Raw genomic sequence first — 72089 nt, 5'->3', positions numbered from 1 at the left:
AAAAATAAAATCAGTTCTTATACCCACTAAGGGCTACTTGCCGATAAATTTTTCTTTCATTCCGTTCATTATTTCTTGAGAAACAGCAGTCACAATTGACGACAAAAAACGTTCTATAGCTCAACCCCCGTTTGAGTTATTGACACCAAAATTGAATCAGCACCTGTTCCTGTTAATACCAACATATGGACCAAATTTTGTTTGATTCCGCCAGTTACTTCCTGAGGAATAGCAAGCACGCGTAACTCGAAAAACGTCCCATTTCTCCACTCCCCTTGGAGGAATTCGCGCCAAAAACTAATGGGCACAAGTTCACATAGGGGTACATATGTGTACTAAATTTCGTTCGATTTCATGCGGTAGTTTTTGTTGTAGAGCGGCCACAAAAAACTGGTCACACACAGACGTGACACACATACACACACACACATACACACACACACACACACATACACACACACATACAGACAGACAGACATTTTCCAAAAATGGTCGAAATGGACTCAGCACACCTCAAAACGTTCGAATCCGTCAAAATTCGAAATTCGAAAATTTGCACGAATCCAATACTTTCTTCTATATATTAGATATAGAAGAAAGTAAAAATGGTTTGTCACGGTTGTATCATACATTTACACAGTTAAACAGTTTCAAAAGAAGCGAAATGTTCATCGAAGGCTATACTTAAGCAGATGTTTTCGACTAGATTTTTAGGGAAGTTATTATGAAAAAGTAAGTTTTTGATAGAGACGTACCGAGTAGCACTTTGGCCGAGTAGCCGAGTACCGAGTACTCGGCCTTTTACTACTCGGCCGAGTACCGAGTTACCGAGTAACTCGGCCTTTCACTACTCGGCCGAGTTTCCCAGTACCAATTATGTTGAAAGAAGGACCACCGACACACACCAATGAATTTTGAACTTATTGCAATAGTAGTATAGACCTCCTTGTCCATATAATAGTTTTTAAACTAAATTCCTGCTGAAATTTAACTACAAAATTTTGCAAAAATAATATTTTTTAAATTAAAAATGAATAAATAAAAGGTGTGACTTATCAAGTTGGAATTAAAACAAATTATACAAATTTATTCATTATAGGTCTAGTTCGCTAAACATAAATAATTTTTAAAAGCAAAAAAACAAATGTGCAGGAACACTGCAGACACGTTTTTCTGTGTTACAAGGATCGTTTTTTCAGTGCATAACATGTGAACCAAAGAATGTAAAGGCATACGACAAAAAATTCGACTTTTGCCGGATGCCTTTAAATCAACGAGATCACATTTTGTGCATTGAAAAAGAAATTCCTCGTAACGCCAAAACACGTGTCTGCAGTGATCCAGCACTGTGCTTCTAACGTTGTTTTATTTCCTTTTATTTTTAAAGCTAAGGTATTTTTATATATCTTATAACTAATTTTAGTTTGTAGCAAAAATTCCATATTTGCACAATTTTTAACAAAAAAGTTTTATTAACTTTCAAGACATTCGAACCAAGATTTATTCCATTGAAGTATTTCAAACTTCATTATTCTCAAAATTTAAATTTGAATTGTAAATGGTTGCAGAAAATTATATATGCTTGAGCTTTTTTGTTAATTTTAATATATTCAATTTTTTGCAACTACTCGGTATTGGCCGAGTATCTGATCAAAATTTGGCCGAGTACCGAGTACTCGGCATATTGGCCGAGTAGGCCGAGTACCGAGTAGTTACCGAGTACTCGGTACGTCTCTAGTTTTTGAGTACTGAAATTTCTTGCTTAAATGCAGAAATGGTGTTGCAAATTCTTTTAATTCTGATAGCTTGCGAAACAATAATGCCAATAAAAACCTTTTTACTAAGGCAGGAGGAGAAATCTTGTAAACTGTTAACTGCGAAATTGAATTCACGTCTTTTATCATAGATTGTAGTGGAACAATTTGAGTCAATTTGTATGTTGATATCCAAGAAATTAAAGCTATTATGATTAGAATTGGTCTTTTTGAGCGTTAATAAACTATGATAAATAGTTTTGCTGAGTTCAGAAAAATTAGGAAAATTAATACACAAAAGGTCATCAATGTATCTACAACAAAGAGGTGTAGAGGAAGGATTGTCAATTAAATATTTTCGTTCATAATATAAAAGAAAAAGGTTGGCTAATGTAGAGCTAAAATTAGCTCCCATTGCTATGCCATTAATTTGAAGAAAACATGAATTACCATTTTTGAAAAAATTATTGAAAATACAAAATTTAAAAAGACCAAGAAAAAACAATTCATTAAAATCAAGGGAATCCTTGACTGAATTAAAAAGTTCTGAAACAGAGGAAAAAAGTTCAACGAGTGGGATATTGGTGAAGAGGTTTTCAAAATTAAAAGTTTCTAAGTGGTTTATATCAAGCATATTAAGTAAATTGATGACTTCAACACTATTATTAACAATCCAGAACCAATTCATTTGTTGAAGTTTAAGTTATTCAAGAATTTTTTTGAGAAATTGTTCAAGCTTTACACTCAGATTTTTTCTAATGGTGGTTTATATCAAGCATATTAAGTAAATTGATGACTTCAACACTATTCAAAAAAATTCTTGAACAACTTAAACTTCAACAAATGAATTGGTTCTGGATTGTTAATAATAGTGTTGAAGTCATCAATTTACTTAATATGCTTGATATAAACCACTTAGAAACTTTTGATTTTGAAAACCTCTTCACCAATATCCCACTCGTTGAACTTTTTTCCTCTGTTTCAGAACTTTTTAATTCAGTCAAGGATTCCCTTGATTTTAATGAATTGTTTTTTCTTGGTCTTTTTAAATTTTGTATTTTCAATAATTTTTTCAAAAATGGTAATTCATGTTTTCTTCAAATTAATGGCATAGCAATGGGAGCTAATTTTAGCTCTACATTAGCCAACCTTTTTCTTTTATATTATGAACGAAAATATTTAATTGACAATCCTTCCTCTACACCTCTTTGTTGTAGATACATTGATGACCTTTTGTGTATTAATTTTCCTAATTTTTCTGAACTCAGCAAAACTATTTATCATAGTTCATTAACGCTCAAAAAGACCAATTCTAATCATAATAGCTTTAATTTCTTGGATATCAACATACAAATTGACTCAAATTGTTCCACTACAATCTATGATAAAAGACGTGAATTCAATTTCGCAGTTAACAGTTTACAAGATTTCTCCTCCTGCCTTAGTAAAAAGGTTTTTATTGGCATTATTGTTTCGCAAGCTATCAGAATTAAAAGAATTTGCAACACCATTTCTGCATTTAAGCAAGAAATTTCAGTACTCAAAAACTTACTTTTTCATAATAACTTCCCTAAAAATCTAGTCGAAAACATCTGCTTAAGTATAGCCTTCGATGAACATTTCGCTTCTTTTGAAACTGTTTAACTGTGTAAATGTATGATACAACCGTGACAAACCATTTTTTTATGAATCACCGTAGTGGATAAAATTTTTACACGTGCGAGACAGGCGACCTGGTACGTCTTTGGACAGTTTTTTTGGACATGGTTTTTATATTTTTAATGTTTTGTTGACGAATGGATAGGCTTTTTTATCATGCTGAACAACGGACAGGTTATGTTTACTTGGATTTCAAGGTAAGACAATTTTGTTATTGGCAGGTACTGTCCCGTGGAAGGCAAATTATCGGAACTTGTTTTCCTAATTAGTCGAGGCGAAACCCACTGCTTTTAGTTTTAAGTTTGAGCTCTAGTTTATTGTTTTTAGCTTAGCAAGTGGTGCGTTTGCCCATTGTTACTCTATATTACATGTACTGGAGCTTAAGCATTCTCTTCTAGTTTATAGTTAAAAAATTTTGGTCTTTTGACCATAAATTATGAATCCTCCACGGCTGATGAGCTCTGGATTCACTCTTTTTCTATTCCTACTTAATAGCTGTTTGCATTTTTCCTTTTTATCATCATTTGTTATTTATAATTTGTTTAATATTTGTAATTCTGTTTGCTTAATTTTATATTTACTTGGCTTTTTAGTTTTGCTGCGATGCGCATCTATGGGCTCTTGGTGTGGTCTTTTCAATATTTTTCACTTTTATTATATATATATATATATATATATATATATATATATATATATATATATATATATATATATACAGAGTGAATAAATACTCTTTTCTTCTTTACTTTGTGGTTTCTCATTCTGTACGAATGGTACTGGTAACTAATTTATTCTTAATTACTTAATAGTTAAATATAAATAAAGTAAAATAGTGGACATCGAGTTTGACGAGCAGCAAGTTGCAACTTTTTTTTGAGGAGGAATAACCCGCATAAATACAATTTTTCTGCGTCACAATCGTCCTTTCAGTTTCACTTACAGTTTAAAATTTTTATACATTTCCAAGTGAAGTGATATTTTGTTACTTCACGACAATTAATTTTAACTGAACAAAACAGATTCCCATTGAAAGACATTTGATTTTATTCTTCCTACGTTAGTTTGCAATTATTTCTCATTTCAACAGTGATATGCTGATTTAAAAAAAAGGTCCACTTCCTGAAATGAATTGAATATCGTTAGTAACTGGTTCAGATTCTAAACAGCTATATGATTCTTCTGTGTCATTTGAACTGAAATAAAACTCTTAGAATTGGTATTGTTTGTCGGTGATTCTATTCGTAAGTTTCGAAGTTTTCCCCCGCGTTAGTTAAGAAGTAGATTTAGTTTTTTAAAACTTTATCTTTGGTAGAATGGTATAATTGGGTTTTTCTTTCTCTCAAAATATCTACTTTCAGCATCTGAAATCAGTAGAATAAGCAGAAATAAAAAAACAAATAATTGCTTTTTATTTCAACTCTAAAATTCTATCGGAGTGGGGAATAGGTGGTGAGAACAAGGTGATTCATCTAGATCTAAACAAGCGTTCTTTTCCTTATTGATTTTCTAACCTCAGACCAATAATCCCTCAATTAGCAATATTGAAAATTATATAAACTCTATATAACTACATTTTTAACAATTAAAACTGACTTCTAGAAGCAAAGTATGTTTCTCTTATGCAAAGGAAAAACTAGTTGACAATATAGAATTGATATCAAACTAAATTTCTTGAATTGTTAAGCATTAAGTGTCAGTAAAGTTCAACCATTAGTAAGATTTTGTAACGGAATTCAGCAGTTTTGTCCTAAGCGTAAAAGTGGAATGTAAACAGAACAGAAGCAAGAGGAATAGAAATTAATAAGAACGAATTACAAAGAAGCAAATCTTTCAAAATGATGTAAGCTATTTAAGAAAGGAATAAATTAATAAATAAGTTGCGTAGGAGCACTATTTTTGTAATACACAAATGATGGCTATTTTTTTGCTTTCTTATGAAAAATATTGTTTAATTGTGTGGAAAAAATTTACTAATTGAATAAGTCAATAAAAAAAATCGTTTGCTGTTGTTTTCTTTACTAATGATAAAGCTGAATGTCTGGATCTCTGTCCAGGTATCTGTCCGAATCTCTGTCTGGATGTCTGTGACGCGCATAGCGCCTCGTTCGATTTTCATGAATTTTGGCACAGAATTAGTTTATAGCATGGGGGTGTGCACTTCGAAACAATTTTTCGAAAATTCGATTTTGTTCTTTTTCTATTCCAATTTTAAGAACGTTTTATGGCTAAGAACGTTTTACCGAGCAAATCATCATAACGTGGGCTAGACAAATTACCATAATGTGGACGAGCAAATTATCATAGTGTGGAACGTGGGTGAGCTAATGAACATAGCAAATTGGCGAGGAATTAATCATCCATTATTTGTAAATATACAAGCTAACCAAATGATCTCTTAATTTTCTACTATGGGCAAAGCCGTGCAGGTACCGCTAGTACATAAATAAAATCGCCTCAAAGTTATTTTTCCTTCTTGCTGCCAAAATTATAAAAAAAAAAAATTTAAAACTTAAAAAAAAAGTACAATAATTGTTTGTATACAATGTATTGTATTGTATACGCAATATAGGTATGCACAACATAATCGCTTGATTCAATCAATGAATCTCTAACTTGCATCAATGTTAAGTCTACTGGAATAGCATTAATAGAAAATATTAATAATCTTTTCTCTGTTTCTGCGAGCGAAAAACTAAAAATATGAAATCTTCACATTTTTATAAATTTTTCATCCATAAAAAACTATTTTACTTTTCTTGGGACCTAGTTCAACTAAAGAAAGTCGAATCTATCCCGCAATCGCTAATGCTACTAATGCTTAAAATTTTTGAATTGTTCAAAATGCATACTTCTGAGATAACTAAATCAAAACTTCCTTATATATATAAACATAGGGGAGGGAGGCCCAAAGCGGGTAGGCCTTCCCCCCGGGTAACGCGTAGCGTCATATGCCCCCGCATGGTGTGTCAGCGGCAATTCATGCGTATGTCGTGTTTACCCGAACACCCCCGAGTTTTAAAGCAGCAGTGAAGCAGCATGGCGCACCTTGGCTTAAAATTTAAAAAAATGATACATTTAAAAAAAAATGAAGTTTTGTAATTTGTGGTTAGTCGAAGACCAGTTTTTATTTTATTTATTTATTTATTTATTTATTTTTGATTGTCAATAATATTAAGTTATTCTGATACCTACACACTACAGTGATCACTCCGTTTTTTTATTATTATTAATTTAAGGATATAATTATTGAAATAAAAAACGTGCTTTTGGGCAAAGTGGGTATAGAATTTAATCATGCATTTATTTATAATTTCTGGATACATGTGCTGACTTAGATTTTCTATTTCAAGTGGATAATTATACTTTAAAAAGTTGTTTTTTTAATAATGGCATTTAATTAGTGTATTAATTTAATCAGATACTTATTTATGTTTTATGTACAAATGTACTGACTTTAAATTGGATAAGTATAACTTTTTTAAAAATATTTTTTATAATGGTAGGTAGCTAGTCAACTAATTCAATCATTTATAACTTCATATTTGATTCGCAAATGTGCCAAATCACAATTAGTTAAGCTTACTCGCTTTGGGCCTCCTTGTAATGCAAAGAGGATTTTTCAAGTGTTTGTTAATTTTGATAATAAATAAACATTGGGTTTGAAATAATACAAAAATCACTTTTTATTTTGAAGTTCAAAAACCCTGCAAGGAAATAAAAATGAAGTTGTTGCGATAAAAATCCAAAAACTACCTACAATTTTCGAGCATTCTTCGAAAACCTACCCGATTTGGGTCACCCTCCCCTATATCACATGACATGCTCTTTGAAATAAAGTTGTCGACAGGCAAACACTTCTTCACCTAAGAAACCATCTTTCAATTTTTTTGTTTTTTAATATTTATATAATTAGCTAATTTATTTGCGGCCCTTTTTGTTCGATATCTTTAAGTCACATTAAGTCTTCCTTCATGCTTTTTTAAAACATTGTTATGATGCATAATTATCTTCTTTTACTTTTATGAGGAAATAAGTTAAGAAAAGGAGATAAATAACTTTTTGTCTTTTTTATTTGATAATTTTGCTATTTTATCTCAGTGAATTACTTGATCTAGGAGGAACTGCGAGTCAAGAAAAGATAAGGTAAATGAAAACGAATAGCTTGATAATAAATGTTAAAAAAAGAAAAAAAAAATGTTTCTGAAAAGTTAAAGTTTTTCACAAATGAAGGGTTGCATCCACGTTTGAAACATTGTTTTTAATTTTTTGAAACGTTCCTATTTTTTCTTTTGGAATTTCAATGCTCTGTTGATTGTTTTGGGTTTTATGTTTTGGGAACTAAGTTTTGATTTAGGAACTCTCTAAATTCAGCGGGTCTGGCTAGTTTGAGTGCAATTTTGCTAGTGTCAAGTCAAAAAAAAAAAAAAAAACACGAAGAAATTTAAGAGATTTTTTTAAATGCTGCTTTTAATGTTGCAATACTGGTCTAAAACCCAACTTAGGTCGACCTAACCTCATAGAGTTTCCCCATAAGTTATATATAAAATTGTAGATTAAAATATTACAAACACAATGGTATAGGGTTGTCTAAGCAAAATTGGTACAATCATAGGGTTGTCGTGATTTGAAGTTTTGAAACTTCCAATTGAGTAATTCTAAAGGTATCTTCATATTCTGCAGGATTATGCCAACTTTCCTCAGATTTTTTTAAAATTAGAAGTAAATCTAAAATTCCCGCAAACGACGCATCGTTTGCGAATAAGGGTCACGACGCTTATTCGGCTCAAAACTCGATATTTTAGCAGGAAAAAGATGATATGATGACTTTTTCAAAACTCTGCAAGAAATCTGCAGCAGTTCTGCAGTTTTATGCAAAATTTTATTGTTTCATTTGAAACCTGCATCAATTTTATTGTTTACTTTGTACCTGCCAAAATTCTGCAGAAGTACTCTATTATTGAAATTTTAAATTGCGACAACTCTGTGATTGGGGAACTTTTGCTTAGGCAGCCCTATACCATTGTGTTTGTAATATTTTTATCAATATTTTCATATGTTACTCATTAGGAAACTCAATGAAGGTAGGTCAACCAGGGTTTCCAATCTAGAAATCTCCATCCTGAATCCCGCGGGATCCCGTATGATGTTTAGTGGGATTTATCCCGCTAGATTTCCAATCCCGCAAAGATTTTCCATGCAAACTTTTTCCAAGTTTTGTTGCTCATAAAACGAGTACTTTCACTAGTATCATCTGAAGTTTGAAGCACCCTCCTTATAAATCTTCAAGAAGAGCAAGAAAAACATTGTCTCAAATGATGAACGGTGGATTTACCATTTGCGAACGTAATAAAAATGAAGCATATTTTTCTCTGAATGAATTATTATAATCATTCGAAGTTTCAACTTTCAGTCGTTCAGCAATTGAGAAAATGCTTTAAAATTATAAAAGTTTTTGAAAATCATCACTAAAATTTTAAAAACCGGAAAATTTAGCTTTAGAAAAAACTGAGAAAGTGTATCACAGATTGCAAAACCCACTGGAGTAGCCCTTAAAGCAATGGACTTAAAACCTTTAACTTACAAAAAGTGCACTATATTTTTCTCCGAAGAAGAAAGCAATGAAAAACTTGACATTGTTTATGCTCTCAAATCTGTGGAATATGCTTACTGATGGCTTTGTCACCGGGAAGCTAATATTATAAATGTGGGTGGTACCTTAAAAATTACAATGGATGAATTAGCTAAGCAGTTTGCAATGTTCGGCACGACTTCAGAAGAAGCGACAGAAACTTCAATGAAGCACAAGATAACTCGCATGCAGTGCTACTGCTCTAGTGTTTGAATGTCTCTTTAAGCGAGAGGTCAAATTAGCGAAGTTATCAAAAAACTTTTACTAAGACTGCGACTTGTTGAAAGCAAGCAACGTTCACCCTCTGCTGCACTGATACGATGACCAATCCTAATGAAGCAACAAGGGTTATTCTCAATGCAAGTTACATTGGATACAGCAATGCTTTTGCAATAATGAGAATTTCAAAATGTATCCTTTCCTTTTAAACGGATGCAGCAGAAGCAGTCCGAAGGGGAAAAAAACTCATATATTGCGTCATTCTTTTTTAACAAACTACATTTGTTTTGAATGGTAAAGATCTTTTTTGGTCGTGAGGAAAGGGGGGCACATGTGAAAATGGTATGTTTTACTAGGAAAACGTCAAGCAAAAAATCTTGAAAAATTCTCAGTCGATGGCAGTCAGTCTTACTTCTTGACCTAACTTTTAGAGCAACGAGTCAGTTTATGTTTCTCTTCTTTGTTTTCTCAAGTGTTGTAGGTAATTTTATCGCTGTCTTCTTCACGTGAAAACGTATTTGAAACTAACTAATAAGCAAAACTTAAGTATTGCAAACTTTTACATGAACATTCAAGTAAATTTATGACAAGGCTTAGGAATTCTTTATTTTGAAAATTTGTTCTAACGTAGATGACGGGGCATTTGTGAACACAACATGTAGGAGTTCAATGTGAACAGCTCCCATATCCTCTTTGTAATTGTATTAATATTAGTGTAAGGAATGTTAAAAAAAGTGTAAAGACTATAATCATTATTTTACTACAGTCAGTTTGTACATTTACTATTAGTTTTTATTACATCATTATTAAATATTTATTTGTTTTTTTTAAATTGTTTTTTACTTTTGAAATTCCTTTGTTTCTAAATAGTTGATCAACAATTTATTAATATAATACGTACAAAAAAATAAAGACATCATGCTTTCATTTACCTAAAAATGAAGTTTAAAATAACGTTATAATTTATCATCATATTCTGTATGAAGCTTAAACACACTATATAAGAAGAAAAATCTTTATATTATTTAATACTCTTTATATAAATTAGCCTTATAGTTTTTTCTTGTCAATCCAGTGATCCGAACAGGCTACGAAACTTTACAATTTGACAGTGAGCAGAGTTATATGGTTCACAAAATATATATTTCCATATTGACAGTTATACAATTTAAACTGTCTTAGTATTGGTTACAAACCCTTCAATGTAATTGGTACATACATATATGTTTCACATTAAAACATTTTTAATTAAAACATGATGCTTGTCCTACATTTTTCAATCGTTTTCATATGTACCCCAGGCTTGTTCACGTGTGCCCCCCCTCCCCTGCATTCGCACATATGAACAGTTGAAGATATTTTTTTAAAACTCTATAAAGTAAAGAAATATTTCTTTAAAAAATCTGGAAAAATTCCAAGGCACAAAGAAAAGGCAGTTTAAATATGGGAACACTTTTGCTCTGAAAAATTGATAATTGAAAACTTAAGAGCAGAAAATAATGTTCACATGTGCCCCCTTTCCCCTACTTATAAAGTAGCTATTTTTAGTATTTATGTATTTATTTTCATTTATTTGCTTTTAATATCTAGCAGATTTTTATTCATTTGAATTTCATAAAAAATAGTTTATTTTTGATTTAGATATTTATTTTCCTTAATTTAATTTTCAAAGTAATTTGTTTACTTTTATTTATTTTTATTTTTGTCTTTTATTGGTATTTATTATTTTTCTCTTCATTTTTGTTTCAAATACAATTTTTTTTGTGTGTTAATTGTTCTTCATTCTAATATTCGTCAAGAACATTTTATCATGTCTTCCTCACAAGGAATTCGATTATTTTCTGTGAAGTTTTTTTTTTAAATATTTTCGGAAATTCATTTTTAATTTTTAATTTAATGTCGGATTTTACTTTCATCATATACTTTTAGTTTTATTATACATTTTTTATTTTATAATGTTTAAAACTTTGTTACGTGTTATTTGTATCCATTTTTTTTTTTTTTTTTTGATAAATTATCTTAAAATTTATACATAAATTTGCTTAGGAAAAATCTGTCCTACTCTGCGCTCGACAAAAAGGCAAACTTGAAATGCAAAACATCTTGAGCTGTGAAGGAAACAAGAAACTTTCTTTATTCCTTACTTCCGTCATAATGTCATCAAAGACTCCGTTGATAATAGTAATACATTCATAACTTTGTTTCTGTTTAAAAAATCCACGACATTACTTGTCATTTTTAGCATATTGACTGAGAAAATATAGTACTTCGTTTATGTAACGTAGAGAAATTATTCTCAGATTTATTTCTGAAATTTATTTCAGTTTGTAACTTTTAGTTTTATTTCACTATGCTTTTGGAGTATAAATAATTTTTGGTTTTCATAAATGCGTCAGAAATTCAGCACACCACCGCTTGCTGTAGCTTATATTTAGTTTGCTTTTGAATCCTTGCTTAATGTACAGTAAAATCAAAATGGCAGCATTGTCTTTTATTCTGTGCACAGTAGTTGTTACAATGTTTAACACATTTCGTTCTTCAGATACTTTCATTCTTTGTGGTCATCAAGTGAAAGATAAAAATCCTGTTCCTTTTATGAATTTCGCAGTCAGAGAAGAAAGCAAAAACCATCCAGCTTCAGAACAAGTTTCTATGCCAGTGCAACTTCTGAATAGAAAAATGGACAATGTTTTAGGTTTTCTTCCTTCAAGTACTTCAATCCTGCCCCAACAGCTTATGGTCAGAAAAGAAGACAATATTTCCGAGGAAAAGAATGTTACTGCGCATAATGTTTCTTTGCCAGATCAAGCCTTAGACGGAGCAAAATGTAAGGTCATAATCGAAAATCATTCCACTTCGACCAAGTGTTCCATGCAAAATGAACATGTAGCGATAAGGAACGACAGTGTCTCAGGACATTCTTTCTCAAGTATGTTTATCGAGTTTGGGAAACTCCTGGACAAAACAGAAGACAATGCCTCACATGCAAATCTTTCTGTTTTAAATACTTCGGTTATGCACGATCAACCTTCGGATAAAAATCTGAATATCAACCCAAGTTGTTTATTCTCAAAGAGCGTCGTTATTTTGGACAAGTTCCTGAACAGAACACTACTCAGAGATGGCACTGACTCTCATGAAAATGGCTCTGCTTCAACAAATCTGACAATGCCAAAAAAACTGTTACCTGATTTACCTCAAACAAGTTGTTCTTTCGAATGGATAGAAAACATTAATGAAAACCGTATTCCAGAAATGGTGAAGGAAGCACGCTGCAAGAACATCTTAAAGTGTTCTCATGTCCAATATCCTTTCCTTTTTCTTCAGAAAATTAATGATGGTAGAGATACGCCTATTTATTATCTAGAATGGAAATCCATAAGCGTAGCCTGCATTCTGCGAGAAGTTTCAAAACTTCAGCCACACCATCTACCTCTATTCATAACTAGATGAGGGTTACTAGTACCTTTTCGTAATGTTTTCTTTGTAGATTTAACTTCAGTAACTCCTAGACTAGAAGAGATTTAATGCTTGACCACGGAGAGATGGCAGATGGCCTTGAAGCAGAAGCATCATTTGTATCATTTGTAATGGTTGCTTGTTATTATTTTGTAATAGAGAGGACCAGCGAGAACGCGCCTTTCACTACTCGGTGATTTTTATCTGATTCTACCTATTACAAATGATACAAATGATGTTCCCGCTTCAAGGTTATCCGCCATCTCTCCGTGGTCAAGCTTTAACTGTGTGAGGTTGCCGATATTGCTGTGTGTTTTCTAAATTTATTTATTTGTTTCACCTGTGTCATTGTTTCAGATCTCTTTCATACATATTTTGTGAGCATGTATTTTTAAAAACCTTGTACTATTTCGTAAATGTTACGATGGTTAACAATGTATATGGCATTGTTAAGAAAAACCTTATTGAACTGCCATGCGCCCCTAATATTGAAGTTCATGATTTTAAAATTTGACTTGATTATTTTTCCCTTTTTACAATTGAAGCAGTGAGAAGCAAAGGGATGTAAGTGGCAAAATTAAAAATTTGGAGATGACCAGTACACATGGTAGGTGAACCTCTGTTCTGTCTTGGGGCAAGAGATGGTACTAGTAACCCTGGCAGTTGCTCCTATACAGCATGATTTAGAAAAAAATTCAATGAAAGTCTACCTAGGATGTTATTTTTAAACGCGTTTTACTCAAATCTTGAAAATGTCCACTTACATCCCTTTGCTTCTCACTGCCTCGGTTGGTTTCCTAATATAGTAAAACCTGTGAAGTTGACCACCCTTGTAAATTGACCACCTGTCTAAGTTGAGCACTTTTTTCAGGCATGGAATTAGCCCTTATCATATAAATTAACCTTTGTAAGCTGACCACCTGTTTAAGTTGGCCACTAAAATACTGCACCGCAAGTGGTTAACTTACACAGGTTGCACTGTAACAGAAAGGAAAGGAGATAAATTACGTCGCGTTAAGTAATTAGTATGCTATAGACTGACCGGAAAGCGAACACTTGAGCAAAATTTCAAAAAATCATAATAATATCGTTAAATCTGTGGCATTTGGTACATTATAAACGTTTCATTGATATACGTAGTTGTTTGAAAAAAAAATCAGAGAAATTTTACGGATCTGTTTCAGTTTTATCGAGGGTTTAACTGAAAAATGATGTTGCAATGAGGTCGTTTCAAAAATTTTAAAAGTATGTTTTTCTGAAAGAACCGTCTTAAAAACATATGATCTGACCATTTTTTAAATAATTTGTTTAAGTTTAATTTTTAAAAAGTAAATACTTAAATCGGAGCTCTTTCATTGTTTACGACATCTGCCGATGACATCACAAATGATAAATGCCATTCACATTGCAAAATATTTAATTCGCATCTTTACTCACGTGTATTGGCAACGATATGGTTGATAGCAAGCGTAGAACGCAATATTCAATTCGCTTCTTGATTATCATAACGTGGAAACGTGGTCGAAAGCTGCGGCAAAATGCATCATTTGTGACGTCATCAAGACGTTTGAAAAATCGGAAATTAAAAAAAAAAATAATAATTTAAAAAAAAACTGTTGGGAAAATGAAAATATTTTCTGGGTCCATATTATTATTATTATTATTATTATTATTGCTTATTCTATCCATTTCAATGACTAGAAGTAGTACTTTTGACTGAAGGAAGCCACCCCATTCAGTAAATGAACGAACCTAACATCAGATAAACATCGCGGAACCCAGGACTCCATGAAGATCATTTAAAGGTTCAGCGAAATCTGTATTCTTCCTTTTAATTCAAATTATGCAATTCAACAAGTTCCGTCCAGGACTGAACGAGCCTATTTTCCCGCAAACCAATATCAAATTTCTAGTATCTGATCAATATTCTCTGGAGTTTTGATATTTTCGTTTCCCTTTTTTTTTTTTTGAGCTTGTCATTTATATTCAAAAATAATTATTTTCTTGTACAGTATTTGCTATTTCATTTTATTTTCTTCCACCACATTTTCTTTTATTTAGTTCTTGCACTATAATTGCAGCATTACAAGTCATATTTTCCTATTTTATGTTATTTAATATATTTCTCCTTCACTTGGTTTAAATAATGAAATGAATTGTATTGAATTGAGATGAACTTTTTCATGAAATCTTTTACTGGTTTTGCAATGATTCACAAATGAATCAATTTTTGTTTCATTTCGCAAACATTTAGTATCAGCGAGTATTTAATTTATGGGCAAATAAAATGGTGCGTTGAATTACGAGCCCGACTGTTTCCTTTTTATTTTGATTAATAACACATTTTTACAAATTTATCAAAACCCTTTGTCCGAATTTCAGTGACTGAGTTATTCATTGAAAATAAAACGTAGAAGTGGAATACTGGAATAAGAATTCAAATGAAAATTTTTGCAGTAAATCTACTAGTGAACACATTTTTCTTCTTACCTCCAGACTAAAGACCAGACAGAGACTTTCTTCGACTTCAAATCGACTCCAGATCAAGTATTGCGGACATTGGAAATAGGTTATTGGGTATTTTTTGAAACCTCAAAAAAAAAAAAAAAAAAAAAAAAACATTTTTCTTTAATTCAATTTACGATTTGTGTCATTTACGACAATATTTCATATCGAATGCCATTTCAAATAATATAGGAAATACAAGGACACAATAAGAATAAAAATAATGAGCATTTAAAAAAAAAACTTGCACCTTCTTTGCTTTGAATAACAAATTAAAGTTTAACATTTTATTTTTTAACAATGCTTTACATGAAAAATGAACAAATAAACTTCGTGCTACAATATGATTAAAGTGAAAAATCAACGTAAATAGAACACATATTCTCAAGAAAATACAGCATATAGCTAAGCACGTAACTAACTATGCAATACAACATGTAGCTATATACTGTATTTTCCTGAGAGTTTGTGCTTTACTTACGTTGGTTTTTCACTTTAAACAAAGCGATGGATTAACACTGATCTCCCATCTCATAAGCCTATTAGCATTTTTTAGTTCACATTCACAGTCGATGACTAGTTCACTTAAGGCTATATATTAACTCCTGATTTCAAAGGAATATTGCGAATCGCCTTTAATAAGTTCATTATTATTTTTGTAAATATGGCATTTCACAGTACAGTCGAATCCCGACTTACGCGAGGGATGCGTTCCAAGACTCCTCGCATAAGTCGAGATTTCGCGTTGTGGAAAATTGTTGTGTTATATGATTTTTTATTAACATACAATCTTTTCAGACATTTAAACACGTTTTAAACTATTTTTGACCACTTGTTAACAATATATTACCGTTTCTTACATAAAGAGCTGAATTTTTAACGTATTTTTTTAAAAGTTGCATTATTCAACATAAAATACTGTTACGATGCACAAAATCAATGATCAATGGGAGAGAGATATATAAAAATAAAACAGTACGGAACGTACAGTATGTAGTAATAATAAAGCACTGCACTGCAATAGTACTATACAGTACATACAATAAGTTACATTTATAACTTAAAAATTGAAGATGATGATTTATCCTCCGCAATCTGATCATCATTCTAATATATTTTTAAATACAGTAGCTTCGCAATTGCTCTTATAACATTTACATCTATGGTAATACCCCTCTGGGACCCCGTGGACTTATACAGATTGCCTTCTCTTGACTTTTAATTATACGTATGAAAGATTCACACATCTACCTAGTTGTCGTGCTACCTTCGACCCACTTTCTAGTTGTTCAAGCTTATCTAGAATCTTTACGTTTTCTTAAATTGTCTCAACCTTTTGGTTTTTGTTTCTGTCTTCAAACTTTACATGAAACAGCGTGCTTAGGTGCCATAATATTTCATCACCTTTCATATTTAGAATATAGCCATTAAATGAAAAATGAGGAGTGGTGAAACATACACACTAACAATGCTATGTTTATAGTGCGGTATGCGGGAACTTGCACAGTCAGTGATGCTGAAAGGATGAAAGTACATTCACGAATTAGTGTTTAGTAATCAATAACAAAACCGAAACTTAGCATCACAATTCCTCTTTCCAAATTTTTTCGATTTGAGAGCGAAAAATTCGCTTTAGCCCCGGAAAAACTCGCGTTATAGCCATTTCGCGTAAGTCGGATCGCGTTGTAGCGGGAGTCGACTGTATTTGGTTTTTACGAACTCTACACTTCAGAAGGTTGTTTTAGCCTCCTACTCATGATTAGTGCAGATAGTAAAGTTAAACTTTTTGTAAATATGTCACAGCATTGAAAAAAGTTTAGATTTGTTTTGAATTCCTAAAAACATAGGAAGATATACAGCATGTTACGGACTCTACACTCAAAAGACATGGAAATTTTTGCTTAAACTATCTTCAAATTTTCTGTGAAAGTAATAACTATTCTTACCTAATGAAGGTTTTTTACTGTATCTCAATTTATGTATAATACATTTAGACAGAAAAATATTTATTAAAAAAGCAAAAAATATTTTTTAAGGAATTATTTACTAAAGAACTGCACGTTTATGAACACATAACGGACTCTACATATTTGTCACGTTTGAGTATTGTTTGAATCATTGTTTACAGAGTCTAAACAATAACAATACTACCTCATTGTTCAATAGTTTCAATAATAGAATTAACTATTATGGCTATTTCTTTATAATAAATGTGCCGGGTGCCCACCCTGGGGGGATGGGGTTGTGGCGCATGCCATTGAAGTTTTTAGGGGGATTTTTTTGAGGGGTATTTTTTTCATTTTGGGGGGGGGGAGGGGAGGCTTTTGCTTTTAGAGGGGGGATATTTGGGATATTTAGGGGGATGAACCCTTGCTCTTGCGGAGGGTGGGTACACCTGAATATTTAAAAAAACCAGATTGAAGGTGGCTCTCCTGTTGGAACAGACCAACTGATATGTTGATTTCTTTAGTTTGCATTTTGCATTGTCTTGAATTTGTTATAAGAAATAATAGATTTTAATTCAAATTTTACTCGCAATTTAACTTTTAGAGTAGAACTTTGATAATCTGAAGTGATCAATGCCGGACCATCTTCGGTAAATCGAAATTTCTGTGTAAACTTTAAGGGGGATGGGATATGTTAGGGAGAAGATGTTTTTAAGCCAAAACTTTGAAAATTGCATTTTTAAAGGTAACTTAAATTTTCTGTTAATCCAATTAAAAAAGGCAACATTTTTTTGCTTCCGAAATCACATATTTTCTTAAGCAACAAAATTTTGTTCATTTCATGTTTAAATAATTGCATTTAATTAATTAGATGTATGATCAGTCATGTATGGCACAAATGATCGGTTTTTTGGTTATTGGCATTAATATTAGTGTACTAAATGACATACATGAAAGTGATTTTTTTTTGTGCGATATAATACTGGACATTTTTCAAATGTCACACTGAAAATATACTGAAATTCGGAACCACCAGATCAGTCAATCCCCCCCCCCATAAGATAATAGGAGAAATTGGGGCTCGTTAGACCGGCCTTTATAATTTTAATACTTTTTTTTTTAAATTTACGGCCAACAAAAAGTTTGCCATTCGCAGAACGTAATACTTAATTTGCTTCTTTACTCACATGTAGGGGAGACTGGGGATACTTGATCCCCACTTTAGTTTTCAATTTTTTTCTCTCCTACAAATTATCAGTTTTTTTTTTTTTTAGTACACGAAGAAAGGTAATTTTTTTCTCTATCTGACAGTATTTTTTTTAGTTGAAATGAAACAGATAGTTTTGGTAAAATATTTTTTTTTTCAAAAATGTCATAAAGGGATCATGTATACCCACATCTAGGGATACATGATCCCTTCATGGGGGATACTTGATCCCACCGAGAAAATACATAGACTTTTCATTAGATCGGTAATTTATTTATGGATTTTTGTTTTCTACATAATTTTTCTAAAAAAAAACACAATTTCTAATTTTTTTTATTAGATTATAATATTGTGAACACAAAATAACATAGTTTCAAATTTCACTAGACATTTGTAAAAAAAAAAATGTACACAACTTTCATGAATTTATGATGCTTTATGATCAGTTATTTATTATCCAATACAGTTGTGAACAAAATACTATATTTTATAAATAAAACTAACAATTTTTTTAAAGTAACGTAATGAAGCTAAAATCACAACAAATATAAAAAAATAGGATGACAAGTGCGAAAATCATTTTATTTGCTTCTTGTCTTGCAATAATAAAACTAAGAGTTTCATCATTTGAATTAATTTTTAAAAAGAGGGAAGAAAAATGTAAGTATCCAGTGTACTCATTAAAAAGAAAGCCTGGCTTACATGTTTTCAAAACCTGAAAAATCAATTGCAAACAATTCGTTTGTTGTAGTTCTTTAAGTTCCACTCAACCCAAATGAATGTGTGCAGCGTAACACATTTTGTCAATTTTTCAGGAAAAATTGATCGATTAAACATATTAGCTTTTCGCTTCAGAAAACTTATTTCAAACCCTAGAAATCCAAACTTTGCATTCTATCCGCTAATGGGGGCAACAATATATGGGCAACTCACTTTTTTGTTGTAATTCTAACTATAGAAAATCATTTATTTTTTTCTTTCAAACAAAGATTTGATATCTATTTCAACTTTTTCAAGCTCATTTGACTGATCAGAACATAATTTATCAGTAGAGTTAGTTTATGTTTAGATGTTTCAGGTGTTATGTGGTTACAAGTGCAAACTGATATTTCAATTGTTTATCATATTTACAGTAGTGATTGTTTAGATCTATCACTCCAAACTATGATTAATTTTACTTTGTTGTTGTATTGTTTTCATTGCGTTTATATTGTCATATGGATACTTGATCCCTGGGATCATGTATCCCTCCTAAACGAAGGGATCAAGTATCCCTAATATGCGATTTTTAAAAACATACTGGTTCTATTATTAACAATCAGTGGCAATTTACTAAAAATACATCTCAATTATTAAAGACTGTCTATACTTTAACATTACACTTCGGAACTTTTTTAAATTGTATTTAACGAATAATGTAAACTTCGGAATGTTTTCCTTAAAAAAAAGTTTCCCTGGTCACATTCAGACGATCATTTCTTGAGCTAAAACAAAATGGCTGAAAAAAAGAACAAAATGTTGCCAGTTTTTATGTACAAGTACAATTTAAATATAATTGTCAGGTTTCAAATTTCTACTTAATGATTCTGGTACATTTTTGGCTATGGGATCATGTATCCCTAGGAATCAAGTATCCCTAGTCTCCCCTACTGTCAACGATATGGTTGATAGCAAGCGTAGAGCGCAATATTTAATGCACTTTTTTGATTATCATAACGTGGAATCGTGGCAGACAGATGCGACAAAAGTACATCATTTGTGACGTCATAAAGACGATGCCTTGTTTGAAAAATCGGACATTTAAAAAAATTAATTAAAAATTAAACTGTTGGGGAAAAATAAAGTATTTTCTGGGTCCATGTTATTATTTTTTCATTTTTTCTTATTCTATCTATTTTAGTGACTAAAAGTGGTACTTTTGACTGATGGAAACAACCCCATTAAGTGGTCGAAAAAGCAGAAGAATTGAAACAAATACGACCTGTTTTTCATTAAATTTCATAATTATGAAGCTGAAACTTGGACTTCTGCCACCAGGGCGCTGATAAGATTTCTCGCCTATGAATAGTCGAATTAGTTGTCATTTGTTTCAGTTTTTCGCATAGATTACGAATATGCCAAGGGGCGGAAGTCGAAATTTGTAGCTGTTGTGCGGGGTAGTGTGAAATAAACTATAAAAGCACCAATTTGTAATTTTTCTTGAAGTTTTGACTTATACTTGAAGAAAAGACAAAAAAAAAAAAAAAAAAAGAACATGGTATGCCCAACTAGAGGACACAATTTCAAAAGATCATATTTTCGAAACTACTGCACATATTACAGTAAGTGGTATACGAGTTAAAAGGAAAGTACTCTAATCTGTTTTCCCTGCAAAGTTCAATTACACAAATGTGCAAGATCTCGGGCTAATATCGCTCTACGTTCTATGTCAAAAAAAGAAGGGGGGGAAAAAGAAAAAAAGAATGAATGGTGACGTCATCCGTTAGCTGCGCCATTTGCTGAAGCGATCGAGAATTTCTTGCTTACTATTCAAGATCTTATAACTGCAAAAAGACATCAAGAGTAATATGCTGACACTTTCAATATTAGAGAATTGCATTTATACCTAATTTCAAGTCAAACAAAAGCTTTTTAACATTGGTTTCCCAGACACCTAATTATCGCAAAAAATCTGCATGTCACTGTGATGTTTACTTTCCAGGAACCGCAATGATCAAATATCAACTACTTTGGTGTGTTTTCAGGGAAAAAAAAGTACTGGAAGCTCCTACGGCAGACGGGCATTCAATGTGCACCATAATATTTATAATGTACATTTATATCCTCTTATAAATAACAGCGGATGATCGAGTAACTCGCGTGTTTCACAAGAGTGAAACTCGCGCCACGGCATGATAACTTGATAATGTGTTTTGGTAATGTTTAACATGCAGGGGAAGGTTTTCATTGTGACAGGGCTGAACTCGATTCGGTAACTGAACTGTTTTGCTGGTAAGACTGAGTCACTTCAGGGGAATGAAGAAATGAAAGCAATGAATGCTATCAACTAGAGTTAAGGGTTAATCCACTGGAGTGAGGGTTATAATTTCAACTATCAAACTATCACCAAACTTGCAATGGCTTCGTTCAAATGTAGTAGAAGAGGAGCAATTTTCACCAATCATACCATGACGGGCGACTTTCTAGTTATAAATATTATTGATATCCAATTTTAAAACGAAAAAAAAAATAATAATAATAACAATGCTTAGCAGTAACTCAGCCAGAATTTTCTCCTGTTGGGGGGTAGGGGGTCATGCAGTTCTGACAAGTATAGATAATATTAACTTACAATACAGCTTAACGCCCTCCACCCCCTCATCTGTGCTGTTCAATCTCTGGTGCACTTTAGTAAATGTTAATCGGTTCACCGTTCACCAAACTGTCTTAAGTATGTAGTACAGTAAACCTATAATGTTGAACACCTATCTCAACTGACCGCTTTTATTAGGTACAGGACTAATTCTGTATCACATGCAACAATCTGTATAAATTGACCACTAAAGTAGTGCACCGCAAGTGATCAATTTACACTGGTTTCACTGCTTAGTTAAACTTGTAAAGTTCACTACCCTTTTAAATTATCATTACTGCCTCTCTAAATTGACCATTTTTTTTTCAGGTACAGAATTAATCCATCGTATACAACAAATTGTATAAGTTGACCATCTGTTTAAATTGACCGGCGATTTTCTAGCTCGTCAAATAATAGCGATGAATATCGCCGATCAATAGTGATCAAAGTTGCATGTATCAGATGGGAATTCGCAAAACATTTGTTTCATGTACATACAGGTTTGACGTCCATGAAATTGAAAAAAAAAAAAAAAAAGATAACTGAAAAGTAAGCTCAACTAAATTAAATAAGCTATCAAAAAAAAAAAAAAAAACTTAAAACGCAAATTTTTAATGTATCGTAATCTTATCTTTTCGAAGTCATAACTTTTCAAAATTTTTTGTATTAAGGTGAAAGGATATATTCACCGGGAAAGAATTTATACTTATTTATAAGAAATAATATATTATCATATATCATGCTCCAGGGTCCCCATACCTACCACTGTTTGTGGTTCAACCGGTTGGATGGGGCCCTGAAGACAGCTCTGTTTTTTTGATCCAGACCAGAAGCCCAGCATCCCCAGTGCTATTGCTTCACTTGGAGCAGTGGCGTAAACAGGGGGGGGGGGGGCGGACGCCCTCCCGAAATGACTAAGTGTAGATATATGATTGGAGGGAAAAAATGCCTCGTGTTGAAAACAAGCATTACGAGTATACTCAAGTATGAAAATGGAACAAGAAAAAAAAAAGTTTTTCATATTTCTCTTGTACAATAAGCGACATAAAACTTTTTTTTTTTTTTTGGTGGAGAATTGGAACAGTTAAATGAACTATACCGGGGGGGGGGGCACAAAATGGGGGGAGGGGGGCAAGTAAGACGTACAGCAATGATTCTCAATTTTTCCCTAGTGTGTAAAAATATTCCTCTCTCCAGACTCCAAAACGTTGGCTACCCTTGTATCATTCAAGTACTCGTAGATACAATTATATACTTACATAATATCTAACAAAAAGCACTTCACCTTTTTTTTTTCTTTTTTTTTTAGGATCGTGTACCTTGATAATAATAAACGATATTGAGAATTTTATTTTCGGCTTCATTCTTCTTGTTGAACAATGAAGTATTCCATCTCATTGTTACATATTAATTAAAACTAGTAAGCACACTTCCTATTACAATATGGGCTGCTAAAAGAAGTTTCTCGTGCTTAAAAAAAAAAAAACATAGTAAAATGAGCGAAAATAGGTTGGTAGATTCGGCTTTATATTATACGTTTCTTGTGATGATGAATATTTAACTCCCGACGTGGTTATTAAAAATATAGCTATGTCTAACAGAAGATTACTCTTGTAATTTTGTTGTAATTTTCAAATTTCAGTTTTACATTCAATTTTGCAGCCTGTTTTAAATTCAAATGCATTCAAAATTATTATTTGTCAATAATAACATTCAGTTAAATAAAATTTTACTCTCTAAAATCTATTTTGCTTATTTTTAAGAAGATCTCCATATTAATTTGTCAAATTTCCTTAGACCCTTACATTTAAATCACACTCGGATGCGTCAGAAGGTTCTATGTGTTTCTTACATCTCTTTTAACCTCGATTCACCAGCCCACACTCCCAAACACTTCCGGATGAAAGCAACTAAATAAGAACTTGCAAAAAAAAAAAAAAAAAAAAAAAAAGAAAGAAAGATAAACTCCTTAGAAACACGATTCATTCATTTTCACAAATTTCGAAGCGTTAGAAAACGACTTATCTCGAGTCTGAAACAAAATGTTGATCCTTTCTTGCATATCGAAATTCCGTTGTCCGTCGTCAAGGAAACCACTTGCTATTTTAATATGCAGATGAGCCAAGCAAATGTTCCTATTTGTGGAGAAATACAGTGACGAAAGAGCCAACCAACGCTCAGATGGAGAGGTTTTTTCGAACATCGTGCTTGGTTTGCAAACGTGAATTATTAGCAGAGTGTGTCCTTGACGTGAAACTTATTTTGTATCTAAATGTTACTTTTCAAATTGGAGCGTTCGATGCTTCTGTGGAATTCGTTCATGACCATAACTCTGGGCAATCATTGACAACTCTAATCCTGTGTAAAGAATAAATACCTTTGTGCTGAAAAATTAAAATGTCAGTAATCCAACGTTATTAAGCACAAAACTTGCAAATGATTGCAGACACGTGTTTCGGTGTTACAAGGAACACCTTTTTCAATGCAAAGAAGTGTGAGCTTTTGGATGACTTTTCATCCAAAAGCTCACACTTCTTTGCATTGAAAAAGGTGTTCCTTGTAACACCGAAACACGTGTCTGCAATCATTTGCAAGTTTTGTGCTTAATAACGTTGGATTACTGACATTTTAATCTAATCCTGTGGCCAACATGTTCCATAATGATTTAATAATCAAATTTTTTTCAGAAATGTAGTTGGTGTCCACAAGGTTATTCGAGGTCTACGTAGTTCTTGGCCAAAAACCTTTTGGACAAAAATCACAAAATCAATCAAAGCTAGAGTTTCCAATTTTGGAGTAAGCACAATTTCCTGTTTTTCTTAGACATACTTTTTATGTACTCGTAGTTTAGGTAATTGAAGGTGATTAGTATGCAGCATTTACCCCTGCAGAAAATCAATCAAGGTTAGAGTTACCAGTTTTAGAGCTAGTAAAGTTTGCTCACGACATAAGAAATATTTTATGACTAATATGTTTGTTGTACTCCTATGCAAAGTCACTCAAAGCTATATTTACCTATTTTGGAGTAAGCACAATTTGCTGTCTTTCTGAGAAATATTTTACGTCTAATGAACTTATATTGTTGTCGTAATGAACTAGGTAAAGTTTCTTAGTGTACAGCCATTACCCATGTACAAAATCCTTCAAGGTTAGGGTTACCAATTCTGAAGTAATCAAATTTGCTGTCTTCCTAAGAAATATTGACTAACGTACCTGTAGTTTGAGTAATTAAAATTAATTAGTGCACAGCAACGATACATGTACAAAATCTATCAAGACTATTACCAGCATAGGGGTTAGCATAATTTGCTGTCTTCCTAAGAAATATTTTATGACAAATGTACTTGTAATTCAGGTTAATAAGTGCACAGCAGCAATTATCCCCCTGTACACAAGCAACAAAAGCTAGAGTTACCAATTTTGAAATAAACACAGTTTACTGTCCTCTTAAGAAATATTTTATTATGACTAATGCACTTGTAGTTTAGGTAATTGAAATTAATTAGCATTAGTTGCCGAGGAATGCGTTATTCTTGTACACTGACATATTTGATGCTAATGGGTAAATTTTTAGATATATTATTAATGTAAGCTAAATAACTAATACAATGTTGCTGTTTATAATGGGGTTGTTTCCTTCAGTCAAATGTAGTACTTTTTGTCACTAAAATTGATAGAATAGGCAAAAAAATAATAATAATAATAACATGGGCACAGAAAATTCTTTCATTTTCCCAACAGTTATTTTTTAACGAATTTTTTAAAACATCGAATTTTTGAAACAAGGCGTGGTCTTGATGACGTCAAAAATGATGCACTTTGCCGCACTTTTCTACCGCGATTCCACGTTATGATAATCAAGAAGCGAATTAAAATTGCGCTCTGCACTTGCTATCAACCATATCGTTGCCAATACACGTAAGTAAAGATGCGAATTAAATATTTTGCTCTGTGAACGGCAACACAGAATGGCATTTTATCATTTGTGATATCATCGGACAGAAGCATAAACGTTGAAAACGCGCCGATCTAAATATTTTTTAAAAATAATAAACTTAAACAAATTATTTAAAAATGGTCAGATTCTATGTTTTTAAGTATGCTCTTTCAGAAAAAAATACTTTTTAAATTTTGGAAACGACCCCATTATCTTTGCTAATTAAGGATCGTTTATTTAATCACACTTCTTTGCTGAATACGTACTTCTTTAATTCAAAGTAATTTATCAGATAAAAATGAATTTAGAAAAAGTACCTTTGAACTATCTACAAGAAATATTTATAGCTTCATGTCCAATGAATGAATTTACGGCTTTTAAATCGATTGAAGCACCTATAGAAGATGAGGAGTGCATATGTTTTTGGACAAGAGACGGTAATAATACCCCTGGGTAGGGGTTAAGCATAATTTATAAAAACTTTTCAATGAAAGCCTAAATTTAAATGTTTACAGTCAAGTGCCCTTACTTGGGACAGTACCCTAGCTTGCTGGGGTGCCCGCAGGGGTGATTATGGCACAAGTTGCGCCATCAAAATGGGGGGGGGGGATTTTTTAATTTTTTAAAAATTTATTTATTAATTTATTTTTAATTTAAATTATTTATTTTATTTTATTTTTTTGTTTATATTTTATTTCATTTATTTATTTAATTTGTGCGTGTGTCTATGTGTGTGTGTGTGTGTGTGTGTGTGTGTTTGCGAAGCACCGAGCCTTTCTAATAAAATGATGATAATTAAAAACAAATAAATACATAAAAAATATTTTTAAAAAATAAATAAATATTAAAAAATAATAATAAATTTTAAAAAAAAGGATAAAAAATAAAAAAGGCAAAGACGGTTGAGAAACATTTGGGGAGGGGGAGGGGGATTTGCGTCATTGAACTTGGGGAGATGGGCACCCCTACTAGCTTGGGACATTTTGCCGAATTTAGTTTTGAGGGCTGGTACACCTGTTGTATTTCATTAGTAAGAAATAAATGGTGTTACAAATTAAATGAATAGTTAGCTTATGAGGCTATGTGACTTGAACTTAGATGCATCAGCTTTATGGGTAACTAGAGACTCGTCCAGGCCTAGTTCAGGCTAAAGAAAAACTATATCTTAAATAAATATTATAAAAGTACTATTTAATTAGTAATTTATCGTTAGCAATAATTTTTTCTTTCACTTTTATGAGGTTTGAAACAATTTGATTTACCTCATTTCCAAATCAAAAGAGAGATCAACATTTAATTCCCGCTGAACAGTACAATCTTCCCGTATGTAACGTTGCACTACATATCGTATAGTATACGTTTGATGATGATGATGGCATAAGAAATTTTCATTGGATATTGTAATCGCTTAAATTGGAAAAGAAAATATCCAGGGACCGTGGGATGCAAGGATTATGAGTCAAATGATCTGCTGCTGGTTCAGTAAGAACAATAATCGAAATCATATTATTCCGTAGTGAAATACATTGGGGTTTAAAAAAAAAAAAAGAATACTTCTGACATAATAATTATTTATTCTTATGTTAAATGACCTCCTGAATCCAAATATAAAAATATAACCACTATTTTCCTCCTTCACGTCCCACTTGTTAGTAATGGCTCCCCCCACCCTCCCCCATGTTTTTCAATGTTTGATAGTTTCATAGCCATTTTTATATTTTTATGTGGAAGGGAAAGGACCATTATATTAACCATTAACACTCTTCCGGAAGACTAGAGTGATGCAAAATTCAAAATCATGAACATTTGGAGCAATTTGGGAGACGCATTGGGTATTCAACTTCTAAATATTAAAAAAAAATCACTAAAACCTATATTTTTTCCTAGGGGTTTGTTTTACAATTTTTACAGTTATATTTTGGCATAAAACCAGAGCAGAGGACTTACTTAAATGAGCCCCAGCCCCATGCCCAAAACAATTTTCACGTTGTAAAAAAACAATAGAAAGAATATATTGCAAACATCGTATTTTGCATAGTCGGTCACATCGTAGATCGTCATTAAGTCGGTAAAGAACTTCCCGTAAAGAACATCAACTTAATTCACAAATTTAATTCAGATTAATATGATCTTAAGTATACTCATAATATATCATTAATGAATATTTATATTTCTGGGGATGCAGTACCCCATTGTTTTTCCCTACATCAAGAAATGATAAACAATGTAACCGGTATACCGAGAAATTTAAATACTTAAATTGATACTACTTTGAGAGCATACTTAAATTCAGTTTTAATTATTTTATCTGGGAATGTATGTTGAATAATACAGGAAGGTTCTTAACTGAAGATCTGTGATGCGACTCTGACTATGCAAAATTTCTAATATTTTTCAAAAAAATTTTACAAGGAAAAATTTTTTTTGGACATAGGGCTCATAGGAGTGAGTCCTAATACTCTGAGTTTGTGCCGAAAAATAAGTGAAAAGATTGCAAAACGAACCCATAGGGAAAAAAATATATCGTTTTTGATGATTTTTAAACTATTTTAGGGGGCAAATACCCCTATGAGTTTTCCAACTTGCTCCTAAGGTTCCTACTTTTGAACTTTGCATCTCTCTAGCTCCCCAGAAGACTGTTAAAAACTAAAATAAGACTTCATTTCATTCCAAATAAAAATAATGGCTTTTACTATCGAAAACTGAAAAAAGTTGGGAGACACCATTTCCAAAAAGTGAGACGTAATGTTTCACCGAAAGTGGGGGAAAAACCGCGAAAGTGATATCTTATTTATGAAATTTGACGTATTAAAAAAATAACGGCATTCCTATAAAAAGCAACTTTTTGAAATAATAGGCTACATACCTAATGATAATAAAATATGATTAAAAAAGGTTATTTCATTCCCTTTTTAAGTATTGAATTAATTCATAAGAGAAATAAAAATTCGAGAGATGGATAGTCACATAAGTGTCGGTCGGTCCCCATCCCCTCCAAATTTTGGAAAAATACTCCGGTTTAAATTTAAAAAAAAAGTTATTTCTCAATCTTATTGTTTTTGCAGTTTATAGATGCAATAACAGCATCATATTTACAATGGTGCACACGAGTTTTAATTAGATGCCAACAAATAAATCGTTTCGAAATTGACGAACTGATGTGTGCATCACATGACTTCCTTTTACTTCAATTTTAATGTCATTTTCCCATTATTGGAAATTTTAATGCGATTCAGTAGTTTACTCTCTAAATATCACACCAGTGGCCAAATTGAAACAAGATTTAAAAAAAAAAAAAAAAATCGCCAAATTTGTCACCAACTTGGCGACCAAAAGACTAGCGATATATCGCCAAGTGTCAGCCAAATTATAACACCACTTGAGTTACATCGAAATTAAAAATGATTTCCCCCCAAAAAGGGGCAAAAGACCCCTTTAGAAACACACCCGAATGCAACCAAAAGAGGAGGTGCACAACTAGCCCCACTAGAAATCTACGTACCAAATTTCAACTTTCTAGGACATACCGTTCTTGAGTTATGCGACATACATACGCACATACATACATACATACCTACATACGGACGTCACGAGAAAAGTCGTTGTAATTAACTCGGGGAATATCAAAAAGGATATTTCGAGTGTTTATACGTTCTTAGACACTTATCCGCATGTGGTCGGGTTGGAAAAAAAACTCAACATTCATTCGGGGGTGAGCAAAATGGAAATTAAGGCCGAATTTCGAATGAAAGTTTTTTCGTGAATACAATACTACTTCCTTTTTTGTAAAAGGAAGTAAAAATGTTGACTGATCATATGCTGAATTTTCCTTTCTAGCTAACGATATGTAATTAGATTTTTAAGAAATTTGCTCGCAGAGTTTGAATAAATTGTTGAAATAATATTTTTTAAAAAGTATGATAATGGAGAAAAATAAATCATCATTCCCAAAAACTAATTCTGACAAGTCGAATTAGCGAATTTAAAAAATAACAACGATAGAAGAGTTGTATTAAAAATTATTTTCGTTTTCTATGGCTGACTAATTAGTAATCGACCACTTATCGGTGCTTAACAGGCTATATTTCGCCAAACGATTTTTTTTAGATGAAGGTTGATGGACGAAAAATTATCCCATAGATGTATTTTAGAATAAAAGTCATAAAACTTCTAGAAGTTTGAAAAGTTTTGCTGAAATCAAAACCTATATGAGAAGTTTTAACTTTTGAATAACTATGGCTGAAGCAACATCCTGCAAGATAGTTTTAACTAACCTTATGTGACCACTTCATACGACAATGATTTTAATTACAATAACTGATTGATAACAAATCGCAAAGGAAAAGAAATTTACCAATTTCGGCCTTACATACTGAATTTCAAAAAAAAAAAAAAAAAACTTCATAATTATGCATTGTATAGTTTTGTTTAAAAAAAAAACTAGTTACATTAATCATCAATTGTTGATTGTGTATCATTTTTCAGGAGCACATTTATGAATTTCCCGTAATTATAGTGCCTAGAAAGAGTAGTGTGCCGATCGACGGAGAAAAAGTGAGGTCAGAGCTGAGGAAAATTCAGATGGCGCTGCGCTCGAGGAGTATGTTATGCTCCTCAATCAGACTCATTTTAAATCAACGATTGCATGTGATTTCGCAGTTTAAAAGCTCCGTTTTTCGGATTGAACTTATTTCAGCGCAAAAGACAAATTCTGTAATAAGTGCTATTTGTTACATGGGTGTTCATTTATTTTTTGAAGCATATAAAATTACCTAATGCTAATTTATCTTCAATGAAAATAGTAGACTATAAGTATTCAGTAACTGCGCGTCTCTTATTTCTTTAGTAATAATAAAGTTGAAGATCTCTCTGTCTGGATCTCTGTGACGCGCATAGCGCGTAGATCGTTCGGCAGATTTTCATGATGGTACAAAGTTAGTTTGTAGCATACGGGTATACACCTCGAAGAGATTTTTCGAAAATTTGATTTTGTTCTTTTTCTATTTCAATTTTAAGAACATTTTCCGGAGCAAAATTATCAAAAGATGGACGAGTAAATTACGAAATTTTCATGACGTGGAACCGTAACATGGGAAGAGCGAATGAACATAGCCCGTTGGCGAGAAATTCATCATCCATTATTTGTAAATATACAGGCTAATCAAACGACCTTTTAATTTTCTACTACGGGGCAAAGCCGTGCGGGTATCGCTAGTTTCAAAATAAAACTGCTTCTAAATTCTTGAAGCTAATTAAAATTATCAGGGCTTCTCATTCTGAGTGGAAGAGTTGAAGTGCTTGAAAACGTACCGACTCCGACCTGTTTTTTTTTTTTTTTTTAATTTTCAAGGACTTTCCTTACGTTAAAAAAATAATAGGATAACTTGCTCCGATCACATATATAACTACATACTAATTTGCAAAAAACTGCAAACTTTTTCTTTGTACATTTGTACCCACTTTTGCACCCTAGTACGAAACAAGAAGAAGTAAAGCTTCTTCTAATGTTTAAATTTGATGCCTCCATTAAAAGTCTTAAACGCTGTTTCATGAAATATTCACGAAATAAAGGTAAAAAAGAGAAACGCGGAACTAAATTGTAACAAAATCCCGCGTCTACTAATGTAAACACCGCGAAAGTGAACGTGCACCTCGACCGCACTGCCCTCTAGCGGTTTTCATACAATTTGTCTTCAAGAATCGCCAGGGAAAAAGCGCCGATCGGCACACTACTCTTTCTAGGCACTATACCGTAATCGTCGAAGCGTTGTTGCACTTGTTTTCGACACTTTCAATGCATTCCTCATTGCAGCATTTCCAGGAGGAGGCTCAGCATCAAAGCATTATTCATCGAACTTCTTGAATCATCAGTTCTATTATTAGTCCAATTGCATACTTTAGGAAAAAAAACCCTCTGTAATAAATTTCGTGAGGAAATTGGGAGACCAATTCTAATACAGTCCTTATAGCCTATATAACTGCCTCACCGGGTGTTTTACTAGAACTTGTGTCAAATGGCCTGTGTGACGTCATTAATCCAAGACGGCGGCTGCACTAGATATTGATGGAAATTTTCGGTTTTAACTCATTTTTGAGACATTATGAATTTTTTTCAACTTATCTTATGTATTTATTAATACTATTATATTTCAAATATAAAAATAAATTGTCAATTTAAAATAAGTTATTTAATTAGTTATTTTTGACTTTCAATGCAAAGTTTATGAACTGTTTTAATAATCAATAGCAGTTAAAAAATATTTTGGAAAGCTTGTGTGATAAAATCAAATTTATTATTCCAAAAAAAACAATAAAATTATTTGCATACACGTGTTTCGGTGTTATAAGAAGCATTTTATTTTATATATTTATTTATTTTCAATGTAGAAAAATTTACGACTTCCGTTACTTAATATCAGAAATACTGATAAGTTCATTGATGATTCACATTTTGGGCGATTCCACGAAAAGTGGCCCTGACACGCTGAAATATTTTTTTCACATAAATTGAAAACAAATCTTTTTCAGATTAAAAAAATCTACTGTTTTCAATTTCAGCATCAATTTTATGATAAAAACATTTTTTATATCAGATTTTGGCCATATTTGGTAGCAAACAGCACCAAAAAAAAAAAAAAAAATGCATAGCTATAAAGATAAATTTAAAAGCCATATTTTTCTTAATCATTTTTTTTTCTTGTAAAAACTATGAAATAACATCGAATGTTCTACTATATCTATGAGTCAAAAACTTAAAAGTCAGACTTTTAATAAAATTTCAACCCTAGAAAAGGCTCAGATCATTTTTTCCCGTAACATACGTAACGCGTAAAGTAGTAAAGTTTGTTCTCCTAAACTAAATTAGCGGGATAAAAAAAACATCTCATATTAAAAATTAACTTGATTTGTTGATATGTTAGTCAGATGCCTGAAGTTTCATCTTTCTACATTTAGTTGAAAATTTTTATTAGCGCTTCATAAAGGAGGTAACAAAAGTAACGTTTTTGTATGATTTTCTTCAAATGTCTTATCGTTACATTTGAGAGTTAAGGTGAGATTGTTTTAAATGATTCATCTAAAAATATTGTGTGCTGCCTTTAAAGCTATGCCTCTGTGAAAACATCAAATAATTATTAATGTATGAATATGAGCTTAAAAAGCCTTGTACTTTAAGAAAGAGAATAGAACCAAAGGGAAAAATGTTTCCATACCTAAAGAAATATTTCAACTAAATATTTGTTATCCACGTGCATGGCAAAAAGGTTAGTAACAGAGTGAAAGAAAAGGTAAAATCTTTGGTTTAGGCAGAAAAGTATCAGTAAATTGATAAAAACAAAAGTTCAGTCATCAACTCATTTCCTTAATATAATAAAGGATACTACACATTCAACCAAAGTATTTTTATTCAATCAAGTTGATAGTGACTTGAAGATAACCTGTGCAAAAATGTAAAATATACTTCAGGTATCAAGAGAATGAATGTTATGTCAGTTACGAAGGGCAAAATTATGGCATGCAAATGCAGCTTTGATATTGATTTTTGATGATTGATCAAATAAAACAAAAGCTGTTACTGAGATACAAATAGGTGACTGGTGTTATGCAGATAGGAAAAATCCAAAGTACAAAAATTACCACAAAGGTTACCATCCCTCCAAAGAAGATGACCCTGGTATCCTACAGAGCAACTCTCTGCCCCCAAATGGCATAAAAAACCCTATAAAATGAATTCCTCTAAAATATTCAATGACGCAGTATGCACCATAAACCCTCCCGTCTTGGGTGCCTTTAGTCAACAATCTTGGAGACTTTTAGTTCACGTGATTTAAAATTGACTTAAATAAATCATATTTTTGTACTAAAATGACTTTTGAATGAAAAAAAATTCACATGCGGCCGCACTCGTAACACTCTTCAGGCACATTTGTACAGAGTGATGTACAGAAGAGTATGATTCATTTTGAACTGGAAACAAATAATATACAAATGATATTAACCCATGTAACACATAATACACATGTAAAAAAATCCGGTTCATTTTACTCTCAAAGCTTCAGTTTATTCCATTTCATTCATTTTCTGAATCACAAACATAATGCTTTAACATTTGATGAGGAAATCAGAATTATCCACAATAAAAATATTGCCATTAAAAAAACCCTTGATATTCTTAGTTATCATACTAGAAGAAAATAAAAGGTAATTTAGAAACTTCAATGAAATTTTTACTGTTTTTGCAAAGAAACCGCGTCAGAAAGTCACACACGTCACATTGGAAAAGTTCGGTAAAATTGTCTTCCCAAACCATGATCTGCTTCAATTGTTAAAATTAATTGGTTTTCTTCAGTAAATTTCAAGTAATTAAATGTTTTTGTGCAGTATTTGTGACTATTCACTTGTAATATTCACAAAGGGTAACACGTAACGTTCTGTTAACACACGTAACGCACCATTATCACCAAATTAAAAAAATATTTACTGCTTAATTTTTTTTTTAAATCCCTAAACACACCTTTGATAATGTATCTCTCTATAAAAAACAAATCTTGATTTTACTCATTTATACTTCACAGAATTAAACGTATATGTACAAAGTTTCAAATATCTAGCTTTATAAAGGGATATAACACATGTAACGGAATTTCAGAAAAAAAATTTTCAACAAAAAATTAATATGAAACTTCAAGTTTTTTTTACATTCTTAAAACACATGAAGATTTAATAACTAGTTGAGAAAACTATGAAAAATGGCCAGTAAGTTTGTTATAAAGGGAATTAAAGTTGAAAAATGTTGTGTAAAAGCAACACACGTAACGAAAAAATCGCCCTTTTATGAACTCTAAGTAATGAAAAATTTATTTCATTATCTAATATCTGAATTTAACTCAAAAATATAGATTTAAAGGTAAACGAAGTTTCAACTTAAAGTTTTTCATCCGAAGTGTCATCCATATCACTTTGTTGGCCATGATTTTGACATAAGTCCTCATTACTTCCACACACACAAGTTCAGTGCATGAAATATTTTGAGGTTTGTATTTACATGTAATAATGCATTTTTCTTTTACGCAGCTGCGTCGAACTACACTGGCCTCAAAAAGTTAAGGTACAACATGTTTTTGGAAGCGCAACATAAAAAAATGGCGGTAACAAAGAAAAAAAAACTGCATAGTTTGCATGAATGATAATAACGAACTTTAAAACTATTTATGAAAAAAATATTGCTACTTCTTTTATTTTATAGAAAAGAGCATATTTTTACGAGTGAGAAAAAATATGCAAATATCAAGCTGTCGTACTTTTGTGTCAGTTTGTGTTGATTTTCAACTGTTGTTTGCAGTTTCGGTGACAATAGTCGATACAGTTTAGAAAAAGTCTCAGAGACGTCGTTTACCCGATTCGTTATGGTGAAGGGCAGTTAGATGGATGTAAATGAGATTACGGCAGGCTGATTCTGCTAGACGTCTCAATGTGTCTCGTAGTGTTGTTCAGCGACTCAGGATCGATACCAGTCCGAAGATTCTGTGTCCAGAAGACCTATTCCAATCCGACTATGAGCTACAACACCAGCCGAAGACCGTCTTCTAGTTCTTTCGGCCCGAAGGAGAAGAACCACCTCTGTTCTGCCGCTCGTTGCAGATCTTTTTGTAGCATCAAGAAGAAGAATCTCTGCTACTACGGAGCAAAATCGTCTACACAACGCAGGTCTCTATGCAAGACGACCACTTGTGTGTGTTCCCTTCAACGGACCACAGCAAAGGATCCGCTTACGCTGGGCAAGAGAACATGTTTCCTGGACCCAGTAGCAATAGGCTTCAGTGCTGTTCACAGACGAGTCCAGATTTACATTTAAGAGTGTTTCAGGTCGTCTACTGATCTGGAGGGAACAGCGCACTAGATACCGTCAATCCAACACTGTTGAAAGACCACAGTTATAGAGGCGGTGGAATCATGGTTTGGGCAAGGATCTCACTCGTTGGTCTGAGGTGTCGGGATGAAATCCTTGATCCATATGTTCGCCCATATACTGGTGCCTTTGGTAATGACTTCATTCTGATGGATTTATACTGCACGACTTCACCGAACTCGGATTGTTGAGGAGTATCTTGAGGATAACGGTTTAGGACGAATGGAATGGTCAGCTCGATTTCCAGACCTGAATGCGATAGAACATCTCCGAGACTATCTTGGCAGACAGGTTGATGCTTTAAATCCTCCTCCAAGGACGTTACATAAGCTGGAACAAAGCTTACTCTGTGTCTGGTCTTCGCTTCCTATTCCGGTGTCCGACAACTTAATAAACAGCATAGAAAATCGATGCCGCCAGTGAATTCAAGTTCGGGGGGACACATTCCTTATTAGAATCCATTTTTGTATTGTTTCTACGACATTTTACTACATAACATTATGATGTTCTGTTTTCTTCAATAATGAACTTTTCCACAATTGCTTTTTTTTTTTTTTTGTTATAAATCGTTTTTGCAATACACTTATACAAATTTCTATGACGCATTCAATGAAAAACCATTCAATGTACATATCCTCCAAATTTTTTGTTTCTACATTCATTCAATTGTAAATTAGACGCAAGAAACCGGTTGTACCTTAACTATTTGAGGCCAGTGTAGTTTCAAGATGGATTCAGGTGCACAAGAAGTGTACACATAACTCGGACATAGAAGTTGTCTTTATTTTCCCACTCGAAGTCTGACGATGATGAATTCGGGAGCTGCTGGTCAGCAAGATGCCACTCCAATACCTGATAATGCGCTCTTAAAATGTAAGGAGACAAAGATGCTCTTGTAAGAGACAAATTTTCATTTTGAGTCTCCTGCTTGGAAAACATAAAACAACGAAGTTCTCCAATATCAGAAATATTTGTCAGTGGCAGATACACAAAAGAAATAAATCCTTTGTTAACAATTTTATCATTTGCACTGAATTCTTCAGTTGACCCCAGATGACTCAGAGAATCAAGAGTATCTCTGTCAGCTGTTATATAATTTTTTCAAAAGAGGTTTCCCCTTCTTAGCTAGTGAGCCTGTTTTATCACTTCTTGATAAAGCATGGAATCCTAATATTTCTCTCGTTTTATTTGGTCCTAATAAGATAATAATGCTGGTTAGATCTGTCATTCTTTGATTGCTACCTACACCCGTCAAAAATGTGCATGGACAGTGAAATGATTTCAACCAGATAAATGCTAGTAAAATACATTGGGGTCAGGCGAATATCTATGAATACTGATTGCCCTTTCTCTAGAAGAATGAAGACAGTGAAATATTATTTTAACATCTGCCTCTTCATAACTGTTTTGATGTGCAGTCACATCTCCTTTTAATGATGATTTAGCTTCATTTGTACAGCTAACGATTAGTTTTTTTTTCTCCAATGCTAAACGCGTATATATTGAGGCTTTATTCCTCCAGGTAAGCTGTCAAATTATCCTCTTTTTGAAGAACGTTCTTCATCTGTACATTTTAAATATTAGTAGAATCGGTTATTTTGAACTCAATGGGTTTTAATGTACTCATTATTTTTTTCTGCATGCCAAATTTTAGTGAGTTTTCAATATATGTGTCAAGCACTACGTGTGCTTCATCATAATTTAAAGATTTTCCTTGATCTTATTATTAAATTCTGCAGCTAAATCATTACATGTCTTCTCTTGCTCTGATTTCTTCATTGATTGTAGCTCTGCCATTCCATCAAGAACAGCAACGCTGAAAGATTTTCTTTTCGTTTGCTTCGTTATGTTTGAGTCTTTCATGGGATTCGGCAAAATATCTTCGATGCTATTGACTACTTTTTTTTGAGCCACATTCTTCTATTCCACCAATTACTTTCATTCTCATATTCTCTTTCTCTAAAGTTTCATCTGACCCTAAAGCACAAAACGGTACAGAAGATATTTTAATAACCCAGTCACCTACCATGAATTCGTTTCGAAGATTTGGATACCTTACTTTTGACGCTTCATATCAGTCAGTTACCATGATATCATACTTGCATTACTTGTTAAATTCAAAGCAAAGAAACAGGGAATGAAAGCTTCCAATGAAAAAATGTGTAATTCCCAATTTCTTGACCTAACAGACGGTATAAAAGTAACATGATATCAACCATATGCATGCATGTAACAAAGCAAGTTTAAATATTGGTCTTCCATTTGATTCTGTATCCTCAAAATCTTTCATTTTTTCATGTATTTTAGAATCTAGTAATATTTGTAGTAAAGTCCTTTTGTTTCACCATACTTCTTTTCTTGAAAGCAATTGATTAATTTTTGCACTTTATCATCGTATTGAAATTTATTTTTTTCATTGTGGGTTTATAAGGCATCGAGACAACATTTAAATAGTGCAACCCATGATGTTGAATGTGCTTTTACAACCCGTCTAACACACTTTCCTGCAAGAATTTTGGACACTACAGTTTCACTGTAGAAAAACTCAGTCAAATTGGCGTCAAGACCTGTACCGTCTAAATATAACCGAATTGCTTGCAGCATAGCCATAATCGTATGTAATTCACCAGGTCCAATAATCAAATTATATGACAAGTTTTTGTTCGTAATGTTTCGTAATATCCGTGGTGACTACTATTGGTGAATTTTCCCCTAAAATATATATTTAATTACATCTTCCAGTTTCTGCATGAACGTAATCTGTGTGTTGATGAAATGAAACGCGCGTTCTAAAAGATGCAAGAAAAGCTCCTAAGTAAGGCGTAATTATACAGGTTACTAGAAATTCTGTTAAACGATTATACAGTCGAACCTCGTTAAAACAAACTCAAAAGGATCATAAATGTGAATTTGCCTCAACAGTCGCTCGTTGTATCCGAAAAACAATAGTTTTAATGTTAAATACAGTAAGACAGGGATCGCAAATGTAGTTCGATTTAGCAGTAAATCGTTATAAGCGTGTTCGAATTAACGAGGTTCTACTTTACTAATGTTTAACGACTTAAGACTGAACATTAACACAATTTTTAGCTGCGAAAACTCCCCCGAGATACTGTTAAACAGGCTAATTCTGAACGCCAAAGTAAAAAAGGAAGATTTATCAGAATTTTTTTTTAATGAATTAATGTGCCAAACAATTAAGTATTTTACTTTTAACTTAAAAAAAAAGAAAAGTTTTACAATATTAATCAAGAGAAGGTTATCACAAAATAAATAAAAATTGAGTCATAATTGCAAAAACTCATCAAAGCCGCCATCTTGGATCAATAACGTCACACAGGCCGTCTGACACAAATTTAAGCAAAACACCCGGTGAGGCATAGTTACACAGACCATAATGAATACATTAGAATTTTTCTTACAATTTCCTCACGAAATTTCCCACGGAATGTAGTCCCCCCTCCCCTACTATATCTGTCTCTTTTCCTATCACAGTCTGGCAAGACATTGCGGATAGGGGATAATTTGGTCAATTTCCGTCCATGTCTCACACTCTTCAGTTGTCATATCTTAAAGATTTTCCATCTCTTTATCAATTTTTTGTTTCCTGGTCAATTTTTTCGCAAAGTCTTGAGTAGGCGGGGCAGTTTCCTAACGTTTCAAATCCAATCGCTGCTTTGAAAATTGACAACGTTAGACGATGAAATGACGGCATAAAACAATAATTTTAATTGAAAATGAATAGAAAAAATCGGAATTGGGTGGTTTTGATGATAATGAGCGATTGATAACATAAATCGTCGCATGAAGCGGAGACCGCTATATTAAACACAAAAATGAAACACTTTTCTAAGATGGGTGAAAACAAGCTAATGGATGCATCACATGCCTTCCTTTTACACCACTTTAATGGTAACTGTGCCTTAGAGGAAGCAAGGAAACACTTTAAATATTTTCACCCATAGTTCGTCACGAACCGATGCAAAAAAGCGTTTTACACAGATCAATTTTCCATTAATCGAAGATTTTCGCGTGATTCAATGGGTCTCTAAATCTTGCCAATAGCGTCAAATTGAAACGTAATTCGAAAACAATTTGACGCCATTTTTGCAATATATCGCCAAGTTGGTGACAAAACTTGGCAACCAGAAGCTTGGCGAAAAAAGCCAAGTGTACCAAATTTTAACATCACTTGAGTTTGCATTGATTTAACGCTGATTTTTCGAGTTTACATCGAAATTAACAATGATTTCCTCCCAAAAAGGGGCAAAAGACCTCTTTTAGAGCATTTGGATACAACCAAAAGGGGAAGTACACAACTAGACCCCATTCAAGGGTCTAAATACCAAATTTCAATATCCTTTGACATACAGTTTTTTTAGTTATGCAAGATACGTACATTCATACGTACATACAAACATACGCGCATACAGACGTCACGAGAAACTTCGTGGTAATTCATTCGGGGATGGTCAAAATGGATATTTCGGGCGTCCGTACCTAAAGGCAAGAATTATAAATGGAGGGCGCAAGTCTAATGATTGGCTTAGCAAATGTTTGGGCAAAGATCTCAAGTCACGTGGCTCAACAACGCCAAATGGTTGACACGTTTTGCGTGAAACGAGCGAAAGAAACCTGATTTCTTCCAATGCTTCGCTTTAAAACCTATCACGTGACTTGGTATCTTTATTTCACGAATGAATGTTTTCACTTCCTCCATTTTATATCTTCTCGATGGTCCGTACGTTCTTAAGATATATAGTAATCTGTTACGGCATTTTGATGGAAGCTCTACAGGTCCTTTTACATATAATGGTTCTATAGGGAAGCTTCTTGGCACATGCAAGCAGCTATCAATTGTCAACTTTAAAAAAAATCGCTTTTGATTTGTCAACAGTTAATACAGACGGACTTGGCACTGACCAAAAATACTTGTATCAAATAAGTCAAGCAATATGTTCAGGAAATTGTTCAACATCACTGTCCACCAAATCACCAGGAAAGCTATCTCATGCTAGGTGGCTTACAACAGCAAAGAGAGTAAGTACTTCGTTTGTATGTTGGTACAAAAGAGTCATCGCTGGAAATAGGGACTATTGTAGAATACATTATAAAAGTGTATGCAAAAGTTTGGTTTTTGATTAAAACTGAGTCTTCATGCACAGCCGGTGCACAGCATCTTTGGGAAGTTATCCACTACTCAAGATATCTTAGCGATGATCTGAAATCAGTAGTTGACCCTATTATATAAAGAAATGGTTTTTTTGGTTATCCAGAAAACCTGCTGATAGCCATGATCAACGGCACGCGATCCTCAGTAAGGAAATTACGCTACAGAACAATCCTGAAGGCTCGAACGCTTACTAATGAAACTGTTCGTGATTTTGTCATTCCACCTCTAAATTTTCAAGCAAAAGACCATACAGAATTGATAAATTGGTAAAATTGTGTCCTTACAGACTCTCCACTCACCAAACATGTACCCAGTGCGGAACTTGAGAAAGTAGCTGAAACGGGTGACGTTATTGAAAGTGAGTTGTGGAATTTACCATGTCATACACAAGCGGTAGAAAAAGCAATTAGGTTGATGACAGAAGCATCCTTATCTGTTTGTGGAGCAACACGCTATGATGGCTTTATACGTACAACATTGGCTTCCCGAAAATTAATGCCAAAATTTGAGAACAAAGCAATGTATAAGGTGTAAAACTTGTTTGTTACAAAAAACTCCGAGGTGAATTCTTAGTCACTTTCCCCTAATACTTCGGGAAAGTGAGCGAAGAGCTGCTGTAAAACTGCGACAACGGACTTCTGGTATTTCAATCTTTTATACCTATGTTTTAATCCTAAAGAATTCTACAGTGTTATTATAGAAAAATAAAGTATATAAAAAATGCTTAAATTAAAAAAAAAAGTGTTGGATAAAATTTTTGCTTTAAAACGTCAAGATTTTAAAAATTATGAAAATATTCCAAATTTCACCGGTTGAGCGGAGCTTGAATATTATTATTATTATTACTTATGAGTGAAGAATCTTACTAGGCAATCATTTTTACTACGGGTGATTAAAAAAAATCAAACATGAGAAATTTAAAAAATAACAAATAAATGTCAATTTTTCCATATTTGGTGAAATTTCAAGGAACTGGTGAGGGATCTAAATATATTTTGATTACCAAAAAAAAAAAGATTTATATGAGCATTAGATGTCAATACACAACTTTTCCCACCACAGGCGATTAAAAATATTATACATAAGATTTTTTTTCAAAAAATTAAAAAATGTCAATTTTTACATATTTGGTCAAACTTTAAGGGGCTGGCGAGGGATCTAAATATATTTTGATTTCCAAAAAAATTTTTATGCGAGCATTTGATGCCAATACACAACTTTTCCCACCACAGGCGTTTTCGATTTCAAAAAAAAGTCAAAATCGACCCACCCCTAATATATAGTTACGTGCGGTAGGGTCGAAAAAACCTCTTAACATTTATTCGGGATGAGTAAAATAGAAAATTAGATGGAAATTTTTTTCGTGAATTCAATACTTCCTTTGCTATGTAAAAGGAAATAATAAGTGAAAATGTATCTGACTGAAACTTGAACAATTGATGATATGCAGCAGTGTCTGATTAACCTGCATATCAAATTTAATTCTCGGTAAAACAGAGGTCTAGCGTGTATCTGGCATGACCAATACGAAGATGGGCTATTATAATTTGTTCTCTTCTGTTGATCTTCGACAACTTTAAACCTTTCGTGTCAACACCTGAATGGTGTACAATTTTTTTTCTCAATTCTGTCTCACTACTAATAGATTTAAGATAATCGATAACTGAATTCTGTATGTCTCCAAAACGAACAAGATCATTGACATGAACACTTGCATCCTTCGCAGCTGTATCAGTTGCTTCAATGCCGACCTACCATTTCTCGAGTATCAATCTGGGAACACTTCTGGACAGCTCGTTTTTATTTATAGATTTATTGTTATCTTTTGATTTTCAATTGTATTTTAACGTGCCATTGAAAAAAAAATTAAGTCCGATATTTTAGCGCTGCAATACTGCCATGAAATCAAAAAATTTTATATTTTTCATTTATGGCAGTACTGAATTGAATGTACGATTTGCTCTTCTCTCCCTCCCTGTTCAGAGAAAGTTGTAATTTCGGGCTTAATCCTGTTATCCTGTACGTATGCAGAATTTTCCTCGTTGAATCTAATTAATCCGCTCATCAGGATGTAGCTTCCCAAACAACCTTGCCAAAAGGCTGTCGTACGGCATTCAACCAAAGAAAGAAAAGCAACAACACCTGCCTCGACTCGATATTCACGGTCGACATACAAATCGTCGGATTAAAGTGGAAGAGATGAGAGTGGAATGCCGCGTTGCGACAGTTCTTTATTTCGGTGTTTTCGTGTTACTTTCTCCGGCAGAGCCCCGAATGGGGACAGAAGCGCCCCCGAGGGGGATAACTTCGAGAAGACAAGGCCGTGTCGGTGAATGATGTGCTGTCCGTCTCGAAGAGACAGCGGGCGCATGCTTTATCCGACAAATGGTTGTTAGCGAGGAAAACATTCAAAGAATCGGGTCTTTGGAATCGAAAGCACATGCCGGTCACATGACCCTTCGAAAAAAAGCAGAGGCACACCAGCGAAGTTCGCTTGATCCCCTTCCAGATAAAGTTACCGGATCATTGATCACACTTACCAAACAGAGCAACCAACTCTCCTTGAATGCAGCGGAGAGTTTTGCAACATTTGGAAGTTTTAATTTTGCTCTTATCTTGCTACATGTGTGCCTTTGTTTACCATAATATCAAAGTCTGATACCAACCGCCTTGTCTAGTGGTCGGAGGTTCTGTGTTCCAATCCTTGCTCGGGCATGGATGTACTTTCTCTCTCCTGTCCTTGTCTTTTCTTTGTGTGAATGTATTTTTGTGCTGTGAATGGTTGCCTGACCTATAAACGGGTCCTTATGGCATGTGTGTACTATGGAAGTCGGATTTCACACTAAATCATGGTGTAGTTGGAAAAGTAAAGCAGCGCATTTCAAATTGCCAGCCTAACTGGCACATGACAAGAACAACGAAGATTGTGATTAAAGTTTTAACAGCAGAAACGTATGATACGTAGATAGAGCTTTGTCAAAAAGACGCTTGATATTATTCCAAGCAAACATTCATGATCCATGATCCTAGAAAGCAACTATCAGCCGTTGATAATTAGAGCAATGCCTTACTACAAATGCTGCGCAAATTTTCTTTCCAATTGAAACTTTTGAATTGTAAATTTAGCTGTAATCTTGTTACCTAAATTCCTTTGTTAACCAAAACACCGAGAATTGCTAGTAGAGTTTTGACAACTGTGGCTCGGATTCATCGATGAAACTTTGTCGGAAAAAAAAAGAGCTCAATCTTTTTCCAGACAAACATTCACGATCATAGATTTCGGAGACTAAACAGAGAGCTAATTTATGTATACAGCATAATTTTTCTTTGCAGATTTAGGAAGTTTTGAAATTTTGCTCTAAGTTAGTTATCTGTTTAACTTTATACGCAAATATCGCGGAATGTGTAAAGGCTTTACATCTGGTTCTTAATCTGCAGATAAATTTATTTCTAAAACGCGGTTGTTGCTTCCCCTGATAACCATTCATGAATACAGCTACGCTTTTTAGCTATAACTAGAGATGTAAAATTTCCGAAAATTTTGAAGTGGTGGAAAAAAATCGGTTTTTTACCGGTTTTTTTCTGGAAAAAATGGAAAATTTGATTTCTTTATGAATAAAATTTGGGTTTCTTAATAGCTCTGTGTTTCTTGTAACATATAAAGGGTTAAGTATTAAAAAATATATGCTATCCACACATCTTCTTTTTCTGCTTGACAGAAATACACATAAAGGTAAGATTAATTAGAAGAAAAAACCTTTTTGTTTTACAACTGAGTAGAGAGCTTTCATGGTCAAACCCAGAAATAAGTCAAGTAGTCACTCAACCAATAATATTGGGTAATGTGTGTCTAATCATAACAATTACATTTTCTATTTTATATTGCCTTTGAAACTTTTGAAATTTTCGACTTTCAAATATGATGGATTTTTTTTTTTGGAAGAAAAATAATACAATGTTACTGTCTGAAAATGAAAGCTATTGAGTTTTGATTTTTTCCAATCCAGTCTAAGTCCAAATCAAAACTAAATTGGTTTTTCTTAAGCTGAACTAAAATTAAACTGGATTGTTTATTTTAGATGGATTGTTATTATTAAGGATTGCTATTATTAAGTTTATTCATGCGGCCGTGCTAAACACAGTAGTAAAAGCCATACCAGAGTTCATACCAGCCAGTTTGAACAAATTTGAGTTATTATAACCAAGTTGTTCTCTGTTTCGTATTTTACTTAATAAATAAAATGTTTTAGGGTCATTCGATTAAGAATGAATCAAATATATGGAAGAACCACACTTTAAAATACAATATCTCAGCTTGAGCCCAACTGCAAAGCCCCCTTTTTTGCTTAGCACGGCAGGATACAGGGTGCGGTAAAAAAAATATCGGACAAAAATTGTATCATCGAATGGAAGAAAGGTAATTTCATTTTAATGATTACCTAATTTATTTTTGTTTCTCACTTTATTAGGAAATAATTTACAATATATTACCTAGTTTATGTATTGTTTTTCGGTTTTCTTACAATTGTAAGCCAAATACCTGCTATTTTATGTTGTTTAACCAAGTAGAACGACAGTTCGTTTGCTTGTTGTGCTTCGACAAACAGTATTTGAAACGGCATTCCATTTCAAGTGGCTTGGAAATGATAGTCGATGTCCGGAAAGTGTACAAAAACGAACAGTGGACATTTCAGTTAATCGTCAGGTCATACAAAAGTGAGTTCAATCAAATCCTTGGGTTTCCACGAGAGCAGTCGTTTGTGGGAATTTGACCGATAAGTGCGACTAAGTGAAAAAACAGCTCTAACAAAAGTTTTCCAAGTTCCAAAAATACAGGCATTCCGTATGACTCTAAAGATGCAAGAAACGTTTGAGACGGGCCCGCAAGTCCTCGCTGGAAGAGGTACCTTTCAATGATTTACCGTTCAACCGGTTCATATCCCCCAGAACCATAGAATTTGGTCTGTAGACACCATAGGTTCCCATATATGGGGGGGAGTGGGGGCTCAAGGCCCCCCCCCCTTTGAAAATGAGAACTTTTTTCCAATACTTTTTTCTTTGTAAAAATGCAAAAACATTTTTTTCTCCAGCCATTAATGAATTAGTTATCAAAAATGTTAAATTTTATAAGCTCTAATCTGTACTCAAGTCGGTGTCCACGGAGAAAATATCCTGCTGAACCATGGGGAAAATATCAGAGCCCCCCCCCCTTAAAATTTTGCATATGGGCGCCCTTGCTAGACACTCCAAGCACCTTAGAAAGTGTTAGATATCGCCAAAATCCGAAGTCAGGCTTGGTCTGAGATGGAATCAGGACAAGCGACGAAAAATCTCTAGTTTTTTGTGGATGAGGGCTATAAAATGAATCATAAAGTGAACCAGAAGGACATTTTAGAAGTTATTGTACTTCTGTGGGCCTAAGAGCACTTCAGCATTGTAGACTGGACATTTTCCTTTAACTCCACACCGATTCATATGGTAAAAAAGACAAGAGTGGTGCAAAGCGCATTGTTTTTGACAAGATATCTTTAAAGTGGACGCTCTACTCACTTGACCTCAATCCCATTTATTACACTGTATGGCCTATTTTAGAGTCAAAGGTCTACCCTAAACTACACATAAAATTGAACTCTCTAAATAGCTTTATAGGGAATAGGATTGATAAAAGGACTTGCTGCCCTTGAATGAAAATTTCAATAAGCAGTTGCATCTCTGTATTGCTGTGCAAAAGGCTGCTAGTTTGAAACCAATTAAATTTAATGATTGCTAAAGATCTTCTCATGTTATTATTTTTTGTGTTTTGTTAGTTTATTTTATTTTTAATAAAGTTTCTTGAAAAATGGCATGCCCGGGTTTTTTTTTTTTTTTTTTGCCGCACCCTGTACATTTGGTTCGCAGTCAGCAGAAACATAGTTTTGTGATTAAAGTTACGCTTGTTTGTTTTATGAAGAAGGAAAATTAATTCTTCACTAAGATTATTGGTTTAATCTTTTTTGTAAAAAGTATTATTAAACATTTTTTGATCTATATGCAAATTATATTGTCGTACAACAACTTGCATTAACGTTAGACAGTATTTAACATAAAACGGGAGGGGGAGGAAATCGCATCAGAATTTAAGCGTGAGAAATTTCTAATCACTTTTTGCTGAAAATTTCAACTAAAACCCTGAAAAGTGGAAAAAATTCTTTTTTTTTTTTTTTTCAATTTTTCCGAAGTGGAAATTTATTCCCTCGAAAAAAAAACGTTTTTTTTTCGTTTTTTTTCGGAAATTTTCCGGTTTTTTTCCGACTGTTTTCATCTCTAGCTATAACGCAATTTTTTTGCGATTTTTTAAAGTTTTAATTTTGCTCCAATCTAGGTACCTGTTTGCTGTTGTTGAGCAAAACAAGTATTATTGGTAAGTTTTTACGTCTCAGACATTGAAACACGAATAGAACTTTGCCAAAAAAGAGCTTGATCTTTTTTCAGCCAAAGATCCATGGATCATAGAAGAGTCAACGCAGCAACAGGGTGATAAATATTGAGCTATATGAAATAAAAATTAAAATTCCCTAAAACTAACGTGTTCAAAAGCTTCATGTAAATATCAAAAGTAACAACAGATATACGTATCTAGCTTATGGCATGTTCACCGTGCTTGCCATCAATGGTTTTGATGATATGATGTGATGCAGATGAAAAGCAAAATATTTCATAACTCGCTGAAATATCGAGACATATCTATGGTAGAATCCATGTCAATTCAACAAGGGCTGTAACATGATGGTCTCGGAATTTTTTGAATTTATCATGTGTTAAAATTCATAAAAAAATTAAGAAATACGTTTTTTTTTTTTTTTTTTTTTTTTTTGCTCAAAAAAATTTCTGGGCCACGATACAGGCCGCCGAAGATGGCAGGCCTGTCATGATTTCTCACTTGGGATATTCGTCAAAATCTTTAAAGTACATTGTCTCAGGAACGGTAGAATATATTTTGTTGCAGTTTGTTTTATTTAAAAGGATATTTTTCTTGTTTAAAAATATATGCTACATTTTGTAATTTGTGCTTTAGTTTTATTTTTTTCCACAGTCTCTTGAAAAAAAAAGTTTAAAATAATGTTTTTGATTTTTCTCAAACAAATCAATTTCAAAAAATTTCATTTTCTTTATAGTTTATTAGTATCACTGAGAACTACGTCCCCTGAAAAGGAGACCTTCCACTTTTTCGTTTAACAGATTTTAGAAGCATTTGAAAAAATGAGGGTTTTTAAGAAACTCTTTACAAAATTGCAGACCTGAAAATTCAAAACCATTTTCCTCAACAAGTGGCCAGAAAACATTTTTAATTAGTTTATATAGCGAAATTTTCATTTTGAGTCTCTGCTTTATCCAGGAGTTTTATTTTTTATGAAAATTAGAACGCTGTCTTCAGCCGATTCGCTTCTTTCCCCACGCAATCTTTCAGCGTAGCGCCGAAAGAATCGTTAAGCTAAATGTTCTCACTAAATTTCATATCCTGAATAAAATGATGACTCAAAATGAAAATTTCGCTACATAACTTAATTAAAAGTGTTTTCTGGCCACTTGTTGCGATTTTTTTTTTTTTTTTTTTGAATTTACAAGTTGCAATTACGTAAAGAGTTCCTTAAAAACCCTCATTTTTTCAAATGCCTTCAAAATCTGTTAAACGAAAAAGTGGAAGCTCTCCTTTTCAGGGAACGTAATGCTCAGTGGTACTAATGAACTGTAAAAAAACGAAAATTTTTAAAATTGACATATTTGAGAAAAATCAAAAACGTTATTTTAAACTTTTTTTTTTTCAAAAGACTGTGGAAAAAAAAACTAAAAGCACATATTTCAAAATGTTGCTTATTTTTTTAAACAAGAAAAAATATCCTTTTAAATAAAACAAACCGCAACAAAATATGTTCTACCATTCCTGAGATAATGTACTTTAAAGATTTTGACGAAAATCCCAAGTGAGAAATCATGACAGGATCGCGCCTGTATCTCGGCCTAGGAATGTTTTTTGGCAAAAAAAAAAAAAAAAAAAGAAAAAGAAAAGAAAACTTATTTCTTAATTTTTATGAATTTTAACATATGTTAAATTCAAAAAAAAATTCGAGACCATTATGTTATAGCCGTTGTTGAATTGACATGGATTCTACCCTATGTTTTCGATGACTTTAAAGAACGTTTTTGTTGTTGCTAGTCCTCTTTTGTCAGCGAAGCCAAAACTAAGTCTGTGACTCCAGTGACTCTGAGCATATCGAGCACTAAGGATGGATCCACATATAGGTCCCCTTTAGATAATTCAAGGCAATCGAGGATTTGGTCCGTTGTAGCCTGAAAAGCAGTACATTTAGGACGCATAGGGTAATCTTTTACTTTGTTTGCCATAAATTTCAGATGACCACTGCGAAAGCGAGACATGACAATGCCTGCCTGCTGCAACGGAGGGACAGGGATCCACCAGGAATACGCAGGAAGGACTGTAGGACAGCGAAAATTGATAAAGCTGGAATACAATTCCGAAAAAGTCAGAGAAGCCCGAGAAAGCATTGGCAGATCTAGGCCACTTTTAGCAAGGGAGTCTGCAATCACGTTGCCAGCTACGTTGACATGAGATGGGATCTACTTCAAGAGAGTTTCATGAGGGATTGAAAGACTTACCTTCTGAAAGGCAGTTTTGAGTTCTGCGATGGTTTTAGGGTAATTTTTGTAAACTTCCTCTTTGATATTATTTACAAAAATGAGCCACAGGAATTGTGAACATGAGAATTGATCGGCAAAGCGTTTCCCATTCCTCTAGTGTCTGGGTGCTCCATAGCGAGTATGAGCCCCCCAAATTACTAATCCTAGGGGCTTAGTCAAGCGGTAAATATATACTCCTCCGAAACTCACCAGGAAAGAACACGATAGTGTAATCATGAAAAAAATGTAAATAAGTAGCAATAGAAAGAACATTGTAAAACATGTTTCTGAACGCATAAATTATTTGCTCTTGTGTCCCCGTTCCCGAAGTATGAGGTCCTAAAGTCTGTCAAAATTTTAAGGTCCTAAAGTTGTAAATTCAGCGAGTTTCAGTGAGCATTGGAAGACATTTTTTCGCGCATTGGCAGATGGATGTCCTCTTTGTGAAATTGTGTGGTGCTTTCAAATTCTCGCCAAGTCTTCAAATTTGGTGCTTTTCTTTAACTTTTGGCAGACTTTAAGCCTTTAATGGGGGAGTAAGGGCAAAAATTTTTGCGACACGAAAATGTCTCAATGTGCTCTTTCATTTGCTACCTATTTCAATGTTTTTCATTATTACACTATTCTTGTGGTTCCGTGGTCAGAACTTTTCCTTTTTTGATCATAGAAAAGGACTAAAATTTCCCATACCTCTCTCCGGAACTTAATTTTATCCATCTCCCTCTGAATTTTTTTCAGACTACAACATTGACCCTTCCTGGCTTTCAAGCACTCTTATCAGTTCGTTGGGGTAGATCCATCCTGCATGAACTACACCTTTTCGAAATTTGAATCACTTTGGAGAGCAGGAGATTAGATTTTTTTAAATTAATATGATGTATCGTCATTTCACAACTTTTTGATTGGTGTAACTTTCGGACAAGATGTCATCAGGTTTTCCACGATTACAATTTTCTTTTTCAATCCAAATCCAGCTGTTATTGATTATCCAAATGGTAGCCTTGACGATCGACTTTTTTTCTTTTTTCTTTTTTTTTTTTTTTTTCATACCGCTCTATCATTGTAATCCTGTAAACATGTTTTGAAAACTTTCAACTTTGCTCTAGTTTAGTTACCTATTTGTTTTTGTTTACTGTTATAGAGAATTAGTGCTACATTTTTTTGCGATTTGAACTTATTTACGTAAACAGAGCTTTTTTTTAAAAAAGGAACTTGGTCCTTTTCGAAATAAATATTCATGGCCATGAGTCACTAATGACTGAAAAAAACAACATTTCATAAATACCACTGTTTTTTTCTCGCAAATTTTAAGCTCTTAAATTAGTCTAGAACTAAATCTCATGGATAATTAGTGTCCTCGATTTCTATCCTATGTATCCTGTATCCAATAAGATTTTACTTCTGGGTCTTAAATACATGAAGAGAATTCATTCAAAAAAAAGTGCTGCGAGCTTTTCCAGAGAAACACTTGTAATTTCGAATAAAATTATAAAGAAAAAAAAATTAAAAAGGTTTTTGTGCTTGAAACTTAAAATCATAAAACAATGTCAAAGGGCATAAATTTGAAAGGAAAGTGTTAAAGATGTTTCTGGATTATAAGGAATACTTTCTTTTCAATGCATAAAAAGTGAGCTTATGGATGATGTCATTTCCTCCACAAGCTCACACTTTTTGCATTGAAAAGGAAGTTACTTGAAATACTGAAACATGTGTTTACATTTTTTCTTCGAATCTACACCTCTTTATGTTTTATATTTTTTAAATCTGTGCTTTAATCCGAGGTTTTTTATTATTATTATTTTGTTCTTTTTATTCATATTATAACTTAATACCAGTTTTATTACTTTTTATTTTATCATTATCATCTATCACTGAATTATAAAAAAAACAACACTTCATAAACATACTTTTTTTTTTCCGTTCTTTTTTTTTTTTTTGAGCAATCACGATTGCTTATTGTTCTCATTTGACTGTTTTGATGTCCTATCTTTTTATTTTCCCACCGCCACCCTCCGCACCCTGTCACCGTCGACCGGCTCCTCACGATGCTGCTCCTATAGCGAAAGCCGTCTCCAGGTTGCATCCATGTCCTACACACACGCGCATACATACGCAGCTACACACACACACGCACACACAAACACATACACACAAACACCCACACATTCATACACTGACACAAACACATATGCCTACACACACATACACATACCCCTACACACAAACACACATACCCCCCCCCCCACACACAAACACACACGCCTACATACACACCCTTGTGATTGCGAAAAACATAATTTGAATTCAAAATGTCAAAATTCAAATTTTTTTTTTTTTTTTTTTGCATGCAAGTTTTGGAAATTTTAACTTTGCTGTAGTCTAGTTACATACCTTTCTAACAATGCTACAAAAAGGCCTTTGACCCAAATCTGAGTGTACATAATTTTTATATGTAGTATGATCTAAAGTAAAACTATGTACAGAATAGATTTTCTCTATTTTGACATTACACCTGATCTACCATTAATATATAATTTTTTTTCAAATAAGACTTGTTACTCGGTAAACTTAAACTATGTACATAAGCGTAAAGGAAGCCCAGATTATAGCGAGGTAAGGCCGCTATATAAGGGGAGCTGACTCGTCCGACATTTTGGTTCCAAATCTTTCGTGGGACAAAATTAGTATTTGTACAAAAACTTCGTTGCAAAAAACTGGTGCTCAAATTTCAGTTGCGTTGCCTTCTTCATGTTTGATTCTTTTATTCTGCTAATGAAGAAGAGTTCAATAACACAAATTAAAAACAAATAAGGCGAAAATAAAGTTGACTGCAGTATTTATTACCTGATAAAATTTTCTTGAATTTGTGGATTAAGTTATCTTGGTAGATTTACCTTAAAAGCGACATTTTACTCAACTCATCATTTTTTTACGACAGGGCAACCAAGTAATATTATAACGCCTTTTTAAATACAAAAAACAAGGTTGGATCCAAAACTGTCTGGGAACCAAAATGTCGGATAAGTTGGCCTGTCCTATTCAAGGGATTCTATAGCGAGGGATCGTTTACAAATGATGTCGCACTTTGAGGAGCGGGGGAGACAGTTCTTGAAATTGTGAATTTGTGACAAGGGGGAGGGAATTACAAGAAATGTGGTATTTTTACAGCAATTTTCTTATGAAAAACAGCGTGACACATGACAAAGGAAGGGTAGGGGGTTAAATTTGTTTTTAAAAAAAATGTGATAGTGTTTTTGGACAGTCCGATTTTCAACGAATCCGCGCGAAGCACGGATGCTCGGCATAAATAGAATCACCAAATGTATTTTAAAAATCGTCTTCTGATGTACTCTTTCTTTCTCTCTCTCCCCCTTTCACCTTCTTCTTCTTCTCTCTCTCTCTCTCTCTTTTTATAAACTGACTTTGATTGTCAATGCAATCAGAGTTTAAGATATAACAATGGATATACTCAGAGTGCATTCAATTTTTATTCGCGAGAAGTACACTGAAAATAATGATTAGATTAGATTGTTTTTAGTTTTTAATATCTGCCCTTTGGTCTTCTTTCCCAATCGTGTAACGTGTTGTTTTTTTACTGTTTTTATACTCTTATTTTTTTATTCTCTCTCTCTCTCTGTTTCTATTGAAAAGAGACCTCCCCTCCCTCTATCTTACAGCGAGCAAAATTATAGTGACGATTACATATTATAGTGACGAAAATATAAGTGACGATTTGCTGACTGCAAATGAAGATGGGTTGACGGAGTGGGGCTCTTTTTTTTTTTTTTGGAAACCTTTCTCCCATTATGCAACAGCAACACGTGTTTAAAAACAGCATTGATTTTTTGAGCAATCACATTGCTTATTGTTCTCATTTGACAGTTTTAAATTCCTATGAATTTATTCCCCCCCCCCCGCCTTTCTCTGCAGCACCACCGTCCCCTCCCGATTTCGCCCCTCTAGCGAAAACCGTCTCCAAGTTGCGTCCATATATGCTACACACACGCACATACATACATGCACAACTACACACACACACACACACACACACTCATGCCTGCACACAGACACTAACACACACGCCTACATACACCCACACACTCGTGTTTGCGAACAACATAATTTGAATTCCAGATGTCAAAATTCAAATTATTTTTTTTTTATTTATTTATTTTTAAATTGCATTTGAGGGAGGGAGGGATCGTAACACATGAAAAGTTGTCTTATCCTTTCCTTTCTTTTCTTAAAGAAACTTTCTTCGCGAATGGCATTTCTATTCTCTAAATAAAGAAAAGATATGATTCAAAATGAAATAACGTTTAATCACAACACACAATAAAGGTGTTACGCACTTTATATATATATATATATATATATATATATATATATATATATATATAGAAAATAAAGTGCATTAAATTCTACTCGAGCCTCTATATGACCTAACGCTCCTATATAAGGGGAGCTGACTTATCCGACATTTTGATTGCAAAATTGTCGAGCGGAAAAAATAGTATTTGTACAAAATCCTCATTGCAGAAAACTAGTGCCCAAGCTTTAGATATGTTGCTTGATTATTTTATTCTGTAAATGAAGACGATTTAATTAGTACAAATTGAAAACGAATAAGGTGTGAAAATGAGGTTTATTACAGTAAACATTTCCCGATACATTTTTGTTGAGTTTGTGAACTAAGTTATCTTTCTAGATTCACCATTTTACTCAACTTATCATCAATTATTTTACGACATAGCAACCAGCGAATATTATAACGTATTTATAAATACTAGAAACGAGGTTGGATCCAATTCTGTCTTGGAACCAAAATGTCGGATAAGCCAGCCTGTCCTTTTCAAGGAGCTCTGATATGACCCGACTCAGATAAACCTAACTCATATCTTTTACTAACAATGCATGAGCACGCATATAGCAGCATTAACTAACTTAATAAAACTTTTAGCTAGGACAAACTATCTCATCCTCACTTTATAACGTTCTCTCACTCTTATTCTATTGACCTCGAACACTTCTCTTTATCAGCAACGGAAAGTCATGAAATTTGCATGAGCTTCGGTGAAACTCCGATTACTCTATTTCAAGCATTTAAATTAGGTTTAACTTTTTCCAGAACGTATGAGGCGGTGAGAAGCAAAGGGATGTAAGTGGCGGAATTAAAAATCTTGAGATAACCAGTACAAATGGTAAGAAAATCTTTCCTCTGTTTTGTAGCAAGTGATGGTACTAGTAGTCCTGTTAGGTGCTTAAAACATCCGCCCTTTCACTGTAAAAAAATTCCAAAACGTTACTGAGTATTTCCGTGTATTGTTTCGGGATTTTAATGGTTTTCATCCACTTCCTGGAAAAATCAAGTATCATTGTCAAAACGTTTCCTGAATTGCTACTGTTCGCGCAAATGCAAACTTCTCACCGTTGTGAAAAATATTTTTAGCTCCCAGTGTAAAGATTAACTGAGCAAATTTATAAAGTGCATCGGCTTCAGTTCGACTGCGGCTCGTCCGGACTGATAAGGCTCCCTAAGGAGGTAGCTTTGTAAGAATTGCAGGCGAGTAAAATTCTGCAATTCAATCTTAGCTTTGGTCATGCTTGCAATACTGCTTTTGAAACTTTCTTAATAAATCAGAGAGGTGCCTAGCTGTGAAATTATACCTACCTAATTTCACTCGAAAGTTCCAGAGACACGACTGGCTTTAAGATTTCTGAATACTACAGGCTTTCAGGATAAAATTTCTGGAAGGTTACTGAGTTTTAGCGCAAAAAGTGTTCCTGGATTTTGTAAGATATGTTACTGGCAGAAATTGGGCACACACACACATCAGCTGCCAAATATTTTTCAGGAACGTTTCTGAATCGCTTTTACAGTGTTGCTTCTCACAGTCTCATAATCAAATTATACTCTAAAAATATTCAAAATAACTTAAAATCAAAACAGGTAATAACCTTGCAAGTAAACATTTCAGGATTTAGAGGGGGGGGGGGTCTCATGACAGTTTTTTACTATTAAGAATTTTATAGGCAACTTTTTTTTTTTTTATACAAAAAGGGATTGCATACAAAAAGTTCAGTTCATATCTTTTTTCCTAATTATTTATATGAAATTTTGAAAATTAATGATTCTTTTTGTTTTATAGTTGGTGAGATACTTTGGAAAATACTTAAGAAAACAATATTATTGCCTATTCTGGAGATACCAAAGAGATTCTTGGGAAAATACAGCATGTAGGGTATGTATCCGGATAATTTTTGATCAAAAAATACAAAAATAAATTTTGTGAAAAAATAGAATCAGCTCTCTTCTGTGGCTCATGGATTAGTTTTACATTGAATTTGTCCGAATGAATTTGTTGTATAAAACGTGATCTGCAGAGGTCTCTTTATTAGTTACTTTGTATTTCATTGCGCCTGGGAGATAGCGTCACGGAAAAAGTGTTTCAAGCAAAGCCTGTTTTGCAGTATGCAGCTTTCCAAGTACTTTTTTTTCCTTTAAAGAAAATAGGATATGATAAGGGAAAAGAAATAGGACAAAAAATATAACTTGAGAGAAAAAAAAAACTTGATGTCTTTTCTTTGCTAGTTTCAACCGTTCATTTTTCAAACAGTCATTTATAATATGATCGACGGTTTAAGAGGGGGTCATGGGCCCATGACCCTTCTCTTGTATCCGCCCTTGTTCAAGCTTAGGTGTGCTTTACTTGCTTTAACCCAGGGGCTCTTAGCCTGGGGGCGCATTCCCCTGGGAAGGCTTTAATGTTTGGTAAAAAAAATGAAGTTAATATAAACTATAATCAATTTTGGGGTCGCATGTAAGTAGTTTTACCGTCCTTTTTAAAAATATTTTAGAGTAGTTTTTATCTCACATCTATTAATCTGAATTTTCAGTGTTAGCATACATAAATAAAATCAAAATATGGAGCAATGCTGGACCAGAATGGCGGTGCATGAAATCTTTGTTGATAAATGTCAATGCCAATTAACTGTCAATGAACTGATTTTCGTGCGAAATTTTTATCTAATTCATGAAGTGTTATGTCAATGTCAACGAAGTGTTTTATTGGCAATATTGACTTGAATAGAAAACCCAGTAACTCTTCCCGCTTACGCGCCTCAAACCTTGATTCGTTTCCCGGGATGAGCACGGTCGATTCAGATTTTCTTCCTCTCCGTGGGTCGATAGTACCAAACTTGCTAGGAAAATAAACAGTGGGGGTTCTGCGTTCGGCTGACCACCTAACCAGATCATCTGCTTAGCCCTCGGTCTCGTAAACTGAGATGACACCGTAGCGTAGATCTTGACCCCCATGGACTGTTGAGTCACTGATTTTAGTTTATTAAACTGTACAAGCTGTTGTATTTAGCAAGCTCAGTTGAAACATTACACTGATAAAGTGGTTTGGGAAGGATTAATTTGTCAGAAGCTGGTTACTATAGCTTGACCACGAAAAGAAGGGGGATGACCTTGAAGCAAAATCATCATTTGTATCATTTGTAATAGGTTGTTTGTTATTATTGTGGAATAGATAGGATTAGCGTGACCATGCTTCTTACTATTCGGTGTTTTCTGGCCAATTCTATTACAAATGATGTTTCGCTTCAAGGTCATCCGCCTTCTTTTCGTTTCAAGTGTAGCACTATATGCTACCGTTAACACGCTATTTACCGCTAAAGTATGAGCTGGCTACCATGATGAAACACGTGGGAAAATGATCAAAGATTATTCAATCAAGCGAGGCTGTAAACCTTTAGATGGTAGTACGACATTCATTAAAAAAATGTAAGCAATGACTTGAGAATTACTAATGCACATTGCAGAAAAATACATTGTAAGAAAATTCATAGGTTTTACTGTTGAACTTTTGCTGCAAATTTGTTAGTTTTTTTTTTTTTTTAACATTGTACCTGGAGAGTCTCGAAAACGTTTATTCGACAAAACGAGAATTCTCATGCAATGTTTGTCTCGTGCAATGTGTTAGCTAGTTTGGTATTATTCGTCAACAATTGAGGCAGTAAGAGGCAAAGGGATGTACTGTCCACCTCTGGAAAGTTGAGCTCCGCTGCCCGACCGATTAGACGATTCCATTTGTTGAAATAGGGGTGAGGATAAACGGCTTAAGAGCTTGCGGATTTAGTTAGCAGTGTTAATGCCCCTTTGGCGAACAGTATTACTATTCAGGTAAGAAGTAGCAAGCAGTACAGGATTTACTCGCCAATAAAAGGGTGGCAATGGTAGCCCAACTCTGCACCAAACAATTCTTCTTCTTACTGATAGCTCTCTCTTGATAGAAATAGACTTGCTCAAGGTCATAGCTCAACTTCTCAGAGTCGAACAGTAACATTAGCCTTTCATTGAAAAGTTTTTCGAAATCACGCGGTATTATAACAGCGCCTACTAGGGCTGCTGGTACTATATCTTGTCCCAAAACAGAGGAGTGGTTCATCTACCATTTGTATTGGTTATCTTCAAAATTTTACATTTGGCACTTACATTCCTTTGCTTTTCACTGCTTCAATTCTGTACAGTAATGTACGGAATTTCGGTTTTGCTTGAGGCACAAAATTCTTCTTCTTTTGCTTATTGGCTATTCTTTGTCTGATTAAATTTCACGTCATGGTTCGCCATGATGCAAAGCAACACTCGAAATACAATGTAGAATCTTAGATTAAAATCTCTACTGTAAACTAAAACAAATGGCGGCTTAAAATCTCATTATCGTGACGAAAGGTTATTCCAAGAGGCCATTAATTCTTCAACCATTTAACTTTTGCTCAATGACAATTTGAAAAAGAGCCAACGACGCGATGGCCCGCTCCATTTGTCTTCATCATCGAACCTGGAGGCCGAGCATTTGTGGAATACGATGCTTTTACGAGCGCTAAACCGTCAAGAGGCTTAATTTATGGTACAAGCTCAGGTCTCGAGCCATAAAACAACGGGGCACTAAACAATGAACTGGACAAATGAGCAAATCGGACTTCGGCGATGACTTCATTTGGTAGCGATTAGGGTTAAACGAATTGCAATTGCGTGAGCGGAATATGGTTCCATATGAAAATGAAGGTTGGAGTTTTTAGGTTGTTCTGACTTAACCCTACTGGTAAAGCCTGCTAACTTTTTTTTTTTTTTTGACCCTTTTCTAACTAAGTGAACTTCATGTAACTTTTTTTAGAAATAAATTTTGTCGTATAGTGTGTTAAAAAATTAAACTTCGTCACTTATGTATTTCCTGTTCAATGACGGTTGGATTTTAAGCTGTTATAGCTTAATCTTACTGGTAAATCCTGCTAGTTTTTTTAAATTTTTACAACTAAGTGAGCCCAGTAAGTACTTTTAGAAACACTAAATGTTGTTGTATAGTGTTTAAAAAAAAATAATTTCGTTATTGTATCGCTTATGTTTTTCTCCTTGATTAAAGTCTGTTTTTTAGGCTGTTCTGACTTTAATCCAACTGGTAAAGTCTGTTGGTTACTAGGCCAAGTCCTAGTACAATATTAATCACTTGCATGTGTGTTCACACAAAAATTTTGTTGTTTCACGGGGTTATGACTACCTAACCCCTCCCCCCCCCCCTTGGCTACGCCACTGCTAGTTACTACCTTTAGCAAATATTTTTTTCGTATAATGATTAAAACTACTGAAGTTCGTTATTGTATCACTTACGTCTTTTTTGTGTATTTACTTATCTTTGCTTTGTATTCTTAATAACTTATAGAAAATTCCTCTTATTATTGTTTTTTTTCGTTATTCGAAGAAGGAAATTGCTCAATGCTCAATGTTAACTTGGTGAGGACTACATTCTCAGTATTCTGCCTTCCTTAAATATGATATATTTTTATTCCACATCCCATACCGTACAGAACATTTACAGACAATACATGAAATAATTTACAACTCATAGAGGACTACAACTAGGGAAAGGACATTCAGAGAAAGAAGGGGATTCGAATTCGTACCCACTGCCTCAAGTAGGTAAATCAACTGCTCAAACCACTCGGCTATTGAGACTCATATTGTCTTTTTTTTCCAAAAAAAAGGGGGGGAGGAAGAAAAAAAGTTAGGAAGAACACTTTATGTTTCTCCAAAATATTGTCAAGAAGGAGTAAAAGTTAAAAACATATTTATATTGAAGAATGAAGATTTTGAAATCCAGGATATCTCATTAGTTATTTTCAGTTTGTGGTCTGAACAATTTTTGGTTGAGTTTTGAACAGCTCAAAAGGCTTAACATTAGGCTCTGAAATTTGAATCATTTATAAAACCTTACCTAACAGACACGTTTGCTGCGAACAACAAACTTGATCGCAAAAACTTTAGAACAAGTTCAAAAAGCGATTTTTTGATTCGCTTATTTTAAAGATACATTTTGGCAAAATATTTTTCACAGTGGTACCTTAGGCGGAAATTCAAGCATCTTTATCTGCAAAGCCAATAACAATAAAAAATATTTTTCGTTAACAAAAAATCCGCAAAATTGCCAAGAGTCTAAATATAATGAGAAATAAATTATTTAACATAGAAAAGAGTGTGCGATTATAAGAACTAAGTTTTCTGAACTATAGTATAAGCAATAAACATGAAGGAATAAGGTTTTAAGAGACACCAACAGAATAGCACCTTTTGGCTAACCAGGTGTAGAACTTCAAGCGGGATTTTGAAGGAGGGCTCCTTGACAGCTAAAAACGTTGTCCTGCATTGGCTGCTTTACTACTGTCAACTTTCTATTAAGAAGGCTCAGAAAAGTTGATTTTCTCCTTCGAAAAACGTCCAGATAATGGTGTCAATGACGCTAAAATACAGTTCATCAAACTTTTTTCGTGGAGAACTAAATTTTGTTTTAAGTTCACATCACGGGGTAAACTTCAACTAGGTAACTACAATTTAGCTGTTTCGAGTAAAACTCAGCAAAAACAATTTTTGAGGAATGTGTAGAATTGATCAAATATAATTTTGCTAATACTTCTAAATTATCTTTAGTCAGAAATATAATGTCTTTTTTTAAACGAAACTTTTAAACAAAAGTGAAAAACAGACTATTTTGCTAAATTTGTAGTTACCTGTTGCGTTAAAGTTTGATCTCTGGAAAGATGGCGGATGAACTAGAAGCGGAAATGAAATCCTTCATTTTGCCCCCCCCCCTCATTTACTCATCCAACCATCTTCGATTTGGAGGACGTGCAGACAAGCCTTTGAAACTAACCTATGCAAATTTTGAGCCTCCAAGACACAAATCATTGGGACCCAGGAAACCAAACGAAACAAAAAAATGTGGGTTCCAAAATAGCCTCTAAAAATATGGGACTAACCTAAACATGGCAATTTGTTTCACAAAGCTGATCCGCCATTTTGGAGCCCCCTTTTCTTTTATTGATCCTAGATCTTCAGGGTTTGGGCCTCGGAAGTTGAAAATTTGTATAAGGCCATTCCACGGAAAATGATTATTTTGTTCCGCACGTGACGCATCATATATTTCATTAAAAATAATACTTTAAAATGTTAATGAACAAATTTTTCTGCTTAACGAATTGCAAATTTCCTCATCACCCTTTAAAATTATGACTATTTAATGAAATATATGAACCGTTACGAGCTGGACTAAGGGTTGACTTTTCAGTGGAATAGCCCTATAAATGAGTTTCAAACGCGTGTCTGTGTGTGTGTGTGCACCTCTATAAAATGGATGGTCGGGAGGAGACAACGAGGTCACTTGACATGGAAGATTCAATGATGTTTCGTTTTTGACTCACCTTTTTCTCCCTGTTCCCTGTCAAAGGCAGCGCGACTCAGCTTAAATAAAAGCGAACTTTTCTTACCTGTTGTGATGTGCTTACGCCGAAAAATGTTAGGCTTTTATACTATGACGTAGATCTGGTGCTCACGGGCTCTTGCTTCATGATTTTTACACCTCTAAATCGCCTACTGGAGCCTTTCTTAACCTTTTAGGCTCGGCTCCTTCTTTTGAACATTCATGTGGGGTCACGCTCCCCCCCCCCCTTCTCCCATCCCAATAACCACCATATGAGGCAGTGAGAAGCAAAGGGATGCAAGTGGACATTTTCAAGTTTTGAGCAAAACGCTTTTAAAGATTAGCTCCTAGGTAGACTTTCATTGAAATTTTTTTTCTAAATCATGCTGTATAGCAGCAACTACTAGGGCTACTAGTACCATCTCTTGCCTCAAGATAGAGGAGAGGTTCACCTACCATGTGTACTGGTTATCTCCAAATTTTTAATTTTACATCCCTTTGCTACTCACTGCCTCATATGTGGTCAATATAAGTAGTACAATCAGAAAATAGGAGTATGTAATCGAAACTGGTTAGATTTATAATTGAAAATATAGACAATTTCCTCAAAAATTAATATGACGACAGAACTTTATTTTGAACATATTATTAGAACACATGAACTCAAAGAACTAAATACAGCTCAACTGGAAATAATCTGGAATCTAGGTGATATTAACAAGTGATACCAGTCACTTTCACAGCAATGTGAGGTCTACTACTGCCTTTCATTAATAAGTTTTTGTGTATGACATTGTAATTCTGACAAAGCGACCGTTGGTTACTATCAGTGCCTTTCTCGATGTTTTGACCTTATGTATGACAATGCAGGAAACCCAGATTCACAGAGATATGTGGATGAAAACTGCACTAAAAACATCAAAAAAGTCGAAAATGCCGAAAATAGCTACATGTGGTCACTAAAAGTGAGACCCAAGGCTCACAATACAATGGAGGATCCCCGCTCTATTCTATCACTTTAAGTCAACGACAAATACTAATCTTGAACTCTATCGCTGTGTCAGTCCTAGTTCTTGAGCGGTCCTTGTATATAGCGCCGCGTGGCCTTGCGCAGTCGCACTGTTTTTTTATATCCATTTTCTATTTTAATATTTTAATACTTTTAAAGCTCTATCAAGTAGCGAAGAGAATGTCCCCCCCCCACTCAAACGCAAATATTCAAAACGAAAATGTGTCCATTTACCAAACATTTTTTTTTTTTTTAATGTAAGAATAAAGACTTTCACGGCCGGTGTCAATGATGTTGTGAGATTCCGGGCTGTTGTGCCGTGGTCTAAGTGTTGTTGCACCAACACTCAGACCACGGCACAACAGGTCGGAATCTCACAACATCAATTTTTTCAAGCCTTTTTGTTGCTTCGTTATTTATTTAGGAAAAAAACTTGTATCTTCGAATGAAATTATCAGCAAATAAAGCTTTATTACTCACACAAAACCAACTAAAATACAAAAATACAAATCAAATTATCAAAGTTTTTTTTTTCAATAAATAAATCATTATTTCTTAATTATTTTCTTGAAAATACACGTTCCTTTAATGCTCCGCATAAGTTTATGAAGACGGCCCCAGGCCTACTCGGCCTGCGTTCAGTGTTGCCAGATTGGGGGAATTTTCCCCATTTTGGGGAAATCTGGTGCTCTCTGGGGAAATTTTGGGGAAATGGGTTTTGAGGGGAATTCTTTGGGGGAAAATTTTTCTCTTGGGAAAAACCTTGGGAATAAAAACTCGGGGGAAAAAAATTTTGTATTTAAATTCACGTCTTGATATCTGGTAGTTACCTTGTTTGTATCAAACAGCTTTGCTCAACTTTATGGAATTTGCATTTCGCATTATGTGGAATATTATGCTACGGAATTCGCATTAATAATTCTGCGTGAGTAACTAGTTGATACGTGAAACAGGCAAAAATAAGTCTGATGAAGAATGTTCTTGGATAAATGTATACAAAACTCATAGTTTAAATGTACATACAGAAGCAGAGTAGTAAATGCGAGTAGAAAAAAAAATATTTGGCTATTTCTTATCTCTCGATCAGGCGCTTGTATTATGTGACTAGTGGCACCCGCACAGCTTTGCCCGTAGTAGAAAATTAAAAGGTATTTTGGTTCCCCTGTATATTTACAAATAATGCATGATGAATTTCTCGAAAATTCGCTTGCCATCGTTACGATTTCACATTATGATAACTTGGTAATTTAGTCGTCCATCTTATGATAATTTTGCTCGGGAAAATGTTCTTAAAATTGGAATACAAAAAGAACAAAATAGAATTTTCGAAAAATCGCTTGGAGGAGCACACCTCCAAGCTACAAACTGACTTCGCCAAATTTTATGAAAATTGGCCAAAAGTTCTAGGTACTATGCGCGTCACAGACATCCAGACAGGCAGAGATCCAGATAACCAGACAGAGAGACTTTCAGCTTTATTATTAGTAAAGGTAAAAAAAAGATAAAGAAAAAAAAAGAAGCGAAAATGGGAAGAAAGAAAGTTGGGGAATTTTATAAGAAAATTTGGCTATTTGGGGAAAAAAAATTTTTTCACGAGACAAAAATATCAGAAGAAGTCGATTCATTTTATGAAAATATTAGTGGAAAAATAATTTTTGAATTTTGGGAATTTTGATAGAAAACATCGCTTTTTGAGGAAAAGTTGGAAGGGAATTGGGGAAATCTGGATTTGACCATCTGGCAACACTGCCGGCGTTAGGCCCTGGTCGGGAAAACGGGGAAATTTTAATTAGTTTCACTTTTTCATTTTGCTTCTCAAAAACATTCTTGTCTCGCCCCTAAAATTCCTCTATGATCACCCCAGTTGGTCTAAAAGGCAGAACAATGATTTGTTTCCGAAGTTGTACTTGGATTTCTCCTAACTATAAGATATCGGTCAATTTTCATTAGCTTGAGGTTTTACAGCGACAAAAGAATATTTCTTACAGTCAAACCGTTTAATTCAAATTTATGTTCTGAGTCATGTATGTTCGAGATTGTGACAGCTTCTTTTTAGTTTGCTGCTTGTAAATGAGTGGAAACTAGGTCACAAAGCGCATTACTGCGTTCGTCTTTCATTTTTAGTTGACGTCACTCCAGTTTTTGAGATGTATTCTTTATTGAAAGCAAAAAGTGCAATTAATAATTTTCAATTCAACAATTTATCATGCTGCGGATGAACACGAACTGTAAATAAGCAAATTTAAAATCAGTCATATCGTTTTAGTTTAACCCAGGCAATCATATGATTTAATCTTTGATTCCTGATTACAATGGGGTTATTTCCGAAATTTTAAAAGTATTTCCTTCTGAAAGAGCATGCTTAAAAATATAGGATTTAACCATTTTTCAAATAATTTGATGAAGCCTAATAGTTCTTAACAATTATTTTAATCGGTATGCTGATTGAAATTCATTTTTTACGATTCTGTACATGACATCACAAGTGATGAAATCCCAGTCGTTGATGCCATTAGCGCACAGCGCAAATTATTATGACCTGGCAACACGGTAGACAGCAAAGCGTATTTAGCTTGCCAATGGAGTAGCGCGTCAAAGTACATCACTAGTGACGTCATAAAGACACATCTTATTTCCAAAATCGGACATTCAAAAAACTAAAATAAAAAATAACTGTTGGGGAAAAAAAAGTTTTTCCTGGCTCCATGCTTTATTTGTTGTTGCTTATTCTATCAATTTCAGTGACTAAAAGTAGAAATTCTGACTGAAGGAAACAACTCTATTCTATTGAGTGAAGTCACCCAATAAATTGACGATCCTTTCTAATATTGGGCACCTATGTTTTTTTTCTTACAGGCATCTGTCACCTACGGAGAATGTCGCAGCTAGTTATCTAAACTTTGATGCTTTGTGTTGCGACCAGAAACAATAGTCTCAGCTGCAGATGTTGGTTTGGGTGATTCTCTTCAAATTGGCTAAGGTAACGTCACAAGCCCGTATCTCGTTAATCAATCATCGTTTCAAAAATAAATTTAACAGGCATGCATAATTTGACGTTTAAAAGTTAATTTGGTTGTTTTTACAATTAAGATATTTGTAAATCAATTGATACTGTTATTCGAACAACTGTAGTTCATCATTTGTCACTCCCTCGTACTGTCTCCGCACACAAGATTTCAACTTTTGAAATTATTGAACATTTCGCGAGTTAATTTGTGCAAAAACAAGAAATTTTTAAGTGTTTTCAAGCTTTCCATTCAAACTGACATAATGGGGTTGTTTCCTTCAGACAAAAGTAGTACTTTTTGTCACTGAAATTGATAGAATAGGCAAAAAAAAAAAAAAAAATAACATGGACCAAGAAAATACTTTCGTTTTCCAAACAGTTTTTTTTAAATTAATTTTTTTAAATGTCCGATTTTTCAAACAAGGCGTGGTCTTGATGACGTCACAATTGATTCACTATGGCGCATATTTTACCATGTTTTCACGTTATGATAATCAATAAGCGAATTACGATTGCGCTCTACGCTTCCTATCAACCATATCGTTGCCAATACACGTTGGTAAAGATGCGAATTAAATATTTTGCTATGTGCAGGACAACATTGAATGGCATTTCATCATTTGTGATGTCATCGGAAAGAAGCGTAAACATTGAAAAGCGCACCGATTTAAGTAATTTTTTTAAACTTAAACAAATTATTTAAAAAATGGTCAGATCCTATGTTTTTAAGCATGCTCTTTCAGAAAAAAATACTTTTAAAATTTTGGAAACGACCCCATTGAACCGTTTATTTTAAAAATCAGTCAAACAACAACTCTAAAATTTCAAAAAAGTACTTTTTACCTTCGTATTAAAATTTTATATATGGATTACAATGTTTTACACTAAAAGAAATACATATTTAGGTATATTTCTTTCAATAAACAACGTTCTAATCAAAATAGAATAATTCAATATGGTGATATAGATGTCTTCTTCAAACTAGTAATTTTATGGCTTTTGAAATAAACGATTCAATTAAAAAAAAGACAAGAACAGGAGGTTTAAAGCAGAATGGGTAGAAGAACTTCGTTTTATGGAAAAGAGTGAAAACCTGATATTTTTCGTCAAGTGACGTTGATTTATAATTATACTTTATCACACTCGGAAAGGTATGAATTTAATACTTTGATTGTTTTATCTAATACTAGCATTCCCGTACCCGGCATTACTCGGGTAATAGAATTAGCAGGGGATAACAGTGCTTGGTGCACCTAGTTACGAAAATCCCCTATAATTATTACTTATTATCTGTAATTTTTTCTAATTTTGGGAAGGACCCAAGGCCCCTGGACTATATATATATATATATATATATATATATATATATATATATATATATATATATATATATATATACCTTTGTCCTTAACCGATTCTTAACTCTCAATAACGATCTTTTTAAAATATTGATTTTCTTTACCCGAGCGTACGGGAATGCTAGTACTGTCCAACCACGGATTGTATGGAATTTTCAAATGTCCAGATAAGACGAATCTATCTGAATGAGGGGGAAAAAGAAAAATTTGATGCCGTTATTCCGCACATTTGAATGAAACTCTGCTTCTGCAAAAGCTGGCATCGCTAAAAAATAATAGATTGCCCATTTCCGGCTGTAAAACGGATGTTTGTCTTTCCATACAATCCGTGGTCAGACAGTATATATATGTTATCTCAGGTCATTCATTTTTATCATTTTCTTTTACGATGTGAAATAAAACTTAAATACTTTATAAATTTTATCTGTGATGATATTCTTAAAAACTTCGTTTCCAGTTTTGAACTAGTATGTTGTGGCCATTACGAAACTTTCTTCTATATTTTTCTCTTTTTTTTTTCTGATCCCTCCCCATGCTTGACAATATGCAATATTCCCAACAAAAACAAAATTACACATGCAAAAACTAGACGACCATCCCAATGTCTGAATTATTGCAAAAGCAAAGCAAAGAGCGAAAATTGAAAGTTATTTTAAAAGCCTTGCTTGAATTAATTATAAATTTTGATTTGTTAATAAACATAAGATGGCAACAGTTAAAAATTTTAAATCATTGAGATAATATTTCCGACAGCTAAAATCACAACCAAATTCCATACAACTAAAATCACGAGAAATACGCAGACGACAATCTATTACGATTTATCTTTCTTATTGTTGCATTAATAAAGCTATTTTTTATTCGCAAAAAAAAAGAAAAAAAAAATCAACACCTCTTGGAGCGATTGGCGTCAAAATTGAACCAAAGCCTGTTTACATATGGATTAACATATATTCCAAATTTCAACCAGAACGTAGCATTACTTCTTGAGATAGGGCACTCACAATGGAAAAAAAGAACAGCGATTGCGCTACTCCGTTTCTAGCTGTTGACACCAAAATAAAATCAGCTCTTATACCCACTAAGGGCTACTTGCCGATAAATTTTTCTTCCATTCCGTTCATTATTTCTTGAGATACAGCAGTCACAATTGACGACAAAAAACGTTCTATAGCTCCACCCCCGTTTGAGTTATTGACACCAAAATTGAATCAGCACCTGTTCCTGTTAATACCAACATATGGACCAAATTTTGTTTGATTCTGCCAGTTACTTCCTGAGGAATAGCAAGCACGCGTAACTCAAAAAACGTCCCATTGCTCCACCCCCCTTGGAGGAAATCGCACCAAAAACCAATGGGCACAAGTTCACATAGGGGCACATATGTGTACCAAATTTCGTTTGATTTCATGCGGTAGTTTTTGCTGTAGAGCGGCCACAAAAAACTGGTTACACACAGACGTGACACACATACACACACACATACATACACACACACATACACACACACATACACACACACATACACACAGACAGACAGACATTTTCCAAAAATAGTCAAAATGGACTCAGCACACCTCAAAACGTTCGAATCCGTCAAAATTCGAAATTCGAAAATTTGCACGAATCCAATACTTTCTTCTATATATTAGATATAGAAAAAGTAAACTAGTATGTTGTGGCCATCACGAAACTTTCTTCTATATTTTTCCTTTTTCTGATCCCTCCCCATGCTTGACGAGGAAGCAATATTCCCAACAGAAACAAAATTACACATGCAAAAACTTGACGACCATCCCAATGTCTGAATTATTGCAAAAGCAAAGCAAAGAGCGAAAATTGAAAGTTATTTTAAAAGCCTTACTTGAATTAATTACAAATATTTTATTTATTAACAAACATAAGATGGCAACAGTTAAAAATTTTAAATCATTGAGATAATATTTCCGATCATTTCCATACAATTAAAATCACGAGAAATACGCAGACGACAATCTATTACGATTTATCTTTCTTATTGTTGCATTAATAAAGCTATTTTTATTCGCAAAAAAAAAAAAAAAAATCAACACCTCTTGGAGCGATTGGAGTCAAAATTGAACCGAAGCCTGTTTACGTATGGATTCACATATATTCCAAATTTCAACCGAGATAGGGCACTCACAATGGAAAAAAAGAACGGGCGATTGCGCCACCCCCTTTTTAGCTGTTGACACCAAAATAAAATCAGCTCTTATACCCACTAAGGGCTACTTGTCAAAAAATTTTTGTTTGATTCCGTTCGTTATTTCTTGAGATACAGCAGTCACAATTGACGACAAAAAACGTTCTATAGCTCAACCCCCCTTTGAGTTATTGACACCAAAATTGAATCAGCACCTGCTCCTGTTAATGGCAACATATGGACCAAATTTTGTTTGATTCCGCCAGTTACTTCCTGAGGAATAGCAAGCACGCGTAACTCAAAAAACGTTCCATTGCTCCACCCCCCTTTGAGGAATTCGCGCCAAAAACCAATGGGCACAAGTTCACATACGGGCACATATGTGTACCAAATTTCGTTCGATTTCATGCGGTAGTTTTTGCTGTAGAGCGGCCACAAAAAACTGGTCACACACAGAAGTGACACACGTACATACACACACACACACAGACAGACAGACATTTTCCAAAAATAGTCGAAATGAACTCAGCACACCTCAAAACGTTCGAATCCGTCAAAATTCGAAATTCGAAAATTTGCACGAATCCAATATTTTCTTCTATATATTAGATATAGAAGAAAGTAAAAACGAAAGCAAAAGACAGAAACATTATGATTTGACTTGAGAAAAGCCTCGAAGAATCACGTGACAAACAAAAACAATATCAAATTTAAAATTTGCTATAGACCAAAAGTTGAGAAGAAGTACTGAATAATGATTTGAATGAAGGAAAGCCTTCGAAAATAAGGGATTTAAATTTCAATTACAGGTTTTAATTTCACAGAAATTAAGGGGGTTAAATTTTTTTCTCTCGAACTAACTGATATTTCGAAAAATCCTTTCTTAGTGGAAACTTTCGTAATCGGGTGAGCATGCCTGCCAAATTTCAAGTCTGAGGCTTCAGCGGTATTAACTGTGCGTTGATATATATTATATCAGGACATTGATTTTTATATGTATAGATTAAGGCTCACTTAAAAAATTGAACAAAAAATGAACACTTTGGCACGATGAAGTTAAGGCATGATTTTTAATTTTTAAGTCAGTTTATTCATTTATTTACAGAAGTTTATTTATTTATTTTAGTATTTCATGTAATTTTAGGACAGTTCTTTAAAAATCGTTAGAAAAAGGATGAACATTTGGATCTATGAAGTTAGGCGAATTCTCAAGCTTAAAAAAACATTTAACGAGGAGGCCCTTGTGATGAAAGAAGAGTTAACTCTCTTTCTCGTTAATTAAACTCTTCAAAACAAAGATCAAGTGATATCAACTTCAATCCGGCGCATTTAATTTTTATCGTATTTATGATGGTCAAGATAGCTTTATCCTAATTAACATATGAATATTTTTAACGATGTAACTACTTTTTTGTTTATATACCGTTCCTGTTATTAGTTTTTATAAATTCTTGATTTTATTCAATTTTTTGACACAAGAGTATCAAGCTATACTGAGTTAACGAAAGGCATAAGATATCGTGCCCTCAAAGCAACAGCAAGATATCTTAGTTTCATTTCTGGGAATAGATATTTTACTGTTTACATGAGGCGACGATATTGCTGCTTTTGGTTCTGATTTTTTCATTTTTTCTTTTTCCTTTTTTAATAATATTCTTTTTACCCTTTTATACGTATTTTATTTTCATCTTTTATTATTATTAGCATTACTATTATTATTTTTTTACTAGGTTATGTAAAAAATTGCCAGTTTTTCAACCATCTGTCAAAGAGGATGTCGTACAGAAGAAACTGAATGTAACATCTTTGTGTAACTAGATTTGACGTTTATTGCTAAAATGATTTAAGAATAATTGACGAAATATTTACCCAAAAATTTTAAACACAAAGAAAAATAACCGAAAATTTGTTCCCACTGCTTCGCTAGCAACATTCAATACCAACATCTTTCCTGTAAGTAGTGCTTTTGTACAAGGGTACGTTCGTCACAGTGAAAGCCTCCGCAAAATTTTTTCGAGTTACGATTAAATTATGGATTGCTTCATACTTGGATCGTGTAATCACACTGACGTATTCTTTAATAGAAAGTTTTGCGGGATGTTTTGGGGCCACAATCAAGTGCCCTTAAAATAAATAAATAAATCACACCAGCGCTCCAGCGTTTGCGTTTTTCCATTCAGATTTTTTTGTACGCTGATCTGGTCTAATAGTAAAAATGTTTCATTTTCTGAATTTTTCATTTTTTTTTTAAATTTTAAGGTGAACCTTTTTCTAATTTAAATACTTTATTGAAGAATATTACAACAGTTTGGTAGTTGTATTTGCCTACATTGCTTCAATAGCAACTTCCAAAACCAGCAACTTTTCTGTACGAACTGCTTTTATACAACTGTATAGTGCAGCTATTACGGAACGGTAATTGGCGCTTGAGTTCAGTTGGATTGCATTCGTAATAATTTTGTTAATCCAATCCATTTCAGATTCGCTCCATTTACTCGGTTCGTTTTCCTTCTCCCCACCCTTCTTAGAAGAAAATACATAAGATATTGCGCAAAATCGTTCTTTTTGTAGGATTCGAGAAAAATCTACTTGTTGCTTAAAATTGCAAGTTGAGAGTTATGTTGAACTAAATGAGTAAAATTTAAAGCTGAAACTTCTTGGAAAAAGAAAAGAAGATAACCCGCATTTTTACTTTTTTTTTTTTTTTTTTTTTGCATGAACAAAAATTAAGTTTTAACTATTATTCATAATAACAATTCTTGGCGAAATTAAACAGATTTTTTTCAATGAATTTTCTAATTTTTATGTTTTAACTTAGGAAATTTCAAACATGGTGGTTTTATGAAGCAGTTAATGGAGTCAAAATTCGTATGTTTAGTTGCTGCTCAGTTTGTGTTTTTAATCGTTAAAAAAAATTATTTTTGAGTTCAAGTCGGTTGCGTAAACTTTTTCCGGAGACGGGGCACATTTACGCGTATTTATTTTGACACCTAAAGTGGTTCTGTTAGTGTTTTGAACCTAATGTCTTACCATCGTTAAAATAAAGCAAATTTATTACAGACTGAATAGTGTATAAATTAATAGCTCAATGGGCATGAAGACAGCACTACATGATTGTAAACTATCAGATACGAATATGTAACTAAATTAAAAAAATAAATGGTGATTTTCAAAACTAAATAGCCTGAAAATACTATAAAGGTTTGGGACAGTTCGGAGCGAAAAAATCGTCAGGGCACGTTTGGAAGTAAGACACAGTAAGAACGTGCGTATAAAGGTGCTCCAGACGTTAATACGTAAACATGCCCCGTCGTCAAGTTTAGATTTATTTTTAACGTGCCGAAAAATTTAATAACATTGCAGTTGATACAAATACATTTTCAAGGAAGG

The sequence above is a fragment of the Uloborus diversus genome, chromosome 8 (genome assembly GCF_026930045.1).
Source record: "Uloborus diversus isolate 005 chromosome 8, Udiv.v.3.1, whole genome shotgun sequence".
Lineage (NCBI taxonomy): Eukaryota > Metazoa > Arthropoda > Arachnida > Araneae > Uloboridae > Uloborus > Uloborus diversus.
This window is presented reverse-complemented; position numbering follows the sequence as displayed.